Source organism: Oreochromis aureus, linkage group 4 (assembly GCF_013358895.1).
Source record: "Oreochromis aureus strain Israel breed Guangdong linkage group 4, ZZ_aureus, whole genome shotgun sequence".
In the NCBI taxonomy this organism is placed as follows: Eukaryota; Metazoa; Chordata; class Actinopteri; order Cichliformes; family Cichlidae; genus Oreochromis; species Oreochromis aureus.
Genome location: NC_052945.1, coordinates 13,021,523 through 13,090,013, shown reverse-complemented (window position 1 = coordinate 13,090,013; position 68,491 = coordinate 13,021,523). Strand labels below are relative to the sequence as shown.

The 68,491-nt window shown below is 41.2% G+C and overlaps 7 protein-coding genes across 13 annotated transcripts; 5 read left to right on the top strand and 2 right to left on the bottom strand.

The window, feature by feature from the left end:
- The first annotated feature begins 1,017 nt into the window (after window positions 1-1,017).
- tubb4bl (tubulin, beta 4B class IVb-like) lies at window positions 1,018-3,846 on the top strand. Its single transcript, XM_031736475.2, has 4 exons — window positions 1,018-1,254; window positions 2,046-2,154; window positions 2,270-2,380; window positions 2,471-3,846. Exons 1-4 carry the CDS (start codon window positions 1,198-1,200, stop codon window positions 3,526-3,528), a joined length of 1,335 nt encoding a protein of 444 aa, XP_031592335.1. The 5' UTR covers window positions 1,018-1,197; the 3' UTR covers window positions 3,529-3,846.
- A 1,878-nt stretch (window positions 3,847-5,724) lies between these two features.
- Window positions 5,725-11,040, bottom strand: crb3a (crumbs homolog 3a). Of its 2 annotated transcripts, none has more exons than XM_031736476.2 (5): window positions 10,608-11,040; window positions 10,427-10,520; window positions 9,947-10,151; window positions 6,831-6,877; window positions 5,725-6,744 (listed from the first exon to the last, which is right to left on the bottom strand). In XM_031736476.2, the coding sequence occupies exons 3-5, from the start codon at window positions 10,032-10,034 to the stop codon at window positions 6,535-6,537; spliced, it is 345 nt and encodes a 114-aa protein (XP_031592336.1). In that variant the 5' UTR covers window positions 10,035-10,151; window positions 10,427-10,520; window positions 10,608-11,040; the 3' UTR covers window positions 5,725-6,534. The 2 variants fall into 2 exon arrangements, with proteins under 2 accessions (XP_031592336.1, XP_031592337.1); XM_031736477.2 differs by having other exon boundaries at window positions 10,433-10,520; window positions 10,608-11,039.
- A 4,729-nt stretch (window positions 11,041-15,769) lies between these two features.
- On the top strand, window positions 15,770-20,110 carry asf1ba (anti-silencing function 1Ba histone chaperone). 2 transcript variants are annotated; one of them, XM_039610659.1, is made up of 5 exons: window positions 15,770-15,922; window positions 16,018-16,131; window positions 16,744-16,859; window positions 16,997-17,173; window positions 19,344-20,110. In XM_039610659.1, the coding sequence occupies exons 2-5, from the start codon at window positions 16,023-16,025 to the stop codon at window positions 19,533-19,535; spliced, it is 594 nt and encodes a 197-aa protein (XP_039466593.1). In that variant the 5' UTR covers window positions 15,770-15,922; window positions 16,018-16,022; the 3' UTR covers window positions 19,536-20,110. The 2 variants fall into 2 exon arrangements, with proteins under 2 accessions (XP_039466593.1, XP_039466594.1); XM_039610660.1 differs by having other exon boundaries at window positions 15,771-15,867.
- A 480-nt stretch (window positions 20,111-20,590) lies between these two features.
- prkacaa (protein kinase, cAMP-dependent, catalytic, alpha, genome duplicate a) lies at window positions 20,591-41,418 on the top strand. Of its 3 annotated transcripts, none has more exons than XM_031736521.2 (10): window positions 20,591-21,439; window positions 32,350-32,411; window positions 33,503-33,631; window positions 34,066-34,164; window positions 34,276-34,358; window positions 34,443-34,569; window positions 34,686-34,781; window positions 34,945-35,067; window positions 36,468-36,632; window positions 37,848-37,973. In XM_031736521.2, the coding sequence occupies exons 1-10, from the start codon at window positions 21,394-21,396 to the stop codon at window positions 37,971-37,973; spliced, it is 1,056 nt and encodes a 351-aa protein (XP_031592381.1). In that variant the 5' UTR covers window positions 20,591-21,393. The 3 variants fall into 3 exon arrangements, with proteins under 3 accessions (XP_031592381.1, XP_039467209.1, XP_039467210.1); XM_039611275.1 differs by lacking the exon at window positions 20,591-21,439 and adding an exon at window positions 21,822-23,490 and having other exon boundaries at window positions 37,848-41,418; XM_039611276.1 differs by lacking the exon at window positions 20,591-21,439 and adding an exon at window positions 28,137-28,896.
- Window positions 41,419-44,334: 2,916 nt separating this feature from the next.
- samd1a (sterile alpha motif domain containing 1a) lies at window positions 44,335-53,472 on the top strand. 3 transcript variants are annotated; one of them, XM_031736542.2, is made up of 7 exons: window positions 44,335-45,133; window positions 47,775-48,117; window positions 48,470-48,606; window positions 48,732-48,795; window positions 50,510-50,588; window positions 51,362-51,476; window positions 51,705-53,472. In XM_031736542.2, the coding sequence occupies exons 1-7, from the start codon at window positions 44,771-44,773 to the stop codon at window positions 51,849-51,851; spliced, it is 1,248 nt and encodes a 415-aa protein (XP_031592402.1). In that variant the 5' UTR covers window positions 44,335-44,770; the 3' UTR covers window positions 51,852-53,472. The 3 variants fall into 3 exon arrangements, with proteins under 3 accessions (XP_031592402.1, XP_031592401.1, XP_031592399.1); XM_031736541.2 differs by having other exon boundaries at window positions 48,467-48,606; window positions 48,735-48,795; XM_031736539.2 differs by having other exon boundaries at window positions 48,467-48,606.
- Window positions 53,048-59,989, bottom strand: tecra (trans-2,3-enoyl-CoA reductase a). The gene is made up of 11 exons (XM_031736549.2): window positions 59,278-59,989; window positions 58,553-58,604; window positions 58,345-58,389; window positions 58,146-58,249; window positions 55,649-55,764; window positions 55,306-55,411; window positions 55,103-55,175; window positions 54,971-55,014; window positions 54,824-54,881; window positions 54,637-54,725; window positions 53,048-54,332 (listed from the first exon to the last, which is right to left on the bottom strand). Exons 1-11 carry the CDS (start codon window positions 59,443-59,445, stop codon window positions 54,159-54,161), a joined length of 1,029 nt encoding a protein of 342 aa, XP_031592409.1. The 5' UTR covers window positions 59,446-59,989; the 3' UTR covers window positions 53,048-54,158.
- Window positions 59,990-62,674: 2,685 nt separating this feature from the next.
- Window positions 62,675-67,994, top strand: dnajb1a (DnaJ heat shock protein family (Hsp40) member B1a). The gene is made up of 3 exons (XM_031736525.2): window positions 62,675-63,296; window positions 64,178-64,761; window positions 64,873-67,994. Exons 1-3 carry the CDS (start codon window positions 63,086-63,088, stop codon window positions 65,101-65,103), a joined length of 1,026 nt encoding a protein of 341 aa, XP_031592385.1. The 5' UTR covers window positions 62,675-63,085; the 3' UTR covers window positions 65,104-67,994.
- The last annotated feature ends 497 nt before the right edge of the window (window positions 67,995-68,491 follow it).

Genomic DNA, 68,491 nt, shown 5'->3' with positions numbered 1-68,491 from the left:
TACATCAGTGAACTGAGTTGCTCTTCATTCCCCATGTTTCCATTCATAGTACGCCTTAGATCTTGTATTTGTTGAGTTTTGACACAAACAGGCTAAACCAGCCGTCAGCAGTGACAGGCTGTTATTGTGCTAACTGCAGGCCGCTTTTTAAGACTTGTGAAAATTAACGTGCTGGTAAGATGATAAAAGAGACACCCTTTATGATCTTCAAAAAGAAAAAAAAAAAGAAAAAAGTGCGCAGCTGAAAACGGGCAGAATATAAAATAGATGGCAGCCAAAAATAGATTAAATGCAGACAGCATTTCATCTGAAAACCTACTTTTAGAGGTAGCCATGATAACCTGTGCAAACATAACTGTAACTTTAAAAACTGACTTTCTTTTTTTCAATAATGCCTGCACTGTGTTGGTGCATTTTCATAAGGCCACAGGCTAAACGTCAGACATGTAAGGCATCAGACTGACGTGAATGTTTCTGCTTTTCCTCTTTACTTCTTGTGTGCAAACCAGAAGTATGAATTGTGCTGCGGAAACATATTCAGCCACACGAGATGAAGATAAAAATAAGCACGGCAAAAGCCATCCTGGGTCAGACAGAAATGGGTCAAGCACTGATATTATGGAGGGAATCATGATGCGGCTAGACATCCTGGGCTTTTTTTCTCCCAGTTATTTGTCAAGTTGCATCATCGCACTGAGAAATCCCTGATTTTTTTTTTTGATTTTTTTGGGGGGGAATAACATCAAGTTAATGCGTTCAAAAGTACCAAATAGTCTCCACATATCACGCTGATACATATTTATATCTTATTGTTCTTTTCCTTTCAGGCAGCTGGATGACTGGTGTTGTTTCATGTGAATATATAAAATATTACCCCGAAAAACGTATCATTCCGATATGTTTTGGGTGTGGGGTCACTGAGTCCGTGAGAATAATGAGACGACCTATTGACAACTGATGTAGCTTCCTCGCATCCTATCCGCCATTTCCACGGCTTTTGGTTCCTCCCTCTCTCCTCCGGTCTTTGGTTGCCATGGCGATGACGTCAAGTTGCACCACCGTTTCAGCCCAGTAGACGGTCTTAGAGGCGGTGCAACAAAATCCCGGACAATCGACTGCAGGAGCCATCATCCTGTGAATCTCCTCTGCTCAGATTCCCGTCTCCTACTCGACCGTCCTCTTACCCGTCTGTCCAAAATGCGCGAAATTGTGCACTTGCAGGCCGGCCAGTGCGGAAACCAGATTGGAGCCAAGGTATTTCTTTCTGATTTATTTTGCTCTATTTCGGGTTTTTTTTATTCCAATCCAGTGAGCCGTGTGCCGGCTGCCATGCAGGCACGTCTCCGTGGGACTCAGAGGAGCTCCCCTAATCCATCTTCCAGGAATTCTCTAGAACAAACTCAGTGCGGCGTATTTTCTTCTTAAAGTTCATTACATTCCAGAGAGAGAGAATCAATCCACAGACGATTTGCTCATTGGCATTCCGTGCAGGGTTTCACACCGAGGACAAGATTGATTCATGCACTGGTTTATGCAGGAGAAATTAAGATTTATGCAACTTTATGCTTTAATAATTCCATGCATAACTCGCATTTAATATTTCCACGTTTTTGTCGAATTTTGCATGCGAGTATATCAACGTTTGACTAGAATAGTAAAGAAACCTTATTGTCGATGTAGGAGCAGCCTGCCCCCCCCCTCCATATTTATGACCTATTTTTGCCTGATTCTTTTCCAGCCACTTGCTTCTGAAAAAAATGTCTAAATTTAAACTGAATCAAACTACAGTATTATCATTTTAACACTGGCATGGATTATATCTTTAGTATAATTAATCTTGTTGGCTATATAGCACCAAAGACGCTTTTACTTATCAGATTATTGCCATCTGCCGGATCAGACTAATGGACTGCTCTTTCGACCTGCATGCACCAGAAATACACACTAAGCTTTCTAGAAATGTAATTAAAAGTATATCAGCGCATACATAACTGGAATTAACTTGCATCCCACCTTCCTCTCCTACCATGCCTGTTTTGTTTCAGTTCTGGGAGGTGATCAGCGATGAGCACGGCATTGATCCCACCGGTACCTACCATGGAGACAGTGATCTGCAGCTAGACAGGATCAGCGTCTACTACAATGAGGCCACAGGTTGGTTGCAGATTCACCTCTGCTGCCGCACAGACTGATTTGCATACATATCTCTTTTTACATCAGATCCAGCATGCCTCTTAAAATATTGTTCATTCACTTTTGCCTGGTTTAGGTGGAAAATACGTTCCACGAGCCATCCTGGTGGATCTGGAGCCTGGAACGATGGATTCTGTGAGGTCTGGTCCCTTTGGACAGATCTTCAGACCAGACAACTTTGTCTTTGGTAAGCTGGGTGAATTTTGTTAATCGAGCATACTATACTATGTCTTTCCTGTGCATCCTACATTATAAACTGGAATATTTTTGACTACAGGCCAGAGTGGAGCTGGAAATAACTGGGCCAAGGGCCACTACACTGAGGGAGCTGAGCTGGTGGACTCTGTTCTGGATGTAGTGAGGAAAGAGGCTGAGAGCTGCGATTGCCTCCAGGGCTTTCAGCTCACTCACTCGCTGGGCGGTGGCACTGGCTCCGGCATGGGCACCCTGCTGATCAGCAAGATTCGCGAGGAGTACCCCGATCGCATCATGAACACCTTTAGCGTGGTGCCTTCCCCCAAAGTGTCCGACACCGTGGTGGAGCCTTACAACGCCACCCTCTCTGTCCACCAGTTGGTAGAGAACACAGATGAAACCTACTGCATTGACAATGAAGCCCTCTATGACATCTGCTTCCGTACGCTTAAACTCACCACTCCAACCTACGGAGATCTCAACCATTTGGTGTCCGCCACCATGAGCGGGGTGACCACCTGTCTGCGTTTCCCTGGCCAGCTCAACGCCGATCTCCGCAAACTAGCTGTCAACATGGTGCCCTTCCCCCGTCTGCACTTCTTCATGCCAGGGTTCGCCCCGCTCACCAGCAGGGGCAGCCAGCAGTATCGCTCACTGTCTGTGCCTGAGCTCACTCAGCAGATGTTCGATGCCAAGAACATGATGGCTGCCTGCGACCCGCGCCACGGCCGCTACCTGACCGTGGCGGCAGTCTTTAGAGGTCGCATGTCCATGAAGGAGGTGGATGAGCAGATGCTGAATGTGCAGAACAAGAACAGCAGCTACTTCGTCGAATGGATCCCGAACAATGTGAAGACCGCCGTCTGTGACATCCCACCCCGTGGCCTCAAAATGGCCGCCACTTTCATTGGCAACAGCACCGCCATCCAGGAGCTGTTCAAGCGCATCTCCGAGCAGTTCACCGCCATGTTCCGTCGCAAGGCCTTCCTTCACTGGTACACGGGCGAAGGTATGGATGAGATGGAGTTCACCGAAGCCGAGAGCAACATGAACGACCTGGTGTCCGAGTACCAGCAGTACCAGGACGCCACCGCTGAGGAAGGCGAGTTCGAGGAAGAGGGAGAGGAGGAAGTCGCATAAAACCTCAGCACAACTGCCTCCCTGAGCCCCTTTCACCTCGCCCGTTACACCCCCAACTCCATCCTTTTCACTCCCCTCCATCATGAATTGAATGGTTTGCCACACTTGAACAGATCACTGTTGTTCTAGTGTTAGACATTGGTGTTAACTGGTGCTAGTGAAGTTTTTGGTTCAAATGTTTTTGTATGTCGTGAATGCACTGAACTACTGACATCCTCACATCTGTCCTGTCATTGCCTTGCCGAAGTCAAAAGCAAGTGATTTTAACTGTGAAGCCTTGAAACTGGCAAATGAATAAAATCTAATTTAAATGCCAAATTAATGCCTGTTTGGGTTTTTTTTTTTGATGTGTGATCCAACATTTCTCTTCACCTTACAGCATTAAAACTCCTAGTTAGCAAGTCTGTACTACAACATATAGATATAAAGACTTGTACACAATGTTTACTTTCTAAAACACCGCTGAATCCACACAGGCTGTAGACGTCTTTAAGAGAATTATCCTAAATATACATAAAGGTTTGGTGAATCTCTCAAGCTTCTGCAGATTTAATGGTCTTCACTTCATAGATTTTCAATGGGACTCAACTGCAGGACAGTCAGTAACACTAACTTTGGTCTCCTGGGGTAGTTCTTCATCAGGGGTGTTGGAAGCTATATCATACATCCAGACCCAGTTTAATTTCTGACTGCTTGAGGTTTTCTTTCACAATCTTCCCATATCATTTTTTCTTCATGAGTCCTTCCATATTGACAAGATTCCCATTCCTAGACACATAGAAGCATCCCCACAGCATAATACTCCCACCACCATGTTTAATTATGGGGATGCTGTTCTTTGGTCTCTAAATTCTACCTTTCTTTCTCCAAATATAAGCCAAAGGACCAAAGGGGTTTAGTCTCATCTGACCAAAGGACGCGCTTCCAGTATGCAAAATCTTTCTCCAGGTTGTCCTTACTGTAGCATACTTCAGTCTGGCTTGAAGGTATCTCTTTTGGACAAGTGGAGTTCTTGGTCTACAACATCTTAGTCCATTCCTGTTCAAGGTTCTAATTATCATCTTCTTTCAGACTGCAATTTCTCACTCAAGTCATTCATTCATGTCCTGGCAGTTGTTCTAGGATCTTTAGACACATCTCACTACTTTCTAACAAAAACTAGCATGTTTAGTAATGCTATGTTGGGACAAGTTTGACAAAAACTAATTTTGTCCTCAACTGTATATGCAATTTGTCTTTTTACTTTTTGATACTGAATCACAAACCAACTGCAATACACATTTTATCCAACAAACCCTACTCCCAGTGATAGAGAAACATTACTTTTAGCAGTTTTTATATAAAATTCCTGATTAAATGTAGTTACAGGGCTATTTGTATAAACTCGTGACCTTTCCAGTATTTGAAATAAGCTAAATCGCAAACAGTGCAAAAGTATGACCACATGAGGTATAAGTATCACAACATATTTTTTCCAGAGCTGTTGTGGGCTCTGATTTTCATACATTTTTTTTAAATCCTCTGCGTTTTTCTTCCTTGTTATTAGGCTTATCATTGCAGCTCATAACCAACTTGATCTGCCTGTATGTGAGGAACCTTCTTTCCTCGCAGTGATAATGCTGACGTCACATGACTGCGTGTTTCCATGAGTCATTTACATGCAGAAGCCACTGAAAACCAGGACACACATTTGTGTGGGGAATAAGGCAAAAAGACCTGCTAATTAAAAAAAAAAAAAAAATGTGATCCTGTGAATTTTCCTTGCATCATACAGTTGACGACTTTTTTACTAAAGGCTAACAACGAGTCGAGCTTTTCAGCGCTTTTCTCATGTACACTGAGGGCCTGAACTTTACACTCTGTGGTTACTGGAAATGCTTATCTGCATAGCTATTTTATCATCAGCCTCTGTACACTAATACATACAATAGTTGTGGACTTGTTTGCATTTTTTCCAAAGCTGCTCAACTATTTCAGGCATGTCATTTTGCACCTCATATCCATATGCTATTTCCCTATTGTTATTTTTAGCCTTTTGCGCAACAGGACAGTGGACAGAAGAAGGAAAGACCTACAACATATAGATCACCTGCTCTACCCACCCAGCTAAACCAGCACCCTATATCCTATTTTTACTGGGATTTTATACATAAACACCACCCCTGCTCCACCTGGGGAGGACTCATGAGACTTTAAATGCTTTGTAAAGTTTAATTACACAAATATTAAACAAATTTTCTGTTATTTGACAAATGCATAAATAAACACGTGGTGACATTGTAAAACATCTCTACTTGATTACAGTCAATTACGTGCTATACGTATGATCTGGTGAATTATTGATAACCTGTCTTAAAATTAGTGTTGTTATTCAAAGAAATGTCAAGTGTAAACAGTTGCTTCTGATTTCTAGTTATAACCTGACTTTTTTTTTTAGCGCACAGCAGCTTCGTAAAAAACAAGTTTGCACAAGGATAAGATCTTTTGATTAAACTCATAAATAGAAACCCTTTCCTTTTCAAATGCGATCGACTAAAAATGCAAAAGGTTTGAGGTTAAAGGTCAGCATAGATTTTGCATTGAAATTTTAGACAGAGTCAAATCAAACAAGTAATTGTGACATATTAAGGCAGCTGGCAAAAAGAAGTGTCGCTAAACTAAAATCATTAGTGGTGATAAAATACTGTAGCTTTTTGTTTTTTTAACTTGTGCAGAATAAACATTTAGACCTCTTTGAAATGTTCAGTTGTTCTTAAAAGCCAGAGAAAGATCCCTTTGGGCGCTTCTCTTCGGCTTACCAAGCAAGAACAATTCAGTGCTTGTTGAAATGGAGCGACAAGAAAATGCATCATGTTGTACGGTTTCAAAGACCTCTCTTTGTCCTCTATTAAACCTAGAGACAGTTTTCTCTCAGTGGTCAAGCCCCAGTCTGAGAGCCTCATCACACAGGAAGGCTGCCATGCAAGTGTTTGCAGTCTGAGTCCTTACAGGGTGTTCTGCAAAACCTCAAATGAGTCTTTCCTCCTTTGGTAATTTTAGTGCATCTGGTGCGGCAACGCTGCGTGCACCAGACTGCTCCTCAGCGCTTGGTCTGTACGTCCCTTCGGTCTGCCTCTTCTTTTTGACCACGCAGAACAACCAGACGAGAAAAGCGGAGACTATAGCCAGCACTCCCAAGGTGACTGTAGGGGCCACGATGGCCGCGATGTTGGGTCCCTGCAAACAGGATAATATAGCACTTAACAATGTCTAGTTACAAACCAAACGTTATTTACTGTTCTTGAAAAAGGTTTGTCACTTACTGTAGAGTTATTGGATTGGATGCCATTTTGAGTGAAGGTACCATTCCCTGTGAAAGGAGCAGAAACATAATGAATCAGTGAAACAGCATTTCTTACCTTTCTAATTTTTTCTTTACATATTTATTATGCTTCAAATCCTCAAACAATTTTCAATATTAGACAAAAATAACCCAGGTAAATACAAAATGCAGTTTTTAAATGATGATTTTATTGATTATAAAAGTTATCCAAACCTATCCAGCCCTGTGTAAAAAAAAAAAAAGTAATTGCCCCCAAAACCTAATAACTGGCTGTGGCAGCCTTGGCAGCAATAACTGCAATCAAGTGTTTGCAGTAACTGGCAATGAGTCTTTCACATTGCTGTGGAGGAATTTTGGCTCACTCTTCTTTGCATTTTTTTTTAAAATTCGGCCACATTGGAGGGTTTCCCAGCAGGAACATCACTGTTTAAGGTCACGCCAAAGCATCTCAATCAGATTTAAGGCTGGACCTTTGACTAGGCTGCTACAAAACCTTTATTTTGTTTTTGTTTTTTGTTTTTATTGAGTCATACAGATGTGACCTGCTGGTGTGTTTTGGATCATTGTCCTGCTACATAACCAAAGTTGAACTTCAGGACACAAACTGACGGTCCGATAGACTCCTTTAAGGTTTTTCCAGTAAAGAGTAAAATCAAAGGATCCATCAATTAGATGCTGTTGAGGTCCTGAAGCAGCAAAGCAGGCCCAGACCATCACACTACCATCACCATGTTTGACTGTTGGTGAGGGTAGTGTGATTTTTTCCCCTCAGCCCACAGAATATTTTTCCAAAAGTCTTGGGGATCAACAAAATGTTTTATTGACAAATGTGAGACGAGACTTTGTGTTCTTTTCAGTCAGCAGTGGATTATCATCTTGGAACTCTCCCATGGTTGCCATTTTTGTCTCTTTCTTATTGTTGAATCATGAACTCTGACCTTAACTGAGGCGAGAGAGGCCTGCAGTTCTTTAGATGTTGTTTTGGGTTAATCTGTGAGCTCATGGGTCAATTGTCAATGCGGTCGTAGAGTAATTTTTCTAGGCCGACCACTCCTCTTCCAAGTTTTCACCATTTGTGAATAATGGCTCTATCAGTAGTTCACTTGAGTCCCAAAGACTTAGAAATGGCGGTAACCCTTTCCAGACTGATAGATGTCAGTGACTTTGTTTCCAGTGTGTTCTTGAGTTTCTTTAGATCGTGTTATGTTGTGTTAATTTTTGAGATCTTTTTGCCTGCTTCGCTCTGTCATTAAGGTTCTATTGAAGTGATTTCTTGATTCAGCAGATCTGGCAGTAGCTAGTGAAACTAAACTCAGTTTTCCAAAAAAAAAAAAAAAAGGTTAATAACAGTTAATTCACAAGTCAAAAGGCAGGAAAAATATTTATTCATATAGGGCCAAGTAGGTTTGTATAGCTTTTTTCTCTTAATAAATGAAATCATCATTTAAAAACTGCATTTTGTATTTACTCAACTTATCTTTGTATGTAATTGAAATGTGTTTAAATATTATGGGACTCCGTATTTAGATAAGATCTTTTATTTTAATTGGCGACTGCATTTACACTTACAGAGTAACCACTTTATTACTTACAAGCACGTGTGAGTGTCTGCTCATAACATTTAAAGCAATGAGTCTGTTTCCTGGCAACTGGGGGAGACTTTTGAAAGTTCCAGTCTTTGCAAAGAAGTATAATACATTTAAACAAAGCTACTCATGTAACTCTCAGCGAGAATTAAGAATAATTTTCACATGTAAGCAAAGTGTTTGACACATTCATGTGCAGATGAATGCAGGAATGTGAAAGGATCTTGAAACGCTGGCTTCTTAGTAAAGTGCCAAAAATAATGTCTAAAGGAGGAAAAGTGTATCCCTTCTTCATGTTATCATGATTGTATCTACCCTTATACATACATGCGTAATGAAAAGCACATAAGAGGAAGTACCACAGTAAAGCAGAAGTTCATTTCAACCTCGTCCACTTTCTAATCACCTGACACTTGTAAGCATTCCAGTATCGCTACCAGCCATTTCATCCGTGAGCAGCCATGTGATTACTCAGTTACATCATGAAGCCCCACTGGAGCTTCTCGACCAGAGCGAATAGGGAGGGGGAGAAGCTCAGGAATGCACGGTATACCGCAGCGACAATTAGCTGAGTCAAACAGCACACTAGTTTGAAATGTGAGAAAAAAAAACACCCCAACTCAAATCTATTTGTTTGTGTGTGTGTTTGCGTGCGTGTTCATCATTCAAAGAATCATGTTAATGAGAAAGTTTTGTTTTGGAAACTTAAACCCTCCCCACAGTTTCTGAGTCAATCATTTGCTTGGGTAAATAGTAAACTTCCCAAGGACAAAGGTACAACTTGATAACAAACGTTACAGACGGGGGCAGCCATGTTCACAACTTAAAGTAGGATTCAATGAAAAACTGACAAATGCAACAGTTTTGCACAGCATCTGTTTATCCACTTATAGTATGTACAAATAGTACAATCTCGTGTTGAATGTAAAAACCGAGACATGCTCTAAAAAAAAATGTGGGACAGGTGTCTGTGTCTCACTCTGTTGCATCACCTTCGTTTACCAGTTAAAATGTCTGGGAACTGAGGAGAACAATTGCTGCAGTTTTGAAATCACATTTCCTCTCATTCTTGTTTGATAGGAGATTTCAGTTGCTCAACAGTCCCTCCCCCTTTCCAAGTATAACTATACCCATCAGAGATACTGTGTTTTGTACTGCACTTACAGTACAAAACACCTCTCCTCTTTAGCTGAAAGGACTCTGCGAGATGTTCAGTATCGACTGAAAATCTAGTTCAAATCATTTTTAAATCATGACATTAGTTTACGCTTTTTTTGTATATTACTCCCACTCAATGGGGAGCTTGTTCCTATATATTCTTATCTTAGTCTTATGTTATTAGGCAGTGCTGACATGTCCCTGCATGTTTCACAGTTTCTTAGCAAAGCTTCCTAAGTTTTTTTATGTGTCATCACAGGATGCAATAGGTTTTTTATGTGTGCGTGTGCACAGGTGTGGTCAAAAGGCTGGCTTATTTGTATGGGAGTGCTGAGGAAGGCTTCCAACTCACCCCACACAGTATTACTGCTCAGCACCAGCAGTAAAACACTCCCAACCACAGCTCCAGGTATGGTCAGCACATCCAGGCACGCTGCCATCTCCACCCGTGACCAGCAGGGCCAAATGGGGGCAGACTGGTACAGTGGGGGGATCAGCTTGGGTCCATTTCATTCACAGCCAGCCGCCGTGAGAATTTACTGCCTCCATTTGAACAGCTAAAGACACACAACTATCAGCAGTGCAAACGCAAATATCCTCTCCAGTTCACTCAGACACTGATAGACTGTTTTAATCTCAAGCTGAGTCAGGCAGACAAAACCACAACTACTGAGTCACATTCAGCCTGATGTTGAATCACCTCTAAACCTGCGCAATAGAAAATAATATTTTTGCTGGCCTAACAGAAGAACACAGCTCTAACACCCCTTAAAAACAACATTACACTATCAAAGGACAATATGCTGTAACGTGATTCTTTTCAAAGACTTACACACACCCTTCATCCGACTGCTTCCAGATGGTCGAGGCAAAACGAGGAACATCGAACAGGTTGATTCCTTACGCGTGAACTGCTTCCGCCTCACCTTGTCAAAAATGAAACCGCAACACATATGAGTCGGGTGAAAAGTACAGGTAACATCCTCAGCCGACTTCTATCAGAACAAGCCTACCTGAAGTACCCGAGACTACATCCTCGGCTGTCCTATGAGTTGGTCTTTCATCTAAAGCTCTCTTTTTCCCTCGTCTACTCCTCACTTCGCCATTGGTCACGTGGTTGAGTTTCGTGTTACAATACCTGAGCACAGTTATCTACCTGCAACGGGGCGAACAGAACCTCCTTTGTGCGTACAAAGTAGAATAAAACGCGCACTTTGCTGAAGCTGAGCAGCGCCGATCTGTCCTTTTTGAGGAAAAATAAATAAAAATAAAAAAATCAGACCTTAAAGCTTTTCATCACCTTTATGCTATAATATTTATATTCCGAAATTCCTTCCAAAGTTCATTCGGTTTCTAAAAAATTAATGATAATGATAATAATAACAAGATGCCAGGTTTGCCTTATTTGCTCCAATCTGCACAACTTTAACTGTAGTTTTTACTCTCTGTGAAGCTCTTACCTACAGCAGCAACCTGCTGATGGCGTTGCACGAAACAGCGCCTCCGTCAGGTTTCACGGTTCCCGTCAGGAGAAAGGATATCGACATTCCTGAGATATTTTAAGGATGAATTTGGAGGCCAGCTGGTCCAGTGGGCTCTAATCCTCTCCTAATCTCTCCTTTCAGACTGAGAGGGGCACAGAAAATGTAGTCTGCTTCGGGCCTAATCTGTGCTAGTCAGAGTTTCATGTGGACACTCTGTAAGAGCACTGAAGCGTTTTCTGAAAAGCGTAGACCTGCTGTGGAAAATTACTCTTATAGTACAGTAGTGAGTCACATTGAGGAGGTGCCCCTTGCTATTTTGTATGTAGCCTAATATCTGCAATAGTGTTTCAGTAATATAATGTTCAGTAACCACAGTTTGACATGTGATTCAGAGTGTTTTATCTATTAAAGAAAGGACAGATAAGGCATGAGAAAGTTAACTACTGGCGTAACCCTATCTATTCAGGGACATACACTCACTGGGCACTTTATTAGGTACACTTTGCTAGTACAGGATTGGGCCCCCTTAATTCTCTGTGGCACAGATTCACAAACCCACCTCATCCCAGTGGTCTATTGAGATATTGAGATCTGTTGAATCTGTAGACGGTATTCCTGAACTCATTATCATGTTCCAGCAACCAGTTTGAGATGATCTGCACTTGGGAACATGGCATGTTATCTTGCTGGCAGTATCCATGTTACATCCCCACGAAGGAAGTCTAGGGGTGTGAGTGTGGGGGCTGGTAACAAATGGGTCCAGAACAGAATGAAAAGGAAAGCAGACAGAGATGTTTAGCATATAATATGGTTTTATTACAAATAATCTTAACACAAAGAGTCGGCAACACTGCTTTATCAATAAGGCCAAAAAGAAAAGAAGAGGTTGAAAACAACAAAGGAAACAACTACCAAACAAAAAAAAAAAACTTCACAACACGAAAAGGCACTTCCCACTTCTCACTCAACTTAACTCCTCACCACGGGAAGACATTTCCAGGGCCCGTCAACTCACTCAACTTAAAACCACAGGCAGGACAAACACGCAATGGGACCTTTCCAACACCTAGAAAGACAGTGTAGAGCCATAGGGGAAAACCACCTGCATCACACAGTTCTTCCCCAGCCTATATAATCTCAAAGAGGTGATTGCTGACTGAGTCCAGGTGCCAAACGGGGGTAATGAACAGCAGGTGCATCCTGGCCAGAGGGCAGAGTGAAAGAGAGACAGAGGGGTGGGAGGGGCAAGAGAGGAGGAGGTGGAGAGAGAAGACCACGCCCACACAAGGGCAATTTCAAGAGGAGGCCCTGCTTATGACAAGGGTCATAAAGGGATGGACATGGTCAGTAATAAAACTGAGGTAGGCTGTGGTAGTTATACGATGTTGCATTTGGCACAAAGGGGCCTAAAGTGTGCCAAGAAAATATCCCCCACAACCATGAGATCCTGAACTGCTAATATGGTTCTTTCATGCTTTTCACATCACATTCTGACCCATCTGAATGTCTCAGCAGAAATCAAGACTCATCGAATCCAATTTAGGTGAGCCTGAGTGAATCACAGTCTCAGTTTCCCATTCTTAACCGTCGGGTTTAGCATCCAGTGTGATCTTCTGCTGCTGTAGCTCATCTCCTTCAACGTTCAATGTGGGGGGGTTTTATTTGTAGCAAGTAACAGGTGGCTATTTGAGTGACTGTTCCCATCAGCTAGAAACAGACTGGCTGTTCTCCTCTGACCTCTGGTAACAACTAGGCATTTTATCCCTGAGACTCAGCTTGAGATTAAAGCAATCTCTCATCGTTCAATAGTTTCTGTTTTGGAGACCATTCTCTGTAAACCCTAGAGGTGGTTGGGCAGAAAAATCCCAGCATATCAACAGTTTTTGAAGCTCTCAGAACCTGGCAGCAAGGCTTGCCATGTTCAAAGTCAAATGCATTGAGCTAACTGACTGATTAGATTATTTGCTTTAACAATTTGGTTGGACATTAGGCTGATTGCAGACCAGATATGGGGGTAGAAGAAACATTAAGAACAAATAGCTCTTCTGGTGTCTTGTTGTATTTTCTACTTATTTAGTAGTGACCACTAAAGGGTGCAACAAGCAATTGTAAATTTGGAGACCTTTTCTGTTTTTTGTGTGTTTCTTTGTTGTCCAATAAATGAGCATTACGTGTAAAACAGTATCTTTTTATTGGAGTCACTGTTATATATTTCACTGCTAGTTTTATCAGGAAGTTTATTTTACAAAAGAAAGCTTCTGTAAGCAAGTTCATTAGGCTAATAGCCTACAGTTTATGTAAGCTGCTATAAATGCCTACAGTGACAGCCCAGTAATAAATAACATATATAATAAAACTGGAAGAGAGAAGCAATTCAATGATGATTTTAAAAGGCACGCTGTTTTTAGAGCAATGTATTTGATTTAACATCTATCTAAATGTTGCACTTGGCCATGTTTTCTGGGCTGGGATCAGTGTTGGTGAAACTGTTGCGAAGCCATGAAACTACCATGTACTGGAAGTTAATACCCTATAGCAGAATGTAAAAATGTCAAGGAGATTTATATTTTATCTGACTTGTTATCAGCGCTCAGTTCAAAAACCTGCATGTCTGATAGTGTGGAGGTGCATTCATGCCTATGGAGTTGGAAGCTTACACATGCAGAAATGTATACAGAGGTTTTAGAGCAACATATACTCCCATGCAGGCAATGTCTTTATTATTTCAGTCTATATTAATATGCACCCTATGTCTATATTAATCTCCCAACTTATTTCAAGAAGATAAATCTTGAAATATTGAAATAAAACCCTAGTTTTGAAAAAGTCAGGACGCTGTGTAAAATGTAAATAAAAAAAGAATGCCATGATGTGTTTTTTATTCACAGCAGAACATAAAGCATATCAAGTGCTTGGAGTGACAAAATGTACCATTTTAAGAAAAATGTTAACTTATTTTGACTTTAATGGCAACAACACATCTCATACAAGTCGGGAAGGGGACAAAAAAAAGCTAATTAAGTTAACTGTCAACAGGTCAGGAACATGTTTGGGTATAAAAAGAGCATCTTAAAGGGGGCAAAGTTTCATGGAAGTAAAGATGGGCAAATGTTTAACTATCTGCAAAAAATCAAAATACATTATTGAACAATGTCAGAATAATGTTCTTCAATGTCAAATTCTAAAGGCTTGGGATATCTCACCACCTACGGTACATAACATCATCAAAAGAGTCTGAGAATCTGGAGAAATCTCTGAAAAAAACTAAAAACCGTAATGTTTGTGCCCTCGGGTGTCACTATATTAAAATGTTTCTATCAGGCATGTTTCTATCATGGAAGTCACTGAATGGCCTCAGGAACACTTCAACATGGTATGTCCATGTCCACAGTTCACCATCCAGAAATGCAGGTTAAAGCTCTATCATGGAAAAAAGACGCCACATGTGAACAACATCCAGAAATACTTCTCTGGGTCAAAGGTCATGGTAATGGACTGAGGCAAAACAAAACAAAACAAAAACAATCCAAACACAAAAACCCAAATTGAACTACAAATAGTACAAAGAAGACCCAGGACTGCTGAACATTCCTCTCCCCAAGTTCCAGCAGCTGGTCTTCTCAGTTTCCAGATGTTTATGGACTGTTGTTAAAATAAGAGGGAATGCTGCATATGGGTAAACATGACTCTGTCCCACTTCTTTTGAGAAATATTGCTTCTATCAAACTCAAAATGAGCTAATATCTTTCTTAAAATGCTACATTTTCTCAATTTAAGTATTTGCAATTGCATTCTGTTTTTATTTGTATTTTACATCCTGGCCTTTTCAGGATTGGGGTTGCAAGCTGGAAAAAAAAGTTGCATGCCAGCAAAAATGTCTGTGAATTTTGTTTTATTAAAAAAATTAAATATTTTATATGGGCCAAGTGGGAGTATTAGAGCATTGCTTTGTGACATTCTAAAATTCTGCATACAACAGCTTATTTAAAAATTTGTGAATTTGTGAAGTATATAGTTCTGACTTCTGACTACACCTCACATATTCAAGTTTTACGAGTTCAGATTCAAAGCTTAAAAATTAGAGCTAGATTTCATGTTTTTCACCAGTGAACTGAAGACCCTGCTTCTCTGTGGCCATAAACCTGTCCTTATAAGAATCTACCTGGGGATAGAGATTGCAATGAATGCCATGTCTTTTTGTAAACAAATTTGGATTTCCTCTGCATTCAATGGGGTTTCAAACATTGTAACACTTTAATCACTATGTTGGTACCTGGTATAGGTGCAGTTGAAACCTTGCAAAAATGTACTTAATCTGTTAGTTTAATGGCACGAACTCACTACTCCTCAATACTGGGTGTGACTCCATAAAGTTTAGATAATTTAGATAATTTCATCACCTCCCTGCCCAAGCATTTATGATGAACTGCAGTCATTAACAGCGCCAATAAAATGCCTCAGTCACTGAGTTGGTACATCAGAGTTTGAGGCCACGTTACAGAAATACTTCCAGCCTGATTTACTTTGTTTGTGGTTGAAATAATTACAATAATAATCAATCTGTAGCTTGTTTATTGTGGGTTCGGGCTTTTGTAGTTGTGCAACTAGGGGTCAGTAGAGGCACTTTGCCTTCCTTTTGATCAAGGCCACCCTTCTCCTCTGTTTCCATCATACGCGTGTACAGCTTGCCGTAGACGCGCTGAAACCTGGGTAATACAGTCAAAGCGGCGGGAGAGCGGCAATTTATTCCCAGATTTATGAGCAATTATATGATAGAAATATTGTTTTGGTGAGTAGTGTAAGCCTAGTCCTATAAGTAAGGCCTGCGTTTCGTGAAAGCACAGGTGTGTGATCCATAATAATTGTGGTAACCGTTTGTGTTGCGAGAGTGTTGCTTTTTAAGGTTTCCCCGGGAAACTGCCCATTCTTACCGCTCCAGAAAATATGGCGAAGGTACAGGTGTTGAATGTGGCTGTCCTAGACAACCCGAGTCCTTTTGGAAACCCCTTTCAGTTTGAAATAACCTTTGAGTGTATGGAGGACCTTGCTGAAGGTTGGTATCATTGCATAACAGCTGTCATTATCGCTTGTGTGAAGCCACAACATTAGTCTGCTAACAGCTACACAGTATTAGCTGTAGTAGCTAACTACTTTTTGTTGAAGTGTAAAGGGTAACGTTGCTTAAAGGTAACATTAAAGTTGCATAACAGCATGGCTTAAAGCCATAACAAGGAGAGTGGACGCTTCTCGCACGTCCTGTGGTATTTATGAATATGGTAAAGCAAACTATTATCATTATTTCCATTAAGGAAAAAACAAACAAGTTCAGTGCTAATTAGTCAACGTTTTAATGTTTGTGCGTAAAAATGTAAACAAAATATAGCTCTATTCAAGGATGGAAATCTAAAAATGTTGTTTTGTTTCTTTGCATTTGTGTGTGTGACTTAATGTGGACAGGTTCTTTGTACGAGCACACTACCAAACTGATTTTATAAAGCTTTTGAACATTAAAAACCATTATGCACATTAACCTACATGTTTACATCTGTTCATCAGCTGATCATTTCTTTGCTTAACAGGCTGATTTTTTTGACACAAAAATAATATTTTTGTCACATCATATTTTTCTAATGAAGCACTTTATTTTACTATTTCCTGTTTATAGACCTGGAGTGGAAGATCATCTATGTCGGCTCAGCAGAGAGTGAAGAATATGACCAAATCCTCGACTCTGTGCTGGTTGGCCCAGTACCTGCTGGGAGACACATGTTTGTGTTTCAGGTATAATTAGTTGACACTCAGAAAAAGTAGGCACTATTTGTGACTAATCTGACCACATCACAACAGCAGTGGAGCTCCACAGCTCCACATATATTAATAGCTTTTTGTTGTTGTTTGTTTGCTTGCTTGTTTATCAGGCGGATGCCCCAAACACTGGATTGATTCCTGAAAGCGATGCAGTTGGTGTTACAGTAGTGCTGATTACCTGCACGTACCGCAGCCAAGAGTTCATTCGCATTGGTTACTATGTGAACAACGAATACACAGACCCAGAGCTGCGTGAAAATCCTCCAATCAAGCCAGACTACACACAGGTTAGGATCATGACTGATTTCTGAGATGCAATGCTAGCACGACTGCCTATTTTGAATGTTATTGGTGTAAATAACACTCTAAAGGCCTATTTCCACTGAACATTTATGATTGCAGTCAAATTAAAAACCACCACAGCTTATTTGGCTATTAGAAGTAGACCTAAGTACCCTGAGAATCTAAAATGAGTCCTTTTTGGAAATAAATCTGAATTTCACTGGCCTGTTAGGTTGACAGTTGAAAATTTTGATGAGAAATGCATCGCTCGTTGTGACGCATGCACTGGAGGCAGACCATCGCTCAGTTATATTGAAGTTTTTTGGTACCACTGGGAAATTACAACATTTTTTGCTGTAATTGAAAGAAGAAACAAACAAAAATGACTAATTCTTCAGATGTTATTAAATGAAAATTTACTATTAATTATTGAATTTCCAAAAATGGAAACTATTTCATAATTATTGCAGAGGTAATGTGCCAAGAAGCATACTACAGCAGTACTGATTTCATTTTGGCGTTTTCACCTGCTCTTGTGTCAATCACAGATGTTTATTTTGTACACAGAAAATGTTTAACATCTACATACATATTTTGGATAATGCTCAAGTCAGTGGAGAGTGACTTTTTACACAAACTGGATTTTCATTACTTCAAATAGGTAGGCTTTGGTATACTTTGTAAAGGCTGGCCTCATTTAACCTTTATTTTCTAAACCTGAATCACATTTTGAATAAGATTTTGCTGATTTTTGTTACGATTATTTCCTCCATTTCTTGAAATATTTACTGTGCTGCAAAAACGATCCTAAAGGAGATTTTTTTTCCACACCCATTTTTAATAGTGTTTTGTTCATTAAATACTCCTACGGACATATCTTTGCTACCATAAAGCTCAATATGAATATGTCCACGGCAGTTGTTTCCAAAACAAGTGTGGCGTTTCTTTGCATAGGTCAAATACTGACTTGTATGACAAGTTTGCAGTTAAGGTTTCTTTTGATGAGTCTTCCATGTAGGACCAGTCTGGACTACATTTCCAGCTCATTTGCACTAATTTAGGGGTTATCTTTTCCCTTTCTGCCCAAGAGATGTCTAGTTTTTGGAGATCCTTACAGGATTAACTACAATTCCTGTGAAACAAATTACAGTGTTTTAACATTTTAAAAGAACACTATCTACTTTGAGTGACTCAAAATTGGACCATGTCATTTGCCAAAGTAGACTTGTTGTTGTTCTACATTAGCTTAGTGCAAGAGTTACGTTGTATTTGCAGATAACTTCAATGGGATTTTATTCTAAAAATCAACCCTACTTTTTTTCATGCAGAAATTAATCAAATATCTAATTGAAAATGAAATATGTAATACGCTTTGCAACTATTACCATACATATGGAGCAGCATGGTGCACTACTGAAGCCCTGAAGTTGAAGCCTTTAATTCAGCAAAGCTTGCACTTTGGAACAAAAAGCGTTGTGAAAGTTCGATTATGACATTCCTTCAGTGGCTTATTCCTTCAGTAATAAGCCACTGTGAGATTTGTGGTAATAGCAAAGGGTTTTGATTGAAGGTGTCAAATTTTTAAGGTGGCTGACATTTGTGATTAAAACCTTTCACTTACAAATGCAAAAAAATATCTAAACAGATTACACCGATTACAGCTGCAAAGTTCTTGTTTCCTCTGGGAGTTTATGTGATTAGCTATTGTGAAGAAAAAAAAAGGCCACACTGTGCCTTTGTACTACTGGGTTCACTCTTTCCTGCCCTGAGTCTAGAAAGCACATGGAGTCAGATGCATTTACACCAGCTCTGTGCCTGTTTTGACGTTGGAGCTAACAGAAAATCAATTAGTAGTCAGGGTAAATGGTAAAGATTTTCAAATGCTGCCAGATAAAGTTGTTTTTTTTAAATGTTCATGTACACTTCTAATATCACACTTGGTCTTAAATGTTACACTAGTGTACACTAGTATAGTACACATTAATTAATGTCATATTAATGTTATTTAAAAGTTACATTATTTACACTGACATGCAGAAATAACACAAATACACGACTAAGATGAAATAAAACTGCCTTAAATTGTGGTCCAAAATGATTTTATTAAAGATGCCGTGTTAGGTATTCCTAAAGAACTTGTGCAAAGAATTTATTTTTATGTGTTTCCTTTTTCAGCTCCAGAGAAATATTCTAGCTTCAAACCCACGTGTTACCAGATTCCATATAAACTGGGAAGGCTGCGCAGAGCGAATGGAAGACTCTGAAAATGTGGATCCTTCTTCAAACTCCATGCTCCCGCCATCCTGTCTCCCTGGCAAGGCCCCACCTTTGGGTGTACTCCCAGATAACTCTATGGACTGCTTATAAAGATGACCCCTGCCCTAAAAAGGTGACGATTCACAGCCCGAAACCTTACTTTTGAACAATGCCTATGGACATTCAAGTGGGAATAACGGATGTGTACACATCCCTGCCTTATAGCTGCCCTTTGTTTTCCTGAGACTTCTCAAACATGAGTTCTCACCCTGGGTTTCAAACAAGCATTTGTTCCAAGGAAGATTATGAGCGTCTGACTGGAATGAGTGTTATTTATAGTTGGATAGTTCTTTCCAGTGTTGAAAGCAGTATTGCAGGAAACCTCAACTATGAAGCGATAAAACGGAACTGAAACGTAACAGAAAGCTGTTGAATGATCCACCTTACTTCCTTTCTTGGTGCAGAATGGACTTGTACCTGTTTCTGAAGATTTCAGCACTGAAGCAATAGGCAATTAAATTGCAGTTTGATAATCTGCCATTTTATTTGTGTTCACAGTGCACTTACACTTACTTTTCCCATTTGAATGTGGAGTTTTGTATGGCTTATATCGCTTACTTCATGGTTTTTTCCTCCTTTTATTTTGTAATTTTGTGTTCCAAATAAAAAAAACGGTGTTTTTGTTATATATCTGTATGAGTGGGTTTCTAATAATTACTCGGATTCAGTCTCCACTTGTTAGATATCGGTAACAAGTGGTAGGTTGAAGTATATTCCACACCTGTACTTTTATCATATGCAAGCTCAGTATCACAAGTACAAGTGTATCCCCTCATATTTTCACATTTTACTAAAAATAGCATGTATTAACGTCACACCCAATCACAGATTGCTATGGTAAAGGGGGTGGCTAGGCCACAGAAACGAAAAACATTGCACTGTAAATATGAGGATTATTGCAAAACTATCGATTCTGATTAGCTTTCGCTACAATAATCTCTCAGATAAAGGAAAGCTGTTAATTTACAGTCAAAAACGAAAGACGCGGTAACTGTTATTGGCATTTTGGCTACTGGCAAGTCCGGGAGGCGGGACGAAGTTGCTTGACAGTCGAATCGCATGAATGCAATGATTCAATGTGTAGATGCTGATCCAATGAGCGCTCGAATAGCTACGCCTCGCACGTAATTGTCTGTGCGCGGGGCCACTCAGAGGCAGGCGAAGGCGGGCCTGGGTGGATGGATGACTGGAGTTTCCCTTGCGGTCTGAAGATTAATGGAAGGGGTCTGTTGATCTGAGGAATCGACTATCAGGTGGTCGGTCCCAGGAAACCATTGCACTTGACGGCTTCTTTGGAAACGAATGGAGAGAAATCAAGTGGGATAATCGCCATTGTTAAAAAACGACTATACTGGACATTTTTTTTTTTTTTTAAAGGTCTCAAGTGGGAAGGCCTGCATACACTGAGAGAGTACCTGGTTAGTTAAGGCCAGACTGCGAGGAACGCTCAGAAGCTAACTTTAGCTTGCTAGTTAGACAGACGGAAGTGGCTTTCGACGATCTGTGTCCGGACTTGATTTTTTTTTTTTTTTTTTTGAAAAACCAAGCCGTCTGTGGAAATAAATAACAACTAAGTGACGAGCTGATTTGTCCGTGCTTGCTGGAGAAATTGACGAGCTAACGCTACCAAGCTGACATCCGCTGGCTATCTCTGCGAGCTAACGCGCTAAGCTGAGCTAACTTAAAGCGGCTAACGCTTGGGGCAGACTTCTGAGTTTCCCTGAAGTCACAACGGAAGAGTGCTGCTTTGAGCTACATTTACATTTAGTCAATAATGATAGCTGTCAGCTAGTAGCTAGCTGTCAGTTTCATTGAGTCCAGTGACTTGCGTTAACGGTGTAACAATACTCAGCGACACGCAAAGGAAAACTGATTTCGAGCCAAGGGACTCTACCATCAGCCTGCCATCATGGGCAACACGCCCACAGCAAAGAAGGGCAATGAGATGGAGAGCGGTGAGTTGTACCCTTTACCTCTAAGTTGAAGCAGCTAGCCCGATCATGCCGTCTGCCCCTTAGATCGTTTTGCTATAGTCATTTCCTGTTTCCCATAATGACAAGTACATATGGAGTATACAACCTAGCATCTGTACAGTACATCCATAATGAGACCCCATTAAAATGCTGCCACGCATTTTCTCTAATATGAAGAAGTGTTTGTCAACCTAGACCCACGAAGGACACCCACCCGTGGTCATTCACCTCATACACTGTCATACACTTTCAGCCAAAGTTGTTTTACTGTGAGGCCACGGTCATCTCATCGGAACAGCAGGGGATGTTATTCATTTTCTCTGCTCATCCTGTGGGAAAGCTCGTGACTGCGAGCCCGAGGTTATATTCAGAGTTACCAGTGAGGATGACAACAATTAGCCTCATACAACAGTCATAGGTTTCTTTGCGGTTTGTGTTTTTTAGATCTTCACATCAGGTTAGACGACAGTAACATCACAAACACAAAGCCCACTGTGCAGCTGCTTTCTTGTGCACTTCTTAGAATCACTTCAGAAAAATAAAACTTTCTTCTCTGTTTTTGAAGCCAGAGGAGAGATGCACATACTACTTCAGGATGTTTACATTAAGTCATGAGTGAGATCTTAATGCAGTGACTCTCATAGAGGAAAAATAACTGTTATCAGTGGAGGGAGGAAAATAATGCCACCAGGACGGGGTCATATGATGCATGAGGGTAATTTCTCTGCAGGCACAAACTTGGGAGTTGAGGAGTCTCTTGAACAACATGTGATGAGCAGCATTTAGAACAAGGGCACTTGTATGCGTCACGGAGTGTGTGTAATGTGGAGAAAGAGATGATCTTGGGCCATCTTATTTGTTTGTTTTTGTCTAGTATAAGTTTGTTGTTGTTGTTTTTAAATAAAAAAAGTTCTTCAACAAAAGTAAAATAAAAAACCAAAAGAAATGGTAAGTATATACAATAGTAAGTATTTTTAAAAATGACTTAATTTCTTATGAAAATAACTCAGTCAAAACATTTGAAGTTCCTTTTTATCAGGGTGGCTCACAGGGTTGCAGAAAAGTTTTGGGAGGACACTGTTTTATGTTTCCATAACACCATAAATGACGCTCAAGTGTGCAAAGTCTGAACGGGCACCTGTTAAATGAATGTCAGCTCCTTGCTGCTGGTAGAGAGTAAGTGTGAAGAATGGCCTCTAGGCTCTCTACTGTACTGTTACCCATGTAACAAGGCCAAGGCTTTCAGGAGCCCTGGCTCAAAGGTTTTTTTTCCCTCAGGGTTGTAGACGTAAAGGAAACTGAAGGAGATTAGTAGGTTAAAAACACTGAAAGAGGAGGCACTGCTGCTGGAAGGTTTTTTCATACTTCGTCATACTTCACATCTTTATCAGTCTGATCGTTGTGGGGGCCCTCCGTGATCTACAGAGACAGGTGCAGGCGAGGGGTTGAAAGACCACACCCAGAAGCATAATTTTCCACAGAGCAGCTAGAGATTAAGGGCAACATGGCAGCCCCCTTTGTTTCCTACGTAAAATGGAAGGAGAGTGTTGAGAGCTGGTCCAGGTGTTTAACACGTGTCGCGTCCGAACTTTCCAGGCTGGGCAGGCAAGTGAGACACTGAACTGCTGTGCAGAGCTGACCCACAGGAAGAAGCAGGGCGGACAGACAAGTGAACAGCAGCAGGAAGTGAAGGAGCAAGGAAGTTCCAGCCCAGGCTCTGCACAGTTGGTCATCGCCTCTTCTGCTCTATAGACTAAACAGCCATACAAGGATAGCTTAAAGTTTGGGCCTTTAAGACGACGTTAGTTGAGCATTTTTGTGGAATTTCTCCTTGGTAAAATATCCGGACGTACAGCAGTTTTTAAAAGTCTACACAGGACATCAGCTGGCTTCCCTCCAGCATTGTATGATGTCTGTTATTCACAAGCTAGCAGGAAGGCTGTTTCATCGAGCTGGACCCTGTCTAGGGGACATAGGCAGTGGAGAAGGCAGACATGACCGACCACAGGAGGAGCTAGAGGCTTGCAACTGGAGTGAGTTTTTATTCTGGAGCTGGGCAGTAGCGTGGGTTAGGGGTGGAGCTGTAGCTCATGCTATGTCCCTTTAGCTTAGTCCTTCACAGGCAGAGGGGAAACGACTGACAGATAACCAAGCTGTGTTTTCTCGATAATGTTCTACTAAATTAATCTCTTGAACTGGGGGATTGAGTGTCTAACGTTCATGTATAAAAATACATACGCAGAGCAGAGCACCCTGATGTTTGTGTCTGCTCAGTTACCACTTGTTTTTTATAGTTACATTGAAAAGGGGGGGCAGTTCTCTGTGCACTGTGCTGCACAGCAGAACACTCAGGCTAAAACTACATAACATAAACTGATTTTTTTCACTCTTTGACTTTATGCTTTTGTCACTGTCCACCTGACTCTAGTTTAAGACATTTTTCTATACCTTCACACTTACAGTGCTCTGCATTGGGAGTAGTTGTCAAGTTAACACCTTTTTTTCTTTTAAAACTACGTTGCCTAGATAAGTTTTAAGTTATTTCATGCCCATTTTTAAAGCACAATCAGTTTCAGCATCCATCTAAAAAAAAAATAACCACCCAATCTTATCTCAAGTGAATGTGTCCAAATTGTGTACACTTTGCTGTATAAAATCAAATGGATTTTTATTTGTACTATCGCTATTTTATCAGGACTTGTATGTGTGCTTTACTCAACAGAGATCACCAAGAGCAAAATCATAATTGTTACATTGTCTACGAAACTGATTTATGATTTAACTTTATGCTTTGTAATTCATTTACGATGGCAGTGTCCCAATAACAATAGGAAAAAAATCTCTTAACGTCAGCCATGCAAAATGCTATCTTTGATGTGCCGCAAGCCAGGGCTGTGTCAAAATGATAGTACTGAGAACAAATCAAAAATTATGAAAATCTTTAAGACAGATTGGAGACTTATGAATAAGGACTGGGTTTAATTGTTGTTTTCTTTGTGCCTTTTATGCTACACAGCAACCTAAACTAAGCTGGCATCCCCAGATAATACACGTGCGGAGAACTAAAAAGTGTCTTAGGGCATGTCCTCAACACTCAAGGCCAATGCCAACGCCCTATTTCGCAGTTTTAAAAATGTTCATCCTGTCTCTTTTTCCTCTTGCCCATGTTCTACGTCTTTGCCAAGTGTCATGATTCGTGCTTGCAGGCAAACGTAGCTCGGTGTTATCTCATTTTTGCTGGACCTGCTCACTAGTGAGAGGAGACTGGATTTTTAGTGGAGGGGGGAGGGGAGGGCTTTAAAGGAACATGAGCAGAATTAGAGGCAGGGTGAAAAGTTGAGTAGCGAGTAGTTTACTAGTCTTGTGAACAGGAGGAAAAAAACAGACTAGTCAACCATAGACGCATGAAAACACAAGAAAAACCGAGCACAGTCAAATGGTTGAGGTTAAACATTGGCCAGATAACCTTTGCATATATATTTCAAATCAACATTAGGCAATCAAATCGCGTTGTAAATGTTGCTGAAATGTGTGACACTTTGTGTCATTGATAACCACACACACACACACACAGTCAGATTAGTTAGCAGTCCTTGCACTACGAGCCTTTTTTCCTTGCTAGCGTCAGTCACGTGTTTATATGCCAGTTTACTCTTGACACAGCCGATACACGACCATTAAGATTCAACATCAAAGTGCGGCAGAACTGCACTGGTTCAGCAGCTGTCATCTGCTTACTTTCCATCTCGCTTGTTTAAAACTTCCCATCACAGAGAGGGAGAGAGAAAGGGGGCCACAGCCGTCTGTCTGAGCTGCAGACCATGTTAGGGGTGGGTGGCATGGGAGCATCTTTTAACCATTAATGCTTTCCATTAATCAGATGATGTTTGACTGAGTAGTATTTCTGGTGGCGACTTGCAAGGGCTGCAACATTTAAACATGCAGATGACTGGTCATGCATAGTCCTTTTGAAGAGAGGTATTGGTGCAACTTATAGTATAAGGGTCAAAAACTGCATGTATTTTTAAAGTATGTGAGACTTTTGTAGTAAGAAAAAAAAAAACTAAAATTGCCAATAGGTGATCAGTGGGTTCTGTAAATATGAGCAAAACCTTGGTCAGTTAAGCAGTTATGACACAGGATGTTTGTGTGCTTGTGTGTGTTTTGAATATGACAATATAATGAGGTAGCACTCAATACAAGTACAACTCCGTCTATAAATATCTGTGGGGTTCATGACCTGTCTCTGCTCTGCATGCAGCTGATTTGTGTAATGGTTCAAGTTTTTGTGTGTGTGTGTGTGTGTGTGTGTGTGTGTGTGTGTGTGTGTGTGTGTGTGTGTGTGTGTCGTAAGCCTGCACTCCTTATCAGTTGACCTCAGTGTTGAAAGCCAATCAGCCATCTCAGGCGAGCTTACAGCACTGAACCGACAACATGGCAAACTGACACTCGCTGCTGAATAAACCTGAGATCCACCAGCATGCACGAGGAAAAATGCAGAGGCTTTGTGGTCACAAAATCTCCTATACTTGTTTTCAAAATGTGGGGTATTTTTCCCTTGCTTAATTTTGTCTGCCATGGATGATTGAAATATGCAGCAGTTCTCAAGCTGAAATTACACAACAAAGCTGATGGTTGTAGACATTTTACCTTCATGTGACATTCATTGGAGTGAAAATGAATAGTACATGAAAATACCTGGGTGGTATAACGATATAGACTCAATGGCCAGTTTATTGGGCATACTTGTTAAAGTGCTTTTTGAGGCAAATATGTAATCAACCAATCACATGGTAATAAATTAATACATTTATTAGGCATGTAGACATGGCCATTACCACCTCCTGCAAATTCATTAACAGAGCCTAAGACTGAGGTCAGGAGGATCTGCTAGAGCTGAAAGGTGATTTTAAGTGACTTTCACATTGGCAAGGTGGTTGTTGTTGGTGTATTTCAGAAATTGCTGATATACTGGGATTTCCTTCACAGGCATCTTTGCAGTTTACAGAGAGTGGTATGAAAAATTGAGAAAATATTGGGTGAGTGTCAGTTCTCTGGGTGAAAATGCCTTGCTTAGAGGCTAGAGGTTAGAGGAGACCAGCATTTTGAGCTGATGGGAAGATGACACTAACTCAAACAGCCAATTTGTTGCAACCAATGTAAGCAGAAGAGCTTCTCTAAACACACTGAACCTTGAAGCAGAAGGGCTGCAGAAGCAGAAGACCACAGTCGGGTGACAGTTCAGAAAGCAAAAGACTCCAGTCTGGTAATGGCACAGTGTTTACACTAACTAGTTCCTATAAGGACTGTAAAAATATATGAAACACGTATATAAATAACATCACATCTAAAACAAAGAATGTAATCTTGTACTGACTTTATTAGAGTCCTAAAGTCTTCCTTTTATGCTTGTTTGTTTGTTTGTTTGTTTGTTTGTTTGTTTGTTTTGGTTTAAAAAAAATAAGCAGCTACATGAGCTAGCTTTAAAACCAACTCCTCTCTGACTGACTTTTCCAGATTTTGTGGCACACATTCTGTAGCCAGGAAAGAGAAAGTACTTATTAGCCTTGGGTAACACATTGCTTTTGCCTCACCTAGTTTCCTGTCACTATGTGTGGAGGAGCTGCCTGAGCTCCACCCATGGTTAATCTCGGAGCACGGAAGCAGCATGACAAAATGTGAAGTAGTCTACTTTTGCAAAACCCCAAAACCTCTAAACGGCAGGCACATCTCCTCTCCTCTCTGGGAGTATCTCTGCTGTAGTTTCCTCATCTTTCATCTTGTCTTTACTGTCCTCACTGCTGATAACAGATTGCTATGCTTCCTGGCTAGGTTGGCTTCTATTAGTTTTTGGGTCTCATGATTAGAATCGCCAGAGTTAAGGGTGTGCCTTTACCGCAGCTTCCCTCTCAGTACACTTCACAGCGCTCCTTGTGTCCATTAATGTATATTGCATACATTTAAACCTGGATATTTTTGTTTTTGTTTTGTTTTGTCTCTCTGGTATTGCAGTATTTGACAAAAATGTATGTCATGCACAAAAATAAGATCCCACACTACATGACTGGCTGTCAGCTCGCGTGCTCCTGAATTGGTCAGTAAATTAACAAGTCTGCTCTGTTTAAGATGGTAAAACACTCCTCATTCGTGACTTTGTCAGTATTTGTCCCCTGCCTGTTTTCATTTCATGGCTAAAAGCTGAGTTCTCACCTTTTACAAGCATTCAATCTCATTTCCAGTTTACATACAGCTCTGTTTGCTCATTTACTGCTTTCTTATTCACCGCAGGGGCTTGTATGCTATCTGAACAAGGCCTGGTGTAGACTCAGACCTGATTTTGGCGCGCTTTGCGGTTTAATGTCGGTCAACTCGCCCTAATATAACCCCTCTATTCCTGCGTCAGAGTGGGCCAGTGAGGCCCAGGGGAGAGATGTGGGATTGATTTTTGGAGGATCAATTCAACCCTGGCACTAAACAACAGACTCTGGTGCTTTTGGGGGGTGTGTGTGTGTGTGTGTGTGTGTGTGTGTGTGTGTGTGTGTGTGTGTGTGTGTGTGTGTGTGTGTGTGTGTGTGTGTGTGTGTGTGTGTGGGGGGGGGGGGTTCACTGTGGTTTGTGCTTTCCTGTTTTGCTAGTGTCTCCTGAGAGTGCCACTTTTATGTTTCTGAAAGCACCCAGATCATCTCTGAAAGTTTTTCATCAGTGACATCTGATTGGTTCTGCTAATTGGGGAAAGTTTTAGCTGCTGCTAGATTTGTCTAGTTCATCTCAAGGGTACTTGCTTAGGCCTAGTTTTCCATAGGACTTCATCTCTGGGTTGGATAAATATACCAGCTAGTGTTTTATGCCCCCTCCCCCTGATGATTATGCCCCTGTTTAGATCAATATACTGTGTGTGTGTGTGTGTGTGTGTGTGTGTGTGTGTGTGTGTGTGTGTGTGTGTGTGTGTGTGTGTGTGTGTGTGTGAGAGAGAGACATGAGAGGGAACAGCAGTGAGTACTTTGTGTACAGAATAAATATTGATACAAACCAAGCAAGGGACCAATTGATCTGCTCGAGTCTAACGGGAGCTGCACTGTTCTCCATACTATGAGTGTACACTGGAGGTGGATGCTACTTTTTGAACTTGGTCTCCAGCAGGGTGAAAGTCACAGGAAAGACTGAAGACTGCCGGCAGGGACTTTTGGCTGGGTTTTTGTGGATGTGTGGGGCTGCTGATTTGACCAGAGTGCTCTCAGAGGGGGAGGATAGGTCATGAGTCAGTGGCTGTGAGGAAGAGGCCAAGAAGCAGTATAGGGGAGACTTTGCAGGGCTAATGTGTGACAGGAAGAGCTCCAGAAGGCATGCAGGGAAGAGGGAGTCATCCTCACGCTCAAGTGAATCGGGGTCGCGCTCGGCAGATGCTGCAGCACCAGAGGTACCCATAGTCCTCCCAGATGGTAAGAAATTTGGAGGTACAGAAGAGTAAGAACATAGATTTTAAAAATATAGATATATATTTTGATCAGCTGCATCTCCATTGGTACTCCTTGATACCAGTCCTGTTGCTGTGTCCATATAGCTGCCAGCTACCTTTTTCCATGTCTTTCCTTTGCGCAGTTCCAAGTTATTCCAGTAATGGCTCTTTCTGTTTGGAAGTGGAAGTTGTGCAACTTTCACGGGAAATGTTTTCTCCCTGGTGACCATTCTGCTTCCATTGCTCTCTGAGAGCCACAGTGCTCCTGACATGTTTATAGGAACTTTAGTCTTTGCCATTGTTGCTTGCTTTCTCCCATCCTATTGTTGGAGCTGCTGGTCTTTTGAGAATTTGCAGGAAATTCTGTTTGCTAGATGAGGATTAAGCTTTTCTCTTGTTCTCTGTGTGTGTGTGTGTGTGTGTGTGTGTGTGTGTGTGTGTGTGTGTGTGTGTGTGTGTGTGTGTGTGTGTGTGTGTGTGTGTGTGTGTGTGTGTGTGTGTGTGTGTGTGTGTGTGTGTGTGTGTGTGTGTGTGTGTGTGAGAGAGAGAGAGAGAGAGCGAGAGATGCACAAATACTTGCATGAGACATTTATGAGTAGGTAGCTGTTTGTTTTTCATAATTAATTTTCAGTTTTCTGATTCAGACATCACTCCAAAAGGACATTAGCCGTATCACAAAGCTGATGAATAAACGACCGAGCACTTTCATTATTGACAGTTGACTGGCTTAATTTAAACTGTGCCCCAGGCTGTTGTGTTCTATTGATCGCCAAAGCAGACAGAAATTCCACATGATCATTTAAGCCTCAACATTTTTTTAAGAGATTCATACATTTTTTGTAGTTTTAGTATCGATTTTAAGGTAACAGCTATCCATTAGCTTTCACTTTAATTCAATTCTTTTAAAAAGATGTCAAAATTGTTAAGCTTATAATCTGATCGTTAAAAGTCGTTGAGTCGTTCTCCACACTCCATTAATGTTTTTGTAATAACATAGCAACACAGAAAAGTGGACTCAATTTTACTAAAGCGGTTGTCGGCCTACAACTGTCACCATTCTGTTTCCAGTACTAACAGTATAAATAGCACACTTCAGCTCAGCAGCTGTGCGCGGTGCACTGACACTAAGGAAGAATGAGGAAGGGTTGGTTATCTACATGTTCCCACAGAGCACTGAGATTAACCCCATAAAGATAAGGGGGGAAAAAAGAACTTCTCTATATGACTGTGTGTGTAAAGTTGTTACAGTCTGTCTACGGGATTACAGTGCTACTCAAATGTATACCACTTAGGAATGTCTTTTTCTTCTTCTTTTTTTTAATTAAAGAAAAAGTCATCTCCATCTGTGTACCATTTAAGCAGAGTGCAAGTGTTATGACTGTCATTAGTTGGTTGGAGTCCTAAAATAGCCAAAAAATAAACATGCTTCTACCAAAATTTGTTAGTGTTCTTGCCCTGATAAAGGCAGGCTGTTAAATGCAGGATAAAGAAACCTTGAAGATTTCATACGAAGGTGTGTGCTACTCCCTGAGAACAGGACAGAATGACTTTCTAAACGGATAAGTGCCAGGACTCAGTGCACAGCTGATTGTTTCTCGAAGTAGATGTACTTGCCTTTCTCAGTTAATTCCTAAACTAAAGCCCCTTTTCCATTAGTACTTACTCGGATTGACTCGCCACGATTCGACTCGGATCGACTGGTTTTCCATTACAATCCCACGACGTAACTAACATGCGACACGAACGCTACAACAAAGGTGGACGAATATACCAAGAATATACCTGCTGCTCAGTCTGTGGCTTGTCGTCAGATTCAGGGATCACTGGGTTGTTGTCTTTTTTGTAGCCATTTCCCTCATTGGCGGGTTTCAAAAATGGCGTTTTTGACTTTCTTGAACGAGATGCTCTCATGAGTGACACTAACGAGCAGCCAGTCAGCGGCATGAAATCTGACATTTTAGTACCTCCTCGGATTGCTTAGAACCCCGCCTGAGAAGTCACTAAAAAAGTACCCGGTACCAGGTACTATGACCTAATGGAAAACCCTGAAAACTGTTGCAGACCTTGCTGAGTTGATCTGAGTAGCTTATCTCCTTCATTAAATGCTACTATAAGACTGCACTGGGTTTTGGATGACTTAGGTTCTCATACAAAAGCGTATACTAAGTGTCTTGGAAATTTCCCACATGGAATATCTTTAATTTATTACACAAAGAAATAGACTGTGAGGATTTCAATGTCATTTTGACAAACTCAAACCCGCAGAGGCTGATTTCGGCTTTGCTGGCTAGATCCTGACTGATTTATCACTGCTCAGTATTAGCAATTTATTCGTTTCTGCATTTCTAATGGCAGATAAATGAACATTCGGAAAATAATAAAAGCTATTGAGAAAGGCCTTTTAACCATTTTACGTGAATTGATGTGGCATAGTTTATCTGTCAGAGAGCAACTCTTTGGTTGCCAGCACATATTTGGAACACCACAAACACAACAGTGAGGCGAATAGAACAGAATGTAAACTGATACATAAATAACTACACATAACAAGTGTCAAAGAAAAAGTATTGGTCAATGTAATCCATATACTGGATTTTTAAATCGCCAAATATTGATATCAATATCAGTCTTAAAAGTCCTGTATTGCTTGGGTTCAAGTACTGATGTGATCTGCATAACCTTTAACATGATAAACTTGTTTTATATAACAAAGACTCTTTGAAACATGACTCCCAATGGTAGTGTGCCAGAAAATGAGTCTTTACGCCTGTGTTGCCATTAGTCTTCCATGAATCATCATTTTCAAGATTTCTCATCAGCTTCAGGTTTTATGAGATTCTTTCAACTAGGACTTTCAAGGTGACCCCAGACTTTTCAGCAGTATTTTGTCATTGAATTCTTAAATATATACAGATTTATATCATTTTACTTATTCCATTATTCTCCAGTGTGAGGTCAAAGAAGTCTGAGGCTTCAAAAGATGAGTTTGTTTAGTCTAAGCCTGAAGTGATACCTCAAAGTTGTCCTCATTCTTCGATGGCAGAAATGTTGATTTAATGAAACCAACCTTGAATTCTTTGAAACTGATCACTTGTGAGACCAAAAAAGTATTGCTGTGTTTTTTGTATTATTTTTCTCTATTCTGTGAATAAGGTCATCTATAGCATTTTTTTTTTAATTATTTACAAATTTGACAGCTTTAGCTATGTGCTACGTATGAGCTTGTTCTCTTTCATTGATGCTTGCTGTCAGCAGCTGAGAAATGTTGGCCCAGGGTAGTAAGACCAGATAAATCCAGACATCCAGTCAATACAAGCATGTTATGTTGCTCTTCATATAAGCTTGCCAGTGCTTTGATATCTTTATAAAAGTATTATTAAATTCAGTTAGGTTTGGGTGAAAACTCTCTGAATGTGAATTTCGTTTCTCTTTGCAGTGAAGGAGTTTCTTGCCAAAGCCAAAGAAGATTTTCTGAAAAAATGGGAGAATCCAGCACAGGTGAGATGATGAGACATAATTTAGTTTCTCCTCATTACTGTGTCACTCTGTTATTTGTAGCATGTTTTAGTTGTGTTGAGGCACCGTATTGTTAGTGTATTTCAAAATGAATCGTGACTTGATTAATGTTTCTTACGCTCATTTACTCAGATAGCCAGTGTCATGGAAATAGTCCTGTTGCTAAACTAATGAAAGCCCATTTATTTCTTAAGGGCAGTTCGCCCTCTGCTGGGCATGTGTGTAATAATACAGTTGACAGCCACTTTCAGTCACAGAATATATAACCCTGCTGGATTCATCAGGCTGTTAAGGAGACAGCATTCTGTCATCCAGACATGGATCGCTTACGCAGATGTTCCTCGGGGCTGCTTTCAGACACAAAAACGATGTGTGAGAGTGCTACCGGCCATGTGCAGTTTTTCCCCTTAAGACTAGTTGAAGGACTTGATGTGGAACCTACTCTTGTGAACTGCAACCACGCTTTTGAATATCCATTTTTGCCATTGTTAAAAAGAAGCAGTATCTCTGTGTGTCGTGCAGGGTGCTACAGCGAACGACCCACCCCACCCTTGACTCAGAGAGAGGAAAAAGAGAGGGACTAGCATAGATACATCATAGACAATTTTCTCAAACTTAATATAATTAGAAGAGATTTGGTGAAATTAAGTTTTAAATGTGAACATGTAATTGCTTTTTAAGGCATTCTGTAGTGCACCGAGCAGCTTACAAAGAGGCACGCGAGTGCAACTGCACGTGTCTGTCCCCTTAATGTGACTGCATGCATTCAGACTTGTGTTGAATGAGATGTGCTCAGATTACTGTAGCACCTTTTATGGAAAATTAACAAGGTCACTTAATCAGCAGCGAAGCCACAACATGTTTAAATGCTGTCAGATAAGTTAACAATGAGTGTGCCTCAAACAAAAGACGATATGTCCAATTCATAGTAAAATAACTTGTGAATACTTGTCACTGATATGGGATGCCCTTTTAGTTAAGGTTTTGCAAAAAAGTACGTGGGGCTTGTAGTATAAGTAAGGACAAACAGATTGTGGTCTTTTCTCTAACTGGCATGGTCTTCTGTCTCCCAGCAAACTGCGGCGTTGGATCACTTCGAGCGTTTGAAGACTTTAGGCACTGGCTCGTTTGGTCGAGTCATGTTGGTGAAACACAAAGAGTCTGGTCAGCATTACGCCATGAAAATACTTGACAAACAGAAGGTACGGTATTTTTGAAGCACCTAATTCAAGAGTATATTGGAGAGTAAATAAATATGACTCATTTGGGTGCTCTGGCTTGTATCGTAGCATCCCTTGTACAAATACATTTATCCCAAGATTGTATGAACCATTTGTTCTCATATGTTCTTACAAATACTGGCTTTAGAATTTCCAGAAGGTCACTTTGAAGTTTAGATGTTTTCCAGTGTCAAAAGAGACTTTCTAGCTTTAAATGTCAAAGTTTCAGGAAACTGCAAAACCCCCCTGAAACCCTGTGGGTAACCTGACATGCATTTGTGGTTACTTTTTCACAGCGGTATTTGAATTTATCGAAATCTGTCCTGAGCTGTAATCATTGTTTTGGGGGGTTTTTTTTGTTTATTTGTTTTTCTTTTGACATCCTTCTTACCTTTCTATGTCCTGATCCCTCACAGGTAGTGAAGCTGAAGCAGATAGAGCACACACTGAATGAGAAGCGTATCCTCCAAGCCGTCAGCTTTCCATTTCTGGTGCGACTGGAGCACTCTTTTAAGGTACGCGTTTATGTGTCCTTCCTCTTTTGTTGTTTATCGGTAGTAATTTGGCCGGCTTGTTTATGCGTGCATGCTTTACGTGTCAGTAAGTCTTTCCTCATCTCACTACAGGACAACAGCAATCTGTATATGATAATGGAGTACGTGCCTGGGGGTGAAATGTTCTCACACTTAAGGAGGATCGGTAGATTCAGGTGAGTTGTGTTAACTCTGATGAAAAGCCTCCATGTGTTGATTCCAGACTGTAAGTATTGAGCCTCGTGTGGTGTTTTTTGCAGTGAACCACACGCCCGCTTCTACGCAGCCCAGATTGTACTGACCTTCGAATACCTTCACTCGCTGGATCTCATCTACCGAGATCTGAAGCCAGAGAACCTGCTCATTGACCAGCAAGGTTACATACAGGTATGGGTTACATGTTTGTATTTTCAATCATCAACAACATTTGCTGCTTAGTGTCTCTAAAAGTGCTCTCCCCGTATGTGACTGGCGGCTAAGAGCTGTTTTATTCTGTTTCTTAGGTAACAGATTTTGGGTTTGCAAAAAGGGTGAAAGGCCGAACCTGGACACTTTGCGGGACTCCCGAGTACCTGGCGCCAGAAATCATCCTCAGTAAAGTAAGTATTAAGCAGATTAACAGGGGAAATTTAGGGAGCAATTGCTTCATCAGCTTTTAGACTGTGAAACAGCTTTCTTTTTGCTGTTTCCTGTGAACGTTGTAGTGTGAAGTGTTTGTTAGCGGACATGTCTGACGCCCTTTGTTTCTCATGCATTCTTCAGGGTTACAACAAAGCTGTGGACTGGTGGGCTTTGGGAGTACTGATATACGAGATGGCTGCTGGTTACCCACCCTTCTTTGCAGACCAGCCTATTCAGATTTACGAGAAGATTGTATCAGGGAAGGTGAGTTTGGCTACCTGGAAAAATCCACTTTTATTTGTGTAGGTATTTAGAATTGTGCACTTATCCCCAACTGAGGTCTCATTATTACCACCTACTACTGCTTCAAATACACACTGTTACATTTGAACTTTTAGCCTTTATGCTTTGAAAAGTGTATAAAATAACGCATTTAGCTTTTCAATGATTATTTCTGAGAAATACTGTCTATGAATCAAGAGAAAAAGTTAATGTCGACTCTATGAACCGCCGCAAAACTCATAAAATAAAATGCAGACAGGACAGCACAGAGCACAAGCTGCAGTAGAATGAAGTCGTGCGTGACTTGATTCCTCTGTAAAAACTGTTTAATATGTGTAGTTTATAGCTCCCAAATGTCATCTCTGACTTTCACGTATGGTCTCAACAGTGGTGAGAAAAGCAAAAGAACAACTAGCTGGAAGCAACTCCTTAGACACAAATGTCTCATGCAGCAGAGGGGTCAAAGGAGAGTGGAAACAAATGGACACAACTACTCACAACCAGAGAACCATCAAATTTAATTAACCCATGTCTCTGTGCTCTTTATGTCTACACAGGAGTCCTTTAGGCACTGTATTGAGTCGTAGGTACATTAACACCATAGGTGCCTGTTTTAAACACAGGAGAGTGGGGTGCTTTTCATTATGCTAGACACATCGTCTTATTTCCCTTACTGGTACTGCTTTCTATCACCTTTGCTTCTCATAGCAAGAGAGAGGAAAAAAAGAAGGATACATCAGGTTTTTTGTTGCATTTTTGCTCTTCCGGTAGGCTCCTCATTTCTTCAAGGTGCATTTATGATTGTTGGAAGATCTTCCATGATAGCAGGGGGGGGTCACTGGAAGTGAGGTCACTGGAGGAGAGACGATGCAAGAATGCTTGTTAGCAAAATGAGAAGCATCAATATACGTATATGCTTTGGGCCATACAGGCACTCAACTAAAATGCAAGCTTGTCCATGCAAGCAATCCTGCTTGTGTAGCAGGATTGATTAAAATATAAATGTATCTGCTTTGAGAAATGCACATGACATGGAAAATTGCAAACAGCCACTAGAGTGCCTTCTCTGTAGACATGTTGGTGGGCGTGATTCTCCACCTGAAGGTCTAGAGTCTCGCAGTGTATTTAAATGATTATACGAGGAAGGAATGAGTAGTTTATTCCAAACCAAATATAAAAACAATTTCAACCTTGCTTGAGACTATAGAGCCATGAATGGTTATTGCACTTCAGTTCAACTTTAGAAAATTAAGCTAATTATGTTGAAGTTGAACTCTTACGTCAGAAAAGTCACAATAAGACATTTTTTCCCCCCAAAATGATCAGCTTAGGCCTGAGAACACACTCCGAACAACACTCTGATTGCTTTCTATGGTTTGCAGGTTCGCTTTCCTTCCCACTTCAGCTCAGACCTGAAAGATCTGTTGAGAAATTTGCTGCAAGTGGACCTGACCAAGCGCTTTGGCAATCTCAGGAATGGAGTCAATGATATCAAGGGCCACAAGTGGTTTGCCACCACCGACTGGATTGCCATCTACCAGAGGAAGGTAAGAGGCCAGCTTTCATGTAAAAGGAATGTGAACATAAACTCTATAAAAGATGGACGTAGTCTGGGGTCTGAAAAAACGAGTCGGGGTAGAAGTGCCTCAGACCAGCTGTTTTTCTAATGACCAGTAGGTGGTGATTGTATTTAAATCTGTGGGAAAATGACCCTGTAGCTCATTTTATTTTGACAGATGATTGAGAATTGGTGTCATTCACTAGTTTCAAGTCTTACAGAACATGGCAATCACATGGTTGATCATTTTGTACGTTATTATGGATTTTACAGTAATGTAATAAAAGCAGGGGCTGCTTTAGAGTGATGCTACCTCATGACATGGCAACCTGAAAAATACTCCAAACAGGACTTAAAAAACAATGGTTTTCACTATGTTAGCCACATCCATCTTTTATATACAGTTAATCTTTATAAGTGTTTCTTCATATTTACAATTTAAGGAATGGAGAAAATTCCTTATTACATTCTTTCCTTAAAAACGAAACTGCTTTAATGAGATTTTGGTCAGCTTAGGTGTGTTTTGTGACTACGGCTAATTTCACTGTGTTCTGCCTGTGTACAGAGGGTATTTCAATGGAGGTTAATGGGGAAAAATTTGCAAAGGTTTTAGTACTTTTTCTTTCCCCTTTCCTTCATGCAAAAAGTGGATTCTGCAGGAAACAAAAGCACTGCATCTAATTTGAAAACCCATGTTCAGCCTTTGTCAGTATAATATGAATACAAATAGAAGTTTGAGCTCCTAATTCACAGTTACAGTTGTCAAAGGATTTTACAAAGTTTGAATAGCTCTGCATAAAACGTATGTTAAGGGCAGCTGCCTTTATAGGTAGACCTAACACCACAGACAGGTGAACCTGTCGCCCCCACCACCTCACCTATCTATTTGTTTTTCAGTTTGATTACATTTAAAGCTAATGTGGATCCCCTGCAAAAAGACAAATAACTGATGAATGTTAATTGAACGAATAATTGTGTTGAATAACCGGAATTATGGCATTTTTTGCCTTAATCAAGCAGCCTAAGTTCAAATGTGGGCTTCTGGGAAAGTACATGATTACACTGATGGTCCTGCAGGGTGATCACAGATTGATTATCAGACAGACATCACAAATATCAACGTAGGAGTGTTTCATTGAATACTGCATTAGAAGTTACACTTTAACCGCTTTGTCTGTGCGTCTGTCTCCCGTCTGCGTTCCAGGTGGAAGCTCCCTTTATTCCTAAGTGCAAAGGCCCTGGTGATACAAGCAACTTTGATGACTACGACGAAGAAGAAATCAGAGTCTCCTTCACAGAGAAGTGTGCAAAGGAGTTTGCTGAGTTCTAGATACCAACCACGAGTAGTGATATTATGAGAGAGAGGCAGGGATTTAGAAAGTTAAAGGGGGCTGAGGACAGAAAGCACTGAAGTGGACTGATAACTTGCTTATATGTGATGAGGAAAACGATGTAAAATCCACCCCCCAAATGGAAAGACAGAGGCAAAGTGATAAAAGATCCAACAGAACCAGCAGTGTTGCCTTTTTGATTGTTTCTCAACTGTTACCTTTACACTTTATTTATCCCTCTTGTGTTTTGTGCCAGGGGCTTGACAAGAACAGGCATAGGTTGTGGCTGTTCAGCTAGATTTGTTTCTTTCTGATGGTGTAAATGACATGTTTTCAGTCTCTGCAGGTTGAGGCATTGATTTTTCTGTTAAGGTACTGAATCTGCTAAAGCTCCTTTTTTTTTTTTTTTTCTCTCCCCTCCCCGAGCGGGCCCTCTCTTCAAGCTTCTCTAAGAGTGATCGTTGTATCTTGTCTCCTCCCCACCCCCAGTCTCCTCTCCACCTCTCCATCCCGAATCTGTCCAAGCAATACCAAGTCCAACAGCAGTGCCTATCATAATGCCAACTGGTTGGAAAACTGTGTCGAAAGCGTTGGTGCAGAGCTTTGGCTACGGTGGCCCTCGTGCCCGTTTTGGTTGAAAGCTTGAAAAACTCTCTGCACCTGCCTTTGTCTGCTCAATGTGGCATGATTATTGGGTAGATGATGCACTCTGCTGCTTGCCGCTGAAGCAGCGGCGACCTCTTTGATCAGAGTGAAAATGATTTATCACAGTAAACTTCACTGCGGTCCTGCTCGTTTAGGGACCCGCGGGAAGTAAACATGAGGTCTGCATTTAAGTCTGTCTTTCTCTTAGCTGAATTTATTAGAGCATTTTAAAAGGAAAAAAAATCCTATCGGTGATCATTTTGTCCTTTTTATGTCAATCTCTGTGCTTGTGTGTTATTTAGTGCTCACGGGTGGGTTTAAAAAGCTGTGATTTAGCAGCAGCTAACATTGTGGTCACACTCCTGACTATTGTTTATTTAATTCATAGTACATTTATACATGTATATTGATATATATATAAATATAAGATAGAGAACATGAAATATCCATCTTTTTTCAACATATGTCTATGTCTCATAGCTGTGAAACTGACTTTAAGATTTTATAAATAAACAAATATTATATAAATTCTGCCAAATTTGCAAACTGAGAACAATGCAGTTTCCTGTATGTGACTCTGATGGTGGTGGATTTTAATACGCAAAACAGTAGCAAAACGTTTCAACATGTGCATGTTATTTTTGTACAATATCACTTTTAAAGAAAGACGGCAGAGCTTTGTGCGTTACTCGTGCCGAGGTACCTGAGATCACGAATAATGTTTAATATTAAAAAGGACAGTCAGTGCTCTATTGGAAGATGGATTGGGAACAAGACCCAGTTAAATGTGTCAAAGTTCTTCTGGGTTTGGGTCATTATTCAGTTGTAGGGCAGCAGATTGCAGATAATTGTCACCGGGGTTGTGCTTCTCCTCTTCCCTGACATTTTTGCCCCACCCCTCCCCTTTTTGTAATTCTCCGTACATGCAACACCTTCATAGATTTACAGTCCAACCAATTTTTTATTTTAATTTTTTTTTTTTTTTTTTGAACTGTTGGGTTTGGGAGTGTCTTGTTTCTTTTCTTTTTCCAGATTTCTCTGTAACAAATTAAAACCAAGGAAGCAAACCTAAAGCATTTTTTTTGTTTGTTTTGCCAAGTTTCTTTACATGGATGCAAGACAATCGCAGACCAAATCTTATTGCTGGTTTGTTGACTGAACACAATGTTTTGGTTCATTGAAGGACTTAACGCTGTCGCCCACCTGCCATCCATACATAGGCCTTAGGTGCTAGACCTTGTCCATCTCACTGAAAAGTTTCTGTGAACTGTTTGATGTGCATCAAGCACTTTGTCATACAGTCGTGTAACGTGACATGTTTAGAATGTTTTGGGGGGTTTTTGGCTCCAGTTGATTTCAGTAGGCTTGAGTGATCATTTTTGGCAGTGTCTTAATACGATTGAGAGCAATCGCAGGATGCTTTTTTTTTTTTTTTTTTTTTTTTTTTTTGAGAGAATGTCTTGGAATGGAGAAGTTTCAGTGCTGTTTGGAAACCTGATGTGTGTGGGGTTTTTTTTCTTTTTCTTTTTCTTTTTTTAAATACATTTTGTTGGCAGGCTTGGTTTTTCTTGCACGTGGTAAAGCAGCCCAATGAGAAAACTTCCCTCTGGGCCTTAGACATGTTTGAAAAAGCATTGTTTCCACAGCTAACGGTCTAGTTGCTGTTTAACCTTTTTTCGGGGGATTTGTTTGAGCATCACACTAAACAGTAAAGTGGATCACTAACCAAGCTGTCCAGCCTTTTGAACACAGTGAAGCACAGGCCACACAGTTCATTTGTGCTAAATATGTGAGTCCTTTAATACACACTGTAATGTTTTGAAGAGGGCACATGTAATGCCTTTCTACCCAGCGATGACTAAACCATCAACTGGTAGAAGGCAACGCCACTTGATCCACTTCAGACACCGAAGCATCACACTTTTTTTCTTTCCAATACAAGACGTATTGTCACTTTTCTATCAGCTATCAACTGCTCTGTGCTACTTAAGGTTTTTTTTTTTTTTTTTTCTCCCGTCTGCCTTCTCTTTTCATCAAGTTTCCACACACTTCTTTCAAACATAACACTTTTTACATCTGAGATGTTTTGCGTTCATATTTTCTAATTGTATTTTCAGAAAAAGAGAGAAAAAGAAGCAAAAACAACATTAATCTTTCTCCTCATGACCTGGGTACAGTGATTGTGTAGTCTATTGTACCTTTTGGGAAACAATACTGTATATCCTTGCCTTCGACAGTCTTAACTATCTTACCCTCTTCTGGAGAACTTGACAGATACCCTTAGAACACAATGAGTATGTTAAAAATATATATACATAAAGTAATATTTTGCAAAATGTATCATTCCAATAAAGTTTTACTTGTTAAGACTAATATGTCTGGGTTATATGTAAACTTTCTCTTCACTTCGCAGAAGGCAGTTGTAGGGTAACAGCTGGATAAGACAAATATACATGTCGGTAGGTGATGGCAGATGCTGTATTTCCACCGTCCTGTCTGTTATTGTGAATGCTTTAAGAGAATAGAAGGCGCAATTGAATAATGCAGTGTTGTGTTCATCCTGTCACAGTATGGTGTCAGTTACCAACCAGCTCCCAGCACCCCTTTTCCAAATGTAACCCCACCCTCAGTGCACTCTTTTTATTTTTTTTCTTCCCCCTCTGTCTTTCCTTCTCCTCACTTGCATCTATCTGCATAAGTCATACAGTTGTATGCAAAAGGGTTTGGCACCCTGCGGCGAATTGCATATTTTTGTTGATTTTTGAACTGAAGACCAATAAATGCGACTCCTGCAGCAAACGCGCATCAAAAATGAATTCTCCACATGTTAATGCACTCCTGCCATTTTGATTTATTTAATGAAATAAAAAGTACTTGTGGGCATGTGCCGTTAAAAGCTTCAGCTTGGGTTTCATGTGTGGATCGTTGTCGTCTTGCAGAAGTCAGCCACTTTTTCAGTTGCACTTCCTTGACTCGATCGCATGACATTTGCATCCTGAATTTGCTGATAGGCAGTGAAATTTTTTCTTCCCTTTTATCCATGCAATGTTTCCTGTGACACCACCCCAAAGCACAATATCCCCATCCCCAAGGTGTTCTTTTCATCAATGCAATTCCTTTCCCTCTCTCTTTCTCTGAACATATATATATGTATAGATCTATATATCTATCTCCAGTAAATATGACCAAAGAGCTGAGCTTTTTGTTCTCCATACAAGTCTAGCCTATCCAGATGTTGCTCTGCATGCTTCAGATGCTGAGTTTTTATAATAAGACCTCAGATAACGTTTCTGTTTTTAATGGCTTGCATATTGGCCACAATAATCCACCATGGAACTTTTTCAAGAAGCTCGAGCTGAAGCTTTTCCCACTGACTGAGGAAGGGGGGGAGAAAAAAATTGTGAGTTGTTTTCTTAAAGATTAAAGCAATCTGCGAAGGAGTAAGGGATTCAGAATTTCCAAATCAAGAAAAGCCTCAAATCACAAAAAAACTATTGGAATGACTCACTCTGTGTAAAATAAAGTGGGCAATTTGGCCAGTAGTCCGCATATGTTTGCACATATTTAAGGCCTAGAAAGTTTTACTTGCATTCATCATGAATGCACTATAGCCATTAAAAAATACAAAGCCATGGAGTAAATCTGGTATTACATTACATATTATGCACTAACATCTTAATGTAGAATTAGTCTGTAATTATGGAGGACATCCAGGTGAGTGACTAATTAAATGAAACCCTTAAATGTTGACCTTTTCTCCGAGGGTATCTGGTGACTTTGTTAAGCTGTGGGTGACATAGTTTGGGCCCATGATGTCTTTTTTTAGGGGGTAATGGTCACTTTAAATCAATAAAAATTTGCCCTAAGTGATCCCATGATGAAGCGGGGGTGGTTTCTTTCAGGATGATAAGGACCCCACCCTATCTACAATGCAGCAAGAGTCACTGAATGGGCTGAGAGACTGCAGGTTTAGTTGAACGCCTACAGGAGATTAATAAACTAACAATGCTCTCCGCCACCAAATCAGGATATCTTCACGAAATGGTGCAGAAACATTAACAAGGTGCGTTGACGTTATGAGGCAGCAGTTGGTAGACCAAAAAAAACCAAGATGTAAGTTTGCATATATACTGTAACTCTAATGTAAGTGGTGGTGCAGTACTGTGTAAAAGCCCTGTGATACCCCTCATTTCTTTATATCTTACTTCCAAAGAGCCAGACTTTAACAAATTGCAATGAAGTGCTCTTGAGCAATAGTTCTCTTGGCTTTTTGGCTGCTTTTTCACTCAATTTTTTTAAAGCGTCTTAAAACTGACCTATGAATCATTCAAGCATTAAAAAATGCACATAACTCGAGGGATAAACCAGTGTTGTGGCTACACATAACAGACAACTTAGCGAAGAACCATTTTTTAAATTGTGTCTCTAGGCACTTTGTTACTAACAGCTTGTTGCAAAAGCATGTTTTTTAGTTAAATTTATGAAAAATGCCAAAGATAACACAGTCCGATGAGCATAAGGTAGTATTTGTGCACCAACAGGGTGATTCTTAAAGGGCAACTAGCTGGAAACTTGGCATATCTCAAAATGCTGAGCAGTGTGTCTTAAATTTGAGGATAGTAGAAGAAGTGTCAGGCCTAAAAGACTGTCTACAGCAGATGAACAGTATCTGAAAAGTCATAGCATTAAGTAATAAGAAAAAATGCATCAAAGACCTGACCTTAGAGACCGATCTGGCTCTTCAGTTGATCCATCTGCTGTTCACTGAAGCCTCAGACAAAATGGTCTCAGTGGAAGAGTGGCTGTCAAAAAGCCATTCTTATGGAAGGGAAACGGGGAGAAAATCCTCAGGTATGCCAAATTACACAAAACTGGACTGAAAACCAGTGGCAAAAGCTCTTAAGGAGTGATGAATCCACTTAAGGACAGGAGAGAAGTGCAACAGTGTGTGTCTGCAACCATCTGTAAAACGTGATGGAGGCTCTGCCACGGTATGAGACTGCATTTCAGCCAGAGGTGTTGGGGGGCTCTTGTCAAAATTGATAGAATTACGAATGCAGAAAGTGCCATCATACTTTGATCCACCATGGAATACCACCTGGTCAGCATAGTGGCTTCATATTTCAACATGACAATGACCCAAATGCACTGCTAACACAGTAAAAGCATACCTGGACAGAAAAATACACAATGGGGCGCTGTCAGTCCTGGACTGGCCTTCTCAGAGCTAGCAACGTGGGATCATTTGAACAGAGAACAGAACAAGAAGCCCACCATTATTCAAAGAAGAGCTATGAATGTCCTTCAGGGAGCCTGGAGAACTATTCCTGGCTTACTTACAAGAGTTTGGGCTTTGTTGACAAATAAAGGTGGTTATACCAAATAGTATGGACAGTTTTCAATAAATTGCTTCATCTCTTTACCACTTTCCCACCAAAATATTAGGTAAAACGTGAAGGGAAGCTCAAGACTCCTCCACAATACTGTAAATCTAAATGGAAATGTACCATTGACAATCATTTGTATAGTCTTCAGATGACTTGTGTAGTGTTTGATGGCTGCACAGCTTGTTTGTAATTTGTGTTTTTTTTGTTTTTGTTTTTTGTTAACTGGATAAAATATATGTATTGCCTATTTATGCAATGCTTATTTCTTACTTAAGATTTAGGCATCGAGGGGGCGTCTCAGTTTGGTCTGTGGCTTTGATTTGATTTTGCGAAGCTAGGCGAAGGACTGGATCACGTGTTAAGAATTATTTCCGTAACAGGATGTTTACTCCAATCAATGGCTGAACGATAATACTACTACTAATAATAGTTGTTGCCACTTTGTGTTAATCTTAAACAATAAACAAAAAGCTACCTTTCCCAGTAACTCGACCACACTTAATACCGAGTGCGGGCGCTCGTTCCCGTTCAGGACTGCATATTCCACCTTAAAAACGCCTCTCGAGTAAAACTTTTCGCTCTAACTCCTTCGTTCCACCTTAAGCGCAAACGCAAACGCAGGAGGCGTACAGCGAGGTTTCCGCTTCTCAGTAGGGCTCGGACCGCGGCTCACGAAAATCACCGTGTGTAACGCACAAGGTTGACGCACTGAGGTACGAAAAAAAAACGGGGAAAAAAGAGAGCAAAGCAAGCGAGCAGAAAAGATGTCTGAATCCAAGTACCGCGAGTGGATTCTGGACACTATCGACTCGCTGCGGTCTCGAAAAGCCCGGCCGGACTTGGAGAGGATTTGCCGAATGGTCCGGAGACGACACGGGTCCGAGCCCGACCGAACCTGCGCAGAACTGGAAAAACTGATCCAAGAACAGACCGTGCTGAAAGTTAACTACAAGGGCTCCATTTCGTACCGAAACGCCGCCAAGGTTCAGCGGAGAAGCAGAAAAAAAGAAGATGTGTCGTTAACAGCGGCTGCGAGAAGGATCGCCGTGGAAGAAGCTAGTCACTCCGACTTGAGCAACGGGGACAGCGCTTTCGGTCCCGCTGACCAGGACGAGGAGGATTTGGAGGTATGTGGAGGCTGATGCGAGGAGGCACGTTTTCATTGTCGTGTCACCTCACAGAAAATTAACAGGTGGGGGGATTGAACGACCACTGTTTAGTGTGTAAAAAAACGTGTTTTGGATTGTGTGAGTGTGTTGGGGGTGGAGGGGGACGGTGAAGGGGAGTGATTTGCAAGTGCACCCGAAACTGCCGCAGACGGGGAGCGGCGGTTGGACCTCGCTCGAGCGCTGCCGAGGTGGAGAAGGGGAGGGGGAGAGGGAAAAAAACTGAAGGTGCGCGTGTAGGGAGCGTGTGGCACATTTTTTTTCTTTTTTTTTTTTTCACACAGCGCGACAGTTTAAAAGCGCTTTAAAACGGACGGCGTGAAAGCGCAAACACGGGACGGGGAAAAGTTGAACCGTCCTGTTCGTTCGCAACAACCCGAGCCTCCATTATCGGCAGCAGAAAGCGCTTTTCAAGCCCCAAACTCGATGTTGAGGGAGGGGGAGGGGGGTGCTGTTAAGGTTCCGCAATGACAGTTGAGGTAGCCCGGAAGTTTAGAAAAGTGCACTTTCATAATAATGGCATGAAAACGGTGCCCAGGGATGGGAATTTTATTTCGAAACGCAAGTCTGGATGTTTGTCTCTTCATTCTCTGTCAATGTGGGAGTGGGTGAAGGAGGAGGAGGGGGGGGTGGAAAAAAAGTCTCAAACACTGCGAATGTAGGAACCTGACGGGGGGACTGTGGGTCATTGTTGCATTTTTGGTTGTTTTCTGCCAGGAAACCAAATGGGGCCCGCTGTTGTAAACAGTGTCGCTACAGCCGTGTCCTCAATCATATTTTTGACCGCCCATGGCGAGATTTCCACCGTTAGCCTCGGTCTACACTTCAAAATATGCCCATCGCAATGTGCAGTGTGCTAAAACAGACACAAAATCGACTGCAAGCGGTGACAAACTAGTTACATTGTGAGTGCAACCACTTCATTTACGCAAACTGCGTTTTTTCTTCGAGCGATGGACGATTGCCGACGCAGTGCTTGAAGTCGAACCCCTAGATCCATTATCGGACACACTGCCAAGCCCGGTCACGTCCAACGTCGTGGTGTTGGCTGTTTTTTGTTGTTGTTGTTGGTTTTTAATTTTAGTGCTCGTCACGTCCCGTACAGTGGCGACATCTCGTCTCTGTGTCTGCCAGCTGTGCGCCGACAGTATTTTAGGAGGAAAATCGTCACCACAAAGCTCTGAAATATGCAAGAGCCGGCAGAAAGCTGAAGTAACATAAAGCGACCGCAAACTGTTCGTCCGGCGCTAGATGGCGGATGCGCCCGTCCGATTTGGGTTAAGCCGAGATCAAATTGTTCTGTGAAAGGCGTGTGTGTTGCTACAAGACCGACTACGCGTGAATGCTTTGAACAGACCCATCTGGGGGGTGGTATCCAGCTTTTGCCAGCACACGAGGGGGTCAAATGTAGACAGTGGCGTGTCCGATAACGGACTCATTCGTGTGACTCTTTCTGTCCAGTCGCTTTTGCTGTAAATCGTTGACCCGACGCAAAGTCAAAGTAGACTGGTAATCGCGTCGTCTGCTGCTCTTTCTGATCGGAGGGCTGCCCGTCGAGTTAAAGCTCGGCTTTATCTCCGACCGGTCCGCCGTGCAGCGAGCGGCTCGGCCCTGGGAAGCTCTCTGGTTTTATTTCATTTTATTATTTCCCTTATTTACAAAAAGAAAACAGACACAAAAGCGAGGTCTTTACCGCGTCTCCCAACTCCATGCGCACTTTGGAGGAAATTTGAGGAAAAACAACAAGAGCAACAACAAAAAACGCCTCCCATCGGCCCCTTTTGTGCTCTCGCGTGTTAAAATTATCAATCAAGTAGGCCTCTTAAAAAAAAAAAAAAAAAAAAAAAAAAAAACCACTGGGACGCACAGAGCACGTCGGCGGCTCTGAGTGTTTGTGAGCCGAGATGTAAATCATGTTGGGCTGAGATCCCCCGGGGCGTGATGTTTTTGTGACCGTGCCTCGGTGAAAGTTGTGAGAAATGCAGTGCGACGGCTGAATGCCGTTCAAGCGGCTCTTTCCTCAGGAGCGGGGCGGGCTTTGGTGCGCTCCTCTGCTCGACTGCTGGGTCTCGGACACGCAGTCGCACACGGCGTGATTTTTCACTCGGGGCGCCGTCGACGAACCGCTCCAGCGAAAGGAATGTTTGCGTTCGTGAGAACTCTTAGCTGCTAGGGGGAAAAAAAGAAAAGAAGATTGTGTTTGAATGTTTTAATGCAGCGGGGTACATGTTTGTGACGGGAGGGCTCGCACTCTGCGGAGTGAACGCTGTACCGCGGAAAGGGACGGAGGCATTCAAAGGCAATAATTTACCACCACGGCGGTCAAATTGCGACATCAGTACGATCAGTAGGAGCTTGCTTTCATGTGATACCCTCGGCCTACAATCGGTGCCTCTCAGTGTTCCCAACAATACCTTCCAACCTTGTGGGGCTCAGCAGCTTTTTTTTTTTTTTGTTGTAGTTTTTTTTTAAGTTGCTGCTAATAACAACTTAATGTCTCTACCTGCTTTTTGTCCCCTCTCCTCCAAATGAAGATTCAGAAACATCTAGAAAGCTTCTGTACAAATGTGAAACATGTCCCCCCTCTGCTCCCATGTTCCAGGCTGACACCTCTATAGCTATGGACACAGACAGCAATGCAGACGAGGAGGGGGGCGATGAGAGCCGGGATGGGCAGGAAAGACCCTCACCCAGTCACACACATGAAGATGCCACTGTGCACTGTGCCCCCGTGCGAGCCGTCTCTGCCCCCTGCTCTCCCTCTGGCGCTCGGCCCAGCTGCAGCCCTGCCTCCGCTCTGGACTGTGCCTCTTTCCAGAAGGCTGGTGAGAGGCCCAACTCCTTGCCCCCCTCCAGCCCCAGGGCCCTTGCACACAATGACTGGGCTTATGATTCTGCCGTCTGCCCAGCAGAGCGCCAGCACCCAGGAATGCAGAGAGACAAAGGTATTCACGGTGCTACACACAGAGCAACGTGTGCACAAAGCACTCTAATATCAGTTTATGTGCAAGCTTACGCTCAGCTTTGCGCTGGATATGAAAGAAGTCGATGGGAGCTTTTAAACACCTGCGTGATTATTTGTGGGATGTTGACAGTAACAACTGTAATGTAAGCCAGACACGGAGATGCAGGGGAAAATAATATATTCTCATAGCTTAGTGATGATCCAGTCTGAAGCGCATTCATCCATTTGGCTGTCATAAATTTCTCCTATTAGACTAAGTAGAATTTGGCAGGTCAGATGTGGACGATAATCAGCGTATAATTGGTGTTAATTGGCCCACTCTGTGTTAGCAGTGGCCATGAAGCCAGCAGCCCAGTCTGTAGCTGCTGCCCCCTGCGCTGTAAACAACGTAAAGAAAGATGATGGAAGCAAGGTGGAGGACCGAAGCATCTCGTCTGACCAGTTGGTGCCAGACTCAGCAGCACGGCTGGTAAGGGCCTGTTTTTTCCTTTTGTGACTAACAACATCTGTATCTGTCCTCTGCTTCTTTGATCTCTCTGCTTCCTACCTGACATTGTCATGTTGAATTTACTTTGTTCTCTCTTGTTTGACCAGCAGGATGAGACCAGGAATGCTTCTGATGGGAGATCACAAACACTACCATTGCTATCTGACAACTGTGAGTTACATAGTTTTCTCTTGTTTGTTTGTGTTTTTATAGCAGGCTTGCAGCTTCCGTCTCGTTTGCAAAGCTTGACTACCGAATCGTTCTCTCACTTTGGAACACGGTTTCTAATAGAAAGGGAACTTAAGGAGGTTAGCTGTCAACAGCTTGAGTATAAAGGCTCCATTCTGGTTGTTATTTGGCTTTTTCTACCAGTACTTGCCTTCAGTGTTGCTTAAGATCTTTTGACTGCTTCACAAGCTTGTGCTGCTACCTTCTGTTCAGGTAGTACCCACTCTAGCTAGAGGTCATTGCAACACTTTGTCAGGACTGACTTGTAGAGATGGAATTTTTAGACTGTCCACAGATGCATGATATGAAGAAAAATGACTACATTACCACCACATAATCAATTAATGATTCAGAAATATCTTGTGGGCTCTTATTTTCATCTTTACATTTGATTACATTTATTCCATCCAACACAGAAATCTTCTTTTAAAGTCTTTCAGCTTTTATCACTTTAACTTGAGACTTAGCCAGCAAAAAACAAAGATGTTAAATGATAAATACATGTTCTTCACCACCACTGTTAAGTCATCTTATATGCCACTAGGCCCATGGCGATCATTAGGTGACCCTGACATGTTGGTACATTCCTAGTAAATCTGTGTTTGCAGGAAACGGTGAACTTTCAGATTTGCTAAGGATCTGAGTCCGTTTTTAGGGTTAAAGTTTCTGTCCAGAAGAGACGGAGGCTTCCATTTTTGGTAGATGCTAGTGCAGGTCTTTAGTGTGTAAAAAAATGAATGCAGTTTGTTGTGTTTATAAGGAGAAACCTAAAGGTAAAAAACCTGAAATTGACCATGGTAGTTCTTACTGCTAAATACCCAATAAGCTGCATTGCAAGCCAGCTGTTAACTGATGCCTACAGTAATACAAAATCTGACACATAGATAAACACTGTATATGTGTGGGGTGTCATCTAAATCTGAATTTAACCAATCCTGAACTGGTCTCAGCCAGGTTCCAACATCCCGATCTTTATCTAAAAGTGATCATTGCAGATCCGTACTTTATTTTCTTCTCTGTTTTATTACTTCAGGGATCTGTCAGTGACTTTACTCATGCCTGAATATCAAAGCGAAACATGCATTTTTCTTTCCTAAGTGAGACATTGCCACTGTGCATTGTAAATGTGCAAAGCTGTCATGGAGTTTGCCTAGGAGGAGCGGTACCCATCTAAAACGTGGCTGCGTCCCCGTCATGCATCATGTGTATGACAGCAGGACTGCCAGCATCCTGTGAAAGTGGTCCGGTGTAATCAGGGGCTGTATCAACACTCATTCACCGAGCCCTCACCTTACTGAGGTGTGAAGCAGCTCTAATAGAAAAACATACCATAACTGCAGACAACCCAGTACGACTACAAGAAGCAGGGGAAAAGCATCTTTTTCTGCTGCTGCCGGTTCAACACCGCACTGCTGGATATCAACGGAATGAGTTTGCACATTTAAACCCGGAGCTGCTTTTTTTTTTTTTCCTCGAAGAAAATAAGTTAGAGCTCTGTTTGTCATTTTAAGACTTTTCTTTTTTTTCCTGTTTGTTACTCATATGAGCTCAGCTTCAGTTCACTTTTTATGAATGAGCTGCCCTGGGGTCGATGCAGATATCATCTGCGTTTGAGGAATTTTTACATTTTTATAATGTGATTTCTGTTTGTCAACAGGCACATTTAAGAAGGCAGACACATCATCCTTCACAGCAACTGATGACAATCTTCTGAATGGTGGTAAAGTGGATGACGTGTGAGTATCCTGTTGTCCCCATATATTTATATATATATATATATATATATATATATATATATATATATATATATATGTGTATATATATATATATATATATATGTGTATATATATATATGTATATATGTATATATGTGTATATATATATATATATATATATATATATATATATATATATATATATATATATATATATATATATATATATATATATATATATATATATATATATATATGTAGATAGAGATAGAGATATATATATATATATATATATATATATATATATATATATATATATATATATATATATATATATATATATATATATATATGTAGATATATGTAGATATATGTATATATATATATATGTAGATATATAGATATATCTGCATCCAGTGCAAGAATCCCCTAACACCACAGAAACCCACAAAAGCTTAACACTAGTAATAATACTATAATAAAACTTTCATACAAAGAATGAAAAGGTACAAAATACAGCAACTGGCAGGATCTGAGCATTTAGCCATAATTACCTGTCAGCCATTTAATCTGCCAGCCTCAGCTCAGCATGCAGATAGTCCTTGACAGTGTTTGGCCCACACTTTTTGGCAGATTGTCCAGATTATCAGTTCACCTTTGCTGAGGGACAGCACTTTAAATAATTATAGTAAACTACACTGTGGGTCATTTAAAAGCTTGAACATGAAACAAAATAAGACATTACCTGCACACAGATGCCATATTGAGAAATTTTAAACACTGTAATCCACCAGGTCTGTGAAGAAGGAGAAGATGAGCCAGAACCTGTTGCAGTGGACTGTTGCAGATGTGGCCAGTTATTTCTCAGCTGCAGGATTTCCAGAGCAGGCTGTCGCTTTTCGAACACAGGTTAGTGCAGCGGTACAGAGCTGCTACAGAGAGCATTACTCATACATCAAAGTCAACATACTTCATGTATTTCTTTAAATTTATTATTTTTTTAGAGGCTCTGTATGTACACTATGAGTCTGTTGCACTGTTCAAAACTGAAGAATGGTGCTGTTGGGTTAAATATTTAAAGCATATCTTTAGAAACCTAAGAGTAATCCTAATTACATTCTTTTCCCTCTTTTGCAGGAAATTGATGGGAAGTCTCTTCTTTTGATGCAGCGTAGTGACGTATTGACCGGGCTGTCTATCCGACTCGGCCCTGCCCTCAAAATCTACGAGCGCCATGTAAAAGTGCTGCAGAGGACCCATTTCCTGGAATGCGAAGACGTTTGAAGTGGCGATTGACATGGCAGACTGTGCTGCATTGACTCAAACTTGCATTTAGCGCCCCCTCTCACTACTGCCCACTTTCATATACAGTATGTGTAGAGGGTGTGTGGTGGAGGGTTTCGGTGGAATTGACTTTCACTGTGAGAATGACCAGAAACTGAAACACAGTCGTCCTACCTCTCATTACGGTCTTTAGTTTTCAGATGGTTTTCATTTCACTCATTGCAACCCCGTTATGGAGGGAAGAGACCGCTGCATTCTGAGTGTTTTAAAGCGGTGCAGCAGCAACCTTTCTGCAAGAGTAAAACACTGGGAAAGTGAAAAGTTTAAGCCTTCCAACCAAGTGGACCACCTACACAGACATGGCTGTGGACACAGTGCTGTCGCAGCTTTGGATGTCCCCTCTGTGTCTGTTATTACACATTCTGTTTACCCAGAAACTGTTAATCACAGAAAACAAAGCACAGCAATTGTGCAGTTTGCTTCTTTTTTTTCTTTTTTTCTCTTTAATATTTTTTTTTCATGTGATGAGTGCTGGAGAAGTCAGACTATCCAAGTATCTGCATTGTTAGGGCTGCCCTTTATACCTTGTTTTTCTTTTAAGCCTTGGTAATCAGCAGTGAATAGTTAACGATTTTATAACTAAAGCATCATCTGACAGGTGCTGTGCAGAGAGAATGAACAGCAAGACAACAATGGAAGCTAGAGCTCCATTGCAAACCAGTACTTTTCATAGGTGTTTTTTAACTTCCTAAGTAGGTATGAAGGTGACTAATTAGCAGCAGTGAGGTGAACTAAAGCATTACAATCACTGCTGAGAGTCAGATGCTGTGCGCTCAAGCTCAGATCTTATGGGTTTGTTTTTTTCCACATTGAGAAAGAAAAAAGTTCCACCTACACGATGAACAAATATCCGAGTATTTGGGTGCAGCCCTAATCTGCAGAGTCTGATTCCTAACCTATTATTGCCACCAGTAGCTGCTGTTTTGGATTATTTCTTCAGTACCTTTTATAACACTGAGGCCCTTTTCAGACATGGGATATGTGACATTGCTGTCAAAGCGACGGCACTGTCATTCAAACGTACGCCACTTTCCTGTTAATATTCCTCTCGATTTCATTCAGACACACCCGCAGCAGTGACGGAGATATAACCAACACTTGAGCTGATATGGTACAACCTGAGGGGTTTTGTTTTGTTTTTTTTTTCTCCTTGTATTGTCTTAATTAAAAATGACTGTGGTCCAACAATACAGTTGCACTTTGGGGAACAATTGCAAATAGATGTGACCAGAATACGTGCAACCTAAATGAACTTGCTTTTACACATACACAAAATAAACCTGCAAGAAATGTTGTTGTAATACTGAATATATTGTGAGACATTCAACGGAGCTGCTCAGCATCTGTTTACAAACAGATGTCTCGATGAAATGCAATATTTTATCTTCTCTTATTCCTTTATAATTTTGTCTCGTCTCTCTTTGTGTTTTGATCTAAGCCAGCCACTTGAATTATAACATTCCACATAATGTAGTCTGCATCTCGAGTGTATTTCCCTCCACGTTTTATCTGTAACACAACAGACACTTTTGCGGAGTTGCAAATAAAACTCGTGTCTCCGCTCAGTTGTTTTGGGAGAGTTTATTACCCTTAAATCAACAGTACACCAAAAAGCAGTTGTTTCATTGGTTCGGTGACTGAAAGTAATGTAAACAAACCTTACGCTACAGGTAGAAATCCCTGCAAAAATATCAAATTTTTTTGTCCCTTACAATTTTCAGTAACAAATTCACTCATCTGATCTTCAAATTCAGTCAGTTTAGCTTTGTGTGAAAAGCGCCTTCAGGGGAAACACGATTCATAACAGTGAATAAACTTCATAAGAGAACAGTGTTAGTGTAAAGGTCAGTAAGTATTGCATGAGCTGCGTGACACCACCAAGTTTTCAGCTCCAGGCTGCATAGTAGAGAATACTTCTGATAAAATTTCACTGATTGGGCTGATAAAAGCTGCTATTTTTTTTTTTACTTTTGAATGTTGTGCAACACATAAAAAGAATAATAAATAAAAAGGACATCTTTTATCGTCGAAATCGCATACAACATTAAAATAAGACTTTATTGCATTTTACTAGCTTCCTTTGCCTGTGACAGTCCCTCAGTTACCAGTCCAGCACTGTAAATGCCGCTCCTTATTAACCTCAGTGCACAGTCCCTGACATCCAGCCGGATGGATGGGCCCTTAAAAAGGACCGCTACCAGTGAGGAGTTGGATGGGTGTAGCAGCTGTTGTTGCCTGTGCTTAGAGCTACAGGATGAAGGGCAGTATGGAGGAGCGCAGGGTGGGGTAATCCCTAAACTCCTTTAAGTAGCTGCGGTGTTTGCCTTTAGCCCAAACTGTCATCTGGATGAAGGCCACAAGAGTGAAGAAAGCCACGGGCACACACTGGGTCATCACTGTGAAGCCGATCCAGGAGCCAACCTGTGAGCAATAAGTTTACAAACAAACACATAGAGTGCATGGAGACTGATGGTACAGTTACAAAACATAACCACCAGATGGCAATGCATCTTTCCTTGCCAGGGTAAAATGCAGCACTGTACAATGAAATGTTAACCTTTAGCGTTCTAGTAGAGTAACATTAAAAAATACTAATAACACCAAAATGAGCATAGACCCAGAAAATTCCCCTTAAATAAATATATAAATACTGGATGTTATAGATTCATCTACCTAAAGAAAAAGGCTGAACTTCACCAAAATATGGAGTTTGATTTGGGCTTACCTCATATGTGTAGTTCGGACAAGAGACGAGCCAAAAGATCCAGGTGAAAGGGTTTTTTGTTGGATAAGGAATCTTCTTGGTTTTGGAGCCTGAAACGAAGGGTAAACTGAAACTGCACTGTGCATTTAAAAAGAAATCAGTAAGAAAAGGAGACTGAAAATCACATGTATTGCTGCAAAACGCTCACCTGGTATTTTGAGGTTACGAAGCGCCACGTGGATGGAAAAATTCCCTATTTGACAGAACTGTGGGGATAAAGATATTCAGAAATGAGCCTGCAACAGGATGGTGGGTTTAATATGTGGAAGGTGACTCTCAGAGAGCTGAAGCTTACCAGGAAAATGTAAAGACCTGCATTCACCTGCTGCTGCCCGTAATCTGTTGACGTGTCACAGAAAAATGGATTAAGATAGAAGTTGGCGTTGACTGATGAGCTAAAGTGAGAATGAAAGTGGTCAGCACTTACAGGGTGTGGTGTAGAGAGGGTGGTTAATGTAGTATGCCATCCAAGCTGCAGTAGACCAGTAATAGCCACAGTTCTGGCATAGAAAGCAGGACTATAATAAGTCAAAGTGTCTAGATATGGCTCCACATAGATTTCTGAGAATAGTAACCACAAACAAAGTAATAACTACAACACACAAAGCTTTAAATGTGCAGCACGGCTACCTTAAATATGTTCTTGAGAGGCATGGTCCCATGGGATATACGATGGACAAACAGTGTCTCCAGAATCCTCTTGATGTAGTGGAAGGAGTGACATATGCAGGCCAAACTGCAACAAGACACACAAGCACAAAGACACACTTACATATTTAGCTGTGATTAATACATTGCCCCGCTGCAGTCCATTACACTTGGCGCTGACTCAGTGTCAACATAGCAATATGCTTCCCAACTGTTTGTCATGCTGACGGGGGAGGCGGGGGGTCTGTGCAAAGCCCGGGATTGTGTGAAACACTGCACCAACATCACAACAGATCTCTGAAAACATGGGAAAGCCGACACTCACTGTACGACCCAGTGCTTGCTGCTGGTGAAGTCATACTTTGGAGAGTAGATGAAGGGAAGGCGGAAGTAGAACATTAAGTAGATGATCAGCGGGCCAGCACACTCTGCCAGGAACACCTGAAGTGAGTGAGGAGACACGTGGTTTAAGTCAAGGGTTCTCAAAGCTTTTGTGACTGAGGTTTAGGGATTTGTGTGGAAAGCTGCACATATTTAAAAATGCACACATTAAAGGAGAAATGTTAGTTGTTAAGAGGTAGGCAGTATTTATCATGGCATTTCTTCATTTGGCTGGAATTGAAGGGTTCCAGCTGGATGTTAGAAATGCTACTATACTCACTGGCCACTTCTTTAGGTACACCTGTTTGCCTGCTCTCAACAAATATCTAACCAGCCAGTTACAGTTATATAGCCTATGAAGGAATATTAGGTTCTCATGTCAGATGGATCAGATGGAAAAGCGCACAAGAGCGGATTTGTACAAAATGAAATAGCAGGTATTGGACAGATACAAAGTTATCAATGGTTACACCCTCGTCCATTAAGTGGATGTATGTTGTGTCACAAGACGGCAGATCAATTTGTTTCACTAACTCATCTAAACAAGGCATTTTTTAGGGGGTATAGCGAACATGGCAGTTTGTCTTGAAACAAAAACGATCATCTCAACATTTCGACTTTTTTTTCAAAAATAATCGTTAATATTTTTTTTCATTAAGTGGCCTTAATAAATACTCCATCGTACATAGAATAAGCTCAATCCACTTTTGCATGTAGACATGCCCCAGACAGTCTGCTGAAGTTCAAAGTGAGCATCAGAATGGGGGAAAAAAGAGATTTAAGCTACTTTGAATGTGACATTGTTTTTAGTGCCAGAGGGCTGGTCTGAGTATTTCAGAAACTGGTGCCAAAACAACCATATCTAGGATTTATACAGAATGGCCCAAAAAAGAGAAAACATCCAGTGAGTGGCAGTTCTCTGGGTTAAAAATCCTTGATGATGTCAAAGATGAGATGAAAATGGCCAGTCTGCTTCCTGCTAATAGGAAGGCAACAACAACTCAACCACCTCTCAAACTGTGTTCTTAAACATAGCTTGAACAAGTTCACTACACTCAGAACCCATCACTTTTCTTCATGGATGTGCAGCTGACAAATCTGCACCAACCGTGCGGCTCTGTTTCAACAAAATGAACCAAATTCTCTGAGGAATGTTTCCAGCACATTGTTGAATCTCTGTCATTAAGATTAAGGCAGTTCTGAAGATCGAATAAAGTGTATCTAATAAAGTGACATTAGTATATTTATCATAATATGATATCATAACAACATATGACCTGTTGATGAATGAAAAGTTAAAAACAAATCAGGGGTTGCACAAGTTAATACCAGGGCTACACTTTGAGAACTCCAGCTTAAATGCTTTTTATTTGAAGCTCAGTACCATAAATTACAGTAGCTTTCAAAGTACAGACATTAAAATATACTAATTATTGATTGAAATCTATTTAGAATGATACTTTGTCGGTATGAACCCTATGCCACAGGGAGAACATGCAACTGACACCTGACATCCTCACCAGCTCACTAACAGCTGACACCAGCGTGGCTCTGGTTTCTACAGTCTCACTTGTTAAAGCCACCATGGATCAAAAAGGTCTGTCTACCTCACCTAAGCATTAGCAACAAATCAGTTACAGTAATACTCCTCCTCATATTCAGTATGTACGCATAGACCAGATGAGATACTGGGACAGCTTGTAACACCCGCTTTATGATCAAGTGACACAGCTGACAGTGAAACAGATCCCTGAATCAGCACCTTAAGCGGAGGCCTGGCTCAGCATGCCTGACTGGTAGCTACTTCTGATCTCTGCTCGTCCACCCACACTGGCATCAGACTAAAGGCATTTTTCTCAGATTGTCTCAGGGTTGGAGGGGGAATGTAAAGACTGGGTGGGCATGGGTGAGTAAAGAGCAGCAATGAAACGGGAGTGAGTGGTCAGGAGGGATAAACGCCTCAGGGGGAAATGAGGCCATGAGATTAAATGTCCTAGGACAGAGGACATGCAGTGCAGGAGGTGGGGGAGGTGGTGCAGGAGGGACGCCACAGCAAATCACCTCTACCTGTCACTGTAGGCTGATATTTATATTCAAGAGTTATTGAGTGGGTGAAAGGGTGTCTTTGTATATTTAAAGTGCAAGAATGTTAAAAGATCACGTCGAGGGGTTTGCATGTTTTAGCATAAGTGAAAAGCAGTTTTTGTAAATCAGCTCTCTTTAAGTGATAGTCAGCAGATTAAAAACAATCCAGCTGTGGCTGAGTCATATCCAAAAACCAATTGTGCAAACATGAGAATTAAATCATTTCTTGTGATAAAAATATGCATCTTTAGAGTATATTTAAATCCCAGAGCACAGGTATTACAGAGCAATATTTTCATGACTTGACACGCAACACTAAATCCAAATGTTGTGTGTCTGTGTACAGGTGGACTTACAGTTCCCCACGTGAGCTGGGGTCCCAGGTCACTGAAGTAAAAGCTGGCTGTGGTTCCCACAGGAAGTGTCTGGAGAATGTCCTCATCCTTGAGACACTTTGCCTCTGAGACAAAAACAGTCGACATCACGACCTGTTCTGTAATCTAGATAAATGCTTTTTTAAAAAATAAATAAATAAAAAAAAGGTGGCAGACTTACTTGGATCTAAGCGCAGGGACTGTCGGGCCGGATACCACTTAGGATCTGTCAAAATTTACTTTACTATTAGTATTCTGAAGAGATTCTTTGTGGTCAAAGTGTCTCACTGCTGTAGCTGCTTTTGTGTTTGTACTGAACATCGCTACCAGATTTAATGTAATTGGGGTTCAGCAAGAGTCATTTTGGATGTCGTGTAGGATGAACTTACATGATTTGTGAAACAAAGCTTTAATATCCAAAACAGTGGCAGTTGGCTCCACCTAAAATCAAAATATAAAAATAAAATATGTTAAAGATTGTGTTATTACCAGCAGCACAAAAAACAAAGCTGAAATCATTCCTGCTGTCTTGACCGATTTTGTTTTGATTCCTTGTGAAACTCGTCAGGTTCGTCGACTCTGTTATGAGCCCTCCTTCTATGGACATAGCTTGTAACATTTACACTAGCTGCTAATCTGCGATGCGGGCATGTGCTGTAACTGAAACAGAAAATTCCTGTCAGATGAGGAGGGAATTCTCACCTCCTAACTGCAACCCTAGCTCAATAGAAACATAACTGATAATGGCTGCACTTGACCGGGCAAACTGTGAAACAGATGATTATCTTTAAAGAGCATCCATGTGTTCAAAGTAACCATTCTGCAGTTCTGCATTTTCTTGGCTTTGCTGCAGAGCAATATCAGGTTTTGCCGCTTGCAGCACAGACTTAACATGTCTAAAATATGGAACTTTCAAAGGAGTGAGAACAAGGTGATAAATCAATCGACTCTATGGCATGCTAATGTTTTGGGGCCTTTCTTTTAAATGGGACTTCAGTTATGTGGCTGCAATCAAAATGATCTGCTGGCTGTTAACATTTTTTAAAAATCATTAAGCTAAATATAAAAGGTGAGTGTAATTAAATAAAGACCCTTTTGACATTCTCTCACTCACCTTGTCCAGCAGCAGTAGCTTCTCCTTTGTCTTTAAATCCACAATCTCCACCTCAAAGTAAACAATCCTTTTGGCCTTTTTGGGGGCTTTTGGTTTTGGCCTCGGTGCGGCTTTCTTCTCAGGCTCTACTATATCTGCCTTCTTTGCCTCTAATGCGAGTACATCCATGACACTGTTTGATCCCAAACCTCAATAGCGTGGGGAAATAATCTGTGATATGTCCAGTGACGCTGGTTGTGCTCCACTGGTATGTGTAACAGCTACCAGCTCGTCTCCAGAGAAGCTGTTAGTCCAGTTCAAGAGTCTCTTGTGTCTCTCAGACTCAGTGAATATCCTTCCAGTTTCTGAGTTTCTTCCACAGAGGAGTGACCATAAACACTTGAGGCAATGGCACCGAGGAAAAGTCAGAGGAGAGCTAGTCTAAAACCATGACGTAGACCTGCTCTTCACCTGAACAGAATCCTGTTCAAGATCCACAGCCCCCACTTCACGCAGCAAAATGCACTGAAGACGAAACTGGAGAGGCCCAAGACATAATCCATAGCGCGCCATTTGCGAGGCTAAATATAAGTCGCCTGATTTGCTCTGCTCCAGCTTGGTAACCTTGGGAAGCCGCATACAGTACAGCCCTAGCCGGTGACAGATGCCAACATTTTCTCATTAGACCTATAAGACACATCTGCTCCCCGCTCTGCTCCTCGCTTGGTCACACAGTGAGGGGTCCCACTGAAAACCTGATCAGTCAGATGAAAGATCTCCACATGCCCACACATCCCTCTATCCCCCAAACCACCTGTGAGGCTTGTTTTCTCTTTCTGAAAAACCACAACAAAGGCAAACCTGTTTATTCAGGGCCTGCGTCAGTTCACAGTTTGTGTGCCGAACACATTCTGAAACACTTCAAGGGGGTTTGTTTTGAGAGGCGGGTGATAAAAATGCTGATTGGGAGAACATCAGAGATGCCTTTCATTGCACTGGGTCAGCTCATCATTGCAAATAGCCAGCTGCATATCTATAGTCTATGTTCTATTTATAACAAGTAAGAGCAGCACAGGGCAGAAGCAGGCAGCAGTAGTACGCGTGCATTCCCAGATCACTTCTGAGTCTTGGATCAGACACATTCCAGCATAAACCGTAATCCGTTTCATGCTAATAAACTTATTTATGTGTTGATCTGGGCCTGCTTTCAAGATGGTTACACTGATCTTGTGACGTCGTTGTGATCCTTCACAGTGATTTGTGGAGCAGCTACATTCTGTTTAGGTTATCTAAAGGCTCTTCTCATTACCCTCATTCCCTGCACAATGAGAAATGAAAAGATGCAATGTAAAAGGGCTTTGAGCTGATATTTTTTATATACTATCATTTTTCACAATGATTATAAATGCTGTTTTTTCATGCAATGAGAATAAAGGGGCTTTTTATAATAATTCATTCATTGTCTTTGTTTCCACTGCTGTGAAAACAGTCCATTGCACTCTTGTGAAACATGTTACCCCTAGGCTTTTTGTTTTTGTGGAAACTCTGTCAGAGAGTCTTTGATTTAACTCTGTGCATATCTTTATGGCTGTATCCTGATTAATGAGAAGTTGCTGGTGACCACGTGAGAAACCTCCAGCGCTTGTACACCTCCTGAGTCAGGCAGTGAGCAGCAGGAAAATCAATGCTGACCCCTTCAGTCCTGTATGCATTTTAGCATGTGTCCTCTGGTAAGTAGCACATAGCACTGCATAATCAGTGAAACTACTTAATAAACTGAACTCAAAGAGTTTCTTTCTATGCACCATCAAACATGAATAGTTGATGTAGCCACATTGGATCCTGTCAAATTATCTTGAAAAAGCAAGCCACCTCTTTACACTTAGGGAATGTCAGCGTTAGCTGAAGCTGTAGAGTCTGAGCATCCATCAAGATGAGCATGTAAAATATATTTGGAGACAGTTATGGTCAAGCTTTTACATAGATTCTTTGCATGAACTCCTCATAAGCATGAATGTCGTAGTAATTTGGGGCTTTAAATAATTTTTTTGAACTGTTCTTTTTAATGACTTTAAGAAAACAAAAGCTGGGTGCACAAGATTGAATTTTTGGGGATTTCCTCTAATCTGCACACGGTCAAAAGTATATATACAGATATATATACAAACACCCCCATAATATTTGGTTACACGTCAAGTTGCGCCGAGATCATATGCTTTTGGTGCCCATCAACAAGCTTATTTCTTTATATGCCAGAAGTTCTTAGGTTTAAAAAGTTTAAAAGTCTCACCTTTATTCTTCCAAACATACCTCATTGTCATTGTCTCCAAATATCTTAATTTTTTGTTTTGTTTGATAAAATTCTTCCCCAGATGATATTTGGCTTGTCCATGAGGGCAGCTGCGAATTTTAGTCGACTTTGGAGCAGGGCTTCTTTCTCAGTCTGCACACTCTCTGTCCATGTTGATGTAAAACTCACTGCACTGTGGACAGTGATGCTGGCTTGAGTGTTGGTGGTTCCTGGTCTATTCTTTAACAGTCTAATCGATTTTCCTTTTAATCCTGAGAAAATCCAAAAGAAATTTAAACTTGTGCAATTCTTGTTTTTTGTTTTGTTTTGTTTTTTCTTTTAAGTCATTAAAGCTATGCTGTACAATCATTACCATGACATTTACTCCCGTGATGAATGTATTCAAACGTTTGACCACAACTATTACCTTTCAACTTACATGCAGTGTATATTGCTGAAATGCAATAACAATAATGTTCTGTGGATATTCACTTTAAAATCTATTGCACTTTATATTTGATTTAATTTTTATTCCTAAGCGCCTGTGCCATGGCCTATATGTTAACTATATGCATGTGTTTAGATTTTAAGGGTACAATTCACAAGCCAGATTCAATATTCCATGTTCCAGAAAATCCGACCTTTGCATCATGTTTTGAAAGTGCAGGAAATGTGTATAGACAGCTGTTGTAGAAATATTGCTTGAACACATCTAAGATAATAATAATAATAACAATAAATGAATTTATCATTAATATAAATTGTTACATAACGCGAATCCAGAAAGCAGGAAATGGAGAGTTTGATGCTTAAAATGTGGTCAGTGTGTGTCTGGTCTTCGTAATTTATTATTTTTATTTTTTCCCCATGATATTTTTTCTTCTCCCTGCGTTATTGTTCAGAGAGGAACTGGAAACAAGTACATCTTGTAAAAAAATTACTCGATAGTATCAGAAATTCTCACGCTGCTAAGTTGTCTGCGCATGCGTACTTGAATGTCACTTATATTAAAATAATAATGCAAAGAGGGTTAAAAAACGCGGATATTTTACACGAGTCATCCAAGCAGTGATAAATTCCACGACAAGCGCCCTGTTCCGAGTACAAGTTTCCTAAACATTTAATTAAAAACGTCCGGCGCGGCTCAAGCGAAACCGGAAGTTGTAGGAGTGAATTTTCTCGACTCGGCAGAGATGACCCACATCAGCAGCATCAGCTTCTTCCAGAAGTTTCCTCGCAAGGTTTCGAGTGCGGCATACTGACACACTTATGCAAACGCGGGCGGGCTAGGTGACATTTTCGTCCTCGTCTGTGGGTCAGATCTTAAAGTTGCTGTCGGGGGCTGTGACACTTTCTGGAGGAGCACCCCGACGGCGATCTGAACTACTGCCCGCTGCGGGAACAGTTGCGGCGTCGGCGTGAGACGGCGGATCCCGGTAACCTGTGCTTCGTTTTACACGAGGCATGCTGGGTGTTTTGTCGAGGTTGAACCGAAGCTTCGACAAAAGCTACTGAAAGAAGTGCCGACCGGCCGGTGTGATGGGTAAAGATTATTACAAAGTGCTGGGAATAGCCAGGGGAGCATCTGAAGATGAGATAAAAAAGGCGTACAGAAAACAGGCTCTGCGCTATCACCCCGACAAGAACAAGTCTCCTGGAGCTGAAGACAAATTCAAGGAGATCGCCGAAGCCTATGACGTCCTCAGTGATGCCAAGAAAAAGGACATTTACGATCGTTTTGGAGAAGAAGGTAACCGAACTCCTTTCCCCGGGTTGCACAAAGTTTTGCAGCCTTTGCATTTACCTAATTTAATCGTCTGCAAATAATGCAAAGCAAAACGTGCATTTTCGGATTCTGCTGGAATCTAATCGATGTACACATGCATCCTCCTCGGTGCAGTTTCTGGGGTCTTTCTGCAGCAGTAATCTGACAATAGTTGTGTGTACAATAGGTGTAGCTGGAGAACCTGCTGGAAACAGCAAGTTCTTGCCCGTCCTGTCAGTGTGCCTCTCTCTTGTTATTATTGTGGCTTTGAAAAATGGCACAGATTTGTGCCTTCAGGATTTGGCGTCCTTGTCCACACCCTCATGGACAGGGAGGGACAGAGAGATGTCAGGAAGCAGAAAAATATTTTAGCTTCTAAGCATTTACTTCTTGCAAGTAGTAAATATTTTGTGTCTTTTTGTTTGTTTGTTTGCAATCTTTAGACATTGATTAAAATCATAGGGGTAAATATAGGGTGAATGTAGGTAGGTCAGTATGTTATAAGTGTTAAAGCGGTAATGCCGAGGTCTTATTCAACAGATGAGCACCAATAAGCTGATCAAAAAGATCAATAATCAGGTGGATATCAGCTGATATCGTCTGATAACGACGATTGTCATTAGCAGGGATCAGTGTTTGTCTGTTGTGTTAAGACAACTATATGTTGACTTAGTGCCCCATGATGGTGCAGTGAAAACTCTTTTTTGAAGTCAGTTTTTAAATAAAGAATGCTTAGTTTCCCAGTCATCAAAGGGTAGATAAATAACAGTAAAAACTAAACAAATATGCTATTTTAAACATTGATATGATAATGATATTTCCCCTGTTCTTTTTTAAATACTTGGCAATGTCGTCTTCTTCAACAGGATTAAAGGGTTCAGCTGACACTGGAGGCAGAGGACATGGCGGTCAAAGCTGCAACTACAGCTTCCACGGGGACCCTCACGCAATCTTCGCTGAGTTCTTCGGTGGCCGCAGCCCATTCGATCACTTCTTCTTCCAGGACGGGGAGGACGACGTGGACATCAACGACCCTTTCGCAACGTTTGGCATACCAGGAATGGGCGGCATGGGTGGGTTTCACCGGCCCTTCAAACCCCACCCGGCAGGAGTTCACCGAGCGCACGAGAAAAAGAAGGACCCGCCTGTGGTGCACGAGCTGAAGGTGAGCTTGGAGGAGGTGTTCTCGGGGTGCACGAAAAAGATGAAGATTTCTCGCAAGAGGCTCAATCCGGACGGCTGCACCATGCGCAGCGAAGATAAGATTTTAACAGTCGACATCAAGCGCGGCTGGAAGGAGGGGACGAAAATCACCTTTCCCAGGGAGGGGGATGAGACTCCCACCAACATTCCTGCAGATGTGGTGTTTGTGGTCAAAGACAAACCTCACCCGTTGTTCAGAAGAGAGGGCTCGGATATTGTTTATCCTGCAAAAATATCTCTTAGAGAGGTAAGATAATCATTCCAACGTTAATCATGCTTGTTTATCTTTTTGAAGATGCTTATAATCAAAACTCGGCCAAGCACTTGGATGTCTGCTTATCAGTCCTTTTGTTTCCAGGCATTGTGTGGCTGCACGGTCAAAGCTCCCACACTGGACGGCCGGACCATCACAGTTACCTCCAGAGACATTGTCAAACCCGGAACGAAAAAGCGAATAAGCGGCGAGGGGCTGCCGTTGTCCAAGTTCCCAGAAAAGAGAGGTGACATGATCCTGGACTTCACTGTTAAATTCCCTGACAAACTGGCCCAAAGCACACGTGATACACTCGAGCAGATTCTTCCGCTGTGACGTCTTATGACTCCAAATCCCCCAAAAAGTTAGCATATCCAGCGGCACTGTCCTGTGTACTACCTGGACTTTTGAGAGCAGGTTTGGGTTCAGTGGGGTGTAATTTTACTGCCTGAACAACAAATCCGCATTCTTAACCCAGAATCCAGCTTATTTATTTATTTTTTGGCTTTGAGTGAAGGAGACAAAGGCAGAAAGACAAACAGGTGTTCTTTAAATGTTCAGTGAATTGCAGCACTTGGAAACTTATTTTAGTAACGGAGGATTTGATAACAGCAGATCTTTGTGCGAGTGCTTTAGGTAACACACAGCCAGCTGCTTAACAATACCTCCCTGATGCAGGTGCACTGATGCATGCATGAATGTGGCTAAAACTACATTACTCATAGGACATGATTTTGGTTTCCATTAAGTAAAATTGAGGCTTAGATATTGTGTGGGTCTTGAAAGGTGAAACCTTTTGAGACATCTGTAGCAGTACTGGTCTTACTAGAGTTTTCTTTTTCATTGATAAATAAAATCCTGTGTTTTACTTGTCGTTTACACTAAGCTATAATATAAAGCTTCGTGAAAAATACACCTGAAGTGTTCTCAAGGCTGAAAACAGTAGAGCCCTACCAGGACTGATGCTCAGTACGACTCTTATGGAGTGTGTATATATATATATATATGTTAGTATATAATGAGATGATATTGTTTATAATTATAAAACTGTCAGCCACAACTTTAAATCCACTAAAAGGTGAAGTGAGACTTAGCATTCATGTGGATGTTATTACATGTAACACTCACTTAAAGCCCCTATCATGCAGGCCTAGAGGCCAGTTAGTGACCCGCCAACAACCAAAGGTCGCTAGGGAAAAATGTGCATTCCCAGTCTGGTTAGCGAGTGGTTGCTGGGTGAAGTTGGTTGCAAAGAGATATCACCTGCAGATTGCCACGATCACCCAAAGGGCCAGAGGTGATGCTGACTTGTCTGCAAACACTTGCCAGCTGCTTGTTGAGCAAAATGGAAATGGAGTAAAAGTTGCACCTATTGAAACATAATCGTTTTGTGGTAAAACACAGGTTTTGCTTTGGAGGTGAATGTACTCCATTTTTGGTTTGCGTTGCAAGTTTCACTACTGCTCCATGGTTAGGTAGCGAATGCTTGCAGACAAGTTAGTTTTTTGTGTACAAGCAATGGGCGAAAGCAGAAATCTGAGCGTTGACAAGGAGGGTTTTGTGCAGCACCTTAATTGTAGGTTATTTCACCTAGCGACAGTCTGCACAAGCAGTTGGGGATGACTGGGACTCAGCGGCCAGTCCCTCGGTCATTACCATTGCTGAAGCCCAAGCTCAACCACTCGTGGCCAGCCTTCTTCCCAAGGTGTCACGTCGGCCTCGAAACCCTTCAGGTTTCAGTTGATCTTTGGAACGTGGCAGACGCCTCGCTACGTAGAGGGTAACTGACAGGTCAAAGGGGAGGTACCTGTGCACCTGATTGGTGTATGTACATACACAATGCTAGGGGTATATTTAAAGAGAAAATGATGGTGTCATTGTTTATTAATTTCCAGCAGGGCATTTAATAAAATTAGTTACCAACCTACCATGAAGACTTGACAGGTCTCCACACTACACTGTGCTCATCTGTAATGCTGCTCTGTTTCATGTGCTGCAGGTTATTGTAAAAATGGAGTGAGACTATAAATGATCCCTGTTTAGTATCAGAAAGCATTATATCCAGATGCTAATATATCTGGAGATAGGCCAATTAACTTATGCTACTACTAATAATAAGATGCACCTTGATGGACCTCCGGTATTTTCCAGATTTAATGCAGGACAACAAAGGCATAGGGAGTTTTCTTTTCTGCAGTTGTAAAGATGGCACATGTTTGCTCTTGTTTAACCAGAAGTACACACAAATTATTGCTCATGTAAAATATTTGTTGGAGAAAAAAATGTGCCAAACATTTGTCCCTGTCTTACTGTAATATATGTGTGTGAGTATGTGTCTAAAAATTTGCTGGGGGCATGTGTGTATCCTGTCACATGACTGAAAATGATCAAAACCTGACTGCATTCATACCCTGTTAAAATGCACAGAGAAATTGATATTTTATACAGAAGTCATGTATTTGTGATGGTTTAATTCATCCTTTTTGTTGTTCTAATGCTGTCTGTCTGATTGCAGATTGAATCAAAAGCCAGTGTGTTTATAATTTCTTTTATCCAACCTGTAAAAATGATATGAAATGTGCTGCCGTCATAATTTGCATCAAGATGTGAAAAAGAAGTTTAACCTCCAGCGTTAAAGGCCTGCAACCTCTGACCACTCTGTCTTATATCATGAGTCTATTGTGCCGGACAGCTTTCACTCTAGCGTGTACAGAATCAGATGTTGTGTAGTTTCACAGCTGGGTGACGATCCTGAAGACACAGTTGAAATCTTTGACTGTGATGATGATGGAAGCTGGTGAACCACTCGGGTCATTATCCACATGCAAAGTCATTTTAGTATCAATGTGACTGTCAGAGAAAAATAAGTAAACCTCATGATAGTCAGAAACTGCCGCTTCGTCCTGCTTCTGCTTAAGTTTTTAACTTACACGCACACATGGTGTAACGTAATGTAGAGATGTGTAATCTCTCTAATTTCTCTTTATTTTATTTTTTTTACAGAATGAATGTTTTCTTTTTTTCTTTTTAAAGGAAAACAGATGCGTTCTTTTTTTGTTTACCTCGTTTATGTTTTGAAATTTCTCAGGTTGGGATTCAGAAGCCTTTGATTTTTAACAACAAAAGTTTTATGAATTGATAATAGGAAATATGGAAATTTCTACTTGCCCTTTCCTATGCTGTGATGATTAGCATTTCCACAATAAAGAAACTGGCAAACCAAACTGGCCAATACTGCATCACTTACTGTCCAGTGTTTTAATTATATAGCTGAATTGTAACAACAGTTTGCCCTAAAATCTTTTCTCAGATTTCACTGTATCCAGCACTTTATCTAGTGAGCCTCATACATTTTGGTTCAGAGGGGCTTAATTTGGGGCTTAATTTATTTCAAGGTAAAGACATAATAATATTACAGAAAAATGCCCAACAATCACATTTCCCATTCCAACCCCCTTAAAGAACCATGTAGTGACAGTAGAAAGGAAAAACTTGCTTTTAACAGGAAGAAACCTCTGGCAGACACAGGATCTGGGAGGGGCAACAATCTGCTGAAGCCAGCTGTGGTGTGAGGGGAAAGAGAAAAGAAAAGGGGCATTCACAGAGACGTGGAGAAAACAAGCTATCTCAGAGAAAAGATAAAATCACATGGTGGCAAAAAAATGCTCATTGCATCATGGGAAGTTCCTCGGCAGCCTGAGCTTATGGCAGCATATCTAAGAGT

Coding starts and splice junctions, on each gene's coding strand:
- tecra (XM_031736549.2), bottom strand. CDS start 59,445: ATGGATGTACTCGCATTAGAGGCAAAGAAGGCAGATATAGTAGAGCCT. Junction 55,765..58,145: donor CCCAGCTCACGTGGGGAACT/GTAAGTCCACCT, acceptor CACTCACTTCAG/GTGTTCCTGGCAGAGTGTGC. Junction 54,333..54,636: donor GTCCGAACTACACATATGAG/GTAAGCCCAAAT, acceptor TATTGCTCACAG/GTTGGCTCCTGGATCGGCTT.
- prkacaa (XM_039611275.1), top strand. CDS start 23,364: ATGATGTCTGTTATTCACAAGCTAGCAGGAAGGCTGTTTCATCGAGCT. Junction 34,165..34,275: donor GACTGGAGCACTCTTTTAAG/GTACGCGTTTAT, acceptor ATCTCACTACAG/GACAACAGCAATCTGTATAT. Junction 34,782..34,944: donor CAGAAATCATCCTCAGTAAA/GTAAGTATTAAG, acceptor TGCATTCTTCAG/GGTTACAACAAAGCTGTGGA.
- samd1a (XM_031736539.2), top strand. CDS start 44,771: ATGTCTGAATCCAAGTACCGCGAGTGGATTCTGGACACTATCGACTCG. Junction 48,607..48,731: donor CAGACTCAGCAGCACGGCTG/GTAAGGGCCTGT, acceptor TTGTTTGACCAG/CAGGATGAGACCAGGAATGC. Junction 48,796..50,509: donor ACCATTGCTATCTGACAACT/GTGAGTTACATA, acceptor GTTTGTCAACAG/GCACATTTAAGAAGGCAGAC.
- dnajb1a (XM_031736525.2), top strand. CDS start 63,086: ATGGGTAAAGATTATTACAAAGTGCTGGGAATAGCCAGGGGAGCATCT. Junction 63,297..64,177: donor CGATCGTTTTGGAGAAGAAG/GTAACCGAACTC, acceptor CTTCTTCAACAG/GATTAAAGGGTTCAGCTGAC. Junction 64,762..64,872: donor CAAAAATATCTCTTAGAGAG/GTAAGATAATCA, acceptor TTTTGTTTCCAG/GCATTGTGTGGCTGCACGGT.
- tubb4bl (XM_031736475.2), top strand. CDS start 1,198: ATGCGCGAAATTGTGCACTTGCAGGCCGGCCAGTGCGGAAACCAGATT. Junction 2,155..2,269: donor CTACTACAATGAGGCCACAG/GTTGGTTGCAGA, acceptor TGCCTGGTTTAG/GTGGAAAATACGTTCCACGA. Junction 2,381..2,470: donor ACCAGACAACTTTGTCTTTG/GTAAGCTGGGTG, acceptor TTTTGACTACAG/GCCAGAGTGGAGCTGGAAAT.
- crb3a (XM_031736476.2), bottom strand. CDS start 10,034: ATGGCAGCGTGCCTGGATGTGCTGACCATACCTGGAGCTGTGGTTGGG. Junction 6,878..9,946: donor GAGCAGTAATACTGTGTGGG/GTGAGTTGGAAG, acceptor CTCCTTTCACAG/GGAATGGTACCTTCACTCAA. Junction 6,745..6,830: donor TCCAATCCAATAACTCTACA/GTAAGTGACAAA, acceptor TCCTGTTTGCAG/GGACCCAACATCGCGGCCAT.
- asf1ba (XM_039610659.1), top strand. CDS start 16,023: ATGGCGAAGGTACAGGTGTTGAATGTGGCTGTCCTAGACAACCCGAGT. Junction 16,132..16,743: donor TATGGAGGACCTTGCTGAAG/GTTGGTATCATT, acceptor TCCTGTTTATAG/ACCTGGAGTGGAAGATCATC. Junction 16,860..16,996: donor GACACATGTTTGTGTTTCAG/GTATAATTAGTT, acceptor CTTGTTTATCAG/GCGGATGCCCCAAACACTGG.